Source organism: Vipera ursinii (genome assembly GCF_947247035.1).
Source record: "Vipera ursinii genome assembly, chromosome: 3".
NCBI classification, from domain to species: Eukaryota; Metazoa; Chordata; class Lepidosauria; order Squamata; family Viperidae; genus Vipera; species Vipera ursinii.
In genome coordinates, this window is record NC_139516.1 from 127562905 (window position 1) to 127629335 (window position 66431).

A 66431-nucleotide genomic window follows, 5' to 3' on the forward strand; every position below is an offset into this window, starting at 1 on the left:
ATACTGGCAGGTATACGGTTTAAGGGAAGAGCTTGTTCCAAGCAGCAACTGAGACTCATTATTGCTGTAGACATTTGCTTATAGTGAAGAAAATTATGCATTTAAGTAATCACAGCTTACATTTTGGTATTAAAAGATTCATTTAGCATTACTTCTTTCCACTAATGAAAACTCTCACATTTTTACTTAGTACACCTATTACTAAATATATTTACACAGCCAAGCTAACATGTCCCTCCTCGCTTCTTCAATGTAAGGTTTATCTTGAGGATTAATATCTTCTCTCTTGCGGTGTACAAAGCCATGTGTCTGCCCAGGATATATTTTCACTTCAAAGTCAACTTTGCATTCCTTTTTCAACTTCTTTGTTAGCTGAATATACTGTAACAGAAAACTCCCTTTTATTATTGTGTGAAACCATGTTCATCTTATTCATATCCAGAGCCTCCTTATCTTCTCTCATCTCATTGGGAATTTTAAGACACTTACGTCCTCAACCTAGATACTTCCTGTGATATCCTGATCTTTACAGGTACAGTAATTAAATAGAAATTTATTGCAATTCAGTATTTTGGGATTCAAATTCTATAGGATGAACTATATGTTTTATTTATTTATTTATTCGATTTATATAACACCCTTCCCCTGTAGGACTCAGGGCGGTTCACAAGGTTATTAAAAACAATACAACAGGTTTTGATGATTAAAATGGGTATACATGGCCACACAAAGAGTGTGTAGCTAAAGAGCCAAGACGGTGGACAGAGTCCTAGAAACCAATTATTCTGGTAAAGTATACCAATATAGTTGCATGATTACTTTGTGATATGCCTAGTTAAGCTCAGCCAATTCAAGTTTTGTCCTGTATTAATTTTAAAAATTCTAAATCATAAAAATATGAAAAATCTTGTGATTCATAATGCTATTTTAAGATTTGCACCAGGATTGCAAGAATGGCTTAATTTGCCTTCTCACATTAATCCCAAACATTATTACTATTTCTGAATTCACAAAGCAACATTTCCCTCTCATGAAGCAGATTCTCACAGGGTTAGCTCTGAGTCCCAAAACAACCTAAATCTTTTAGAAGAACAATCTTTCTTTCCAGACCCCTTGTTGAAGAGTGGCTCTTTTAAAAAGGGGGAAATTGCTGGAACATTTTACAATAATGGTATGTTTTAGGCATGTTTTGTGTCACTCAGGTATCTGAAAGAATCATTAACTGCATCCATTCAGAATAGCCTGAACTCCATAAAGGGGAGAATTATAAACCAATTCCCACTGATATATTTGATTGTTATACTATTTGTACATATGAGATGTGATTCTAAATTCACTATCCAGAACAAAATCTTACCTGGTCAAGAGGAACGTACTCATCCTTCTCTGCAACAATGAAAAATGTGGGATTTTTCAGGTTGAAATTGTCCTCCATTAACCTGACAGATCCTAAAATATATTTGACAAAAAGCTATATTAAAAACTAAATATATTAGTACTGAATGGCATCAAAAAACCCTTTTATATCATACAAACAGTTCAAATTAAGAGATATTATCCACAAATTAGCCATTTACAGTATTTGTTTCAGTTACTCTTCTGTAGATATAGACTTGAAAAAAAGTTGCCTATATGAAGAGCCCTAAAATATCATAGTAAAAATTGTCCATTAGTCTAGGCCAGCATAATGTCCTTGTCAGAGTAAAAAGCGGGATATGAAAGGACTTGGGATCGATATTCAATTACTGCTTGCCTTAGAACAGGGGTCTTCAAACTCCGCCCTTTTATGACTCATGGACTTCAACTCCCAGAATTCCTCAGCTAGCATGTCTGGCTGAGGAATTCTGGGAGTTGAAGTCCATGAGTCATAAAAGGGCCGAGTTTGAAGACCGCTACCTTAGAATATGAACATTGACTATGCCAATAATTTTGCGCTTTAAATTAACAGGATTGGGGGCATTTCCATACTTACTAATTACAGTGGCTTGTTGCATCTGTGGTAATGTCTTATTTTCATTAGTGATATATTACTAAAATGATGGCTGAATCATCCAAAAACACCCGAAATTTCTAATATGGAAATGGTTATATTCCCTAAAAGATTTTTCAGAGAACCATATCCAAACTATTTGTATCACCTATTTTTTCTATTACAGTAATGGCCCAAATTGTGGAAACCTTTTGGAAAAAGTGTATTTTTGAGGTTTGATGGCTAATAACACCACTTTTTTGGCAGTAGTACCATAAAATTATATATCAATGGAAAGATAATTTAATCAAGAATGTAATGCAACAAAGTTGTTCAATTATCTGTACTGTGTTCTATGAAAAGTTATAGCCAAATAACCAGAAAAAGGAAGCACAACTTGCTTAGGTTGATATCAGGTAGCTTTCCTTCATCTGATTGTAGCCAATGAGCATGAGTTGTTTAGAGAGCCAATCAGGTGTCATCTTGTTTTGGCAATGAGCCAATCAGATCACAGTAGGATTCAGTTATTGTATTGAAGCTGAGAGGAGGACATTTGTCAGTGTGTTATGTGATCGCTATCAAGTTGGTTGGGGTTTTTTGTGTCCTTTCATTTAGTGAGCTTGTAAAACATAATAAAAATTAAAGTAATGGTGCAAAGAGTTGACTGATTGCCCAGAAAGCGATATAAAATAGTGAACAAGGCTATAGTTATAAAGAAATTCGAAGAAAAATTGGTGGAAACTTAACCAAAAGTGGCATTTCTACTGTTACCTTTTCCAAAAAGGTTTCCACAATTTTGGCCACTACTTTATCTCTCTCTTGAAAATGATAATCTACACAGCTTCCATTGCATTAAACACATACCATAGAGGGACACGCCTGCAGTAAATATACAATAGTTCAACATCAGATGATGTACAGCAGATCCACCCCAACAGAAGCCAATGACGCCTATCCTTGACACATAACATTCTTCCTTCAAATATCTCAAGACTACATCAATTTCCCTAAAGTACAAAAAGTAAGTCAGCAAAGAAATCAACCAGAAAAATAGTAATCTTGAGAGGGGGAAAACACATTAACATGAATTAGCATAATACAAGACAATACAAGACTACAGTTAACCAAATATTTATATGGGATTTGGCATTTTTATCTACCTATCGAGATCTTCCCATCATGGATAGCCCGATGTTGTTGCTTGATGGTACTGATGTAAGGTCTTCCAAGCACAATTCTCTTTTACAGTTGATTGATGGGGATTTTACCAATGCTGATGATGTTCAAGTGATACTTCAGCTGTTTTAGGATTTTACCAAATATACCCATTATTACTGGTACTATTTTTGCTTTCTTTTGCCACAGTTATTTTACTTCTATTTTCAGATCTTTATATTTTGTGATTTTCTTCAATTCTTTCTCTCCATTGATGGATTGGTAGAAACGTTTCTGATATAACTGAAACGGGAGATTCTGTCTGTAGTGTGCAGCTTGAGCTTCATATCTGATTTTCTTGACTACAATTGCTATTTGCTGCTTTATTATTTCCCAGTGGTCCCTTGAACCTTCTTGTCTTTAGTGACATTTGTTGATAAGCTATTTTTTGGCTTTCTTGTTCTACTTCTTTTATCTGTTCTAGCTTGCTTAAATCTGATCTTAGCATGTTGATCTTATTTTCCAACCTGATCTTTCATTTTGGTAATGCACTATTTACCTTTTTTTGTTGATTTTGCATCCAAGATCTTCAGTTATATTTGCAGTTGTGCTATACATCAATGGTTTGTTTATTGCAATGAGCTGGTTCTTATATTTGATATTACACTATTTGCAGTTTTTAATACTTGTGCCAACTGTTTCTTTGGAACAAGCTTCAATATAGCCAACCTTTTGCAATTGACTGATGGGGATTTTGTCAGTGCCAATGGTATTTAAGTGATGCTTCAGTTGGTTTTGGTATTATTACATCATCTATAATCTATCTATCCATCCATCCATCTAGCCAGCTAGCTGGTGAGATGAGATGGATTGGCTATGAGGTGGGTTGGGCTGAGAAGGTGACTGGCCCCAAGTCACCCAGCCAGCTTTCATGCCTAAGGGAGGCTTAGAACTCATAGTCTCCTGCTTTCTAGGCCAGCACCTTAACCATTTTTAAACACTATTTTTCAGAACAGTTTGCTGAAACTGACTGGAAAAAGTGTAGAGGATACTGGTAAGATATATTAAAATCTGCAGGATCTGAAGAGGGTGTGTGTGTGTGTGTGTGTGTGTTTGATAGAAATGTATTTATTTATTTTGTCACCTATCTCCTCTATATAATGGCTAAATGGTTTCAATAATGGGATATATTATTTAGAATCAAGTGGGGTCAGCTGCTTGCCTGCCCCCTATATATCCTACACACACAAACACACACACACAAACACACACACAGAGAGAGAGAGAGAGAGAGAGAGAGACGGAGGGAGAGAGGGAGGGAGGGAGAGAGAGAGAGAGAGAGAAGAAAAAGTAAATACCTTTCAAGATAAAAACTTACTTATCTATATTTTTGGGATCTCGTGTTTTTAGCCATTCTTTTAATTGAGATATATCATCAGATGGTTTCCAAGGTTCTCCTCCCTTAAAAAAGTCTGGACAAATTGTACTGCACAAAAATAAATACAAAATAATTGGTTAAAACCTTTCTTATTTAATAGTCAACTATAACACAGATAATTCCCTCCCTTTTACAAAGATTCATTGGGAGAAAGGAACAATAACCTGTCTTAAACAATCAGAGTTCTTAAATGACTAGCAAATAAATAAATAAAGCCTAACCCCATATTCACAACATGCTTTCATGATAGAAGCAGAAACTATATTATTGTCATTAGGTTGATCTGTATGAATGCTGATGCATGGCTATAAGTTGCATAACTAACCTACTGTATGTCAGCAACTTTCTTGATTTCACTATCGTGCATACTATAGTGAAAAATAGGTCTCCTAGAGGAACAGGATAACCAACAGATAAAATGCCAGGGTGGATATATGTAGCTACCTGGTTCTAAATGCAAATGTGAATGCATATCCTATATAAGTTGTCATGTATAGTATTAGTTGCCCTTTGCATCTAAATATTAGCTTAGTGAATTGATAACTGATAATCAGTCAATCAATCAAGTTATTGGCCATTTCCAAATAGGCTTTATTTTATAGTTTAATGAAGAGAAGGACTATGGGTGACATGATAGCAGTGTTTCGATATCTCGGGGGTTGCAACAAAGAAGAGGGAGTCAGGCTATTCTCCAAAGCACCTGAAGGCAGGACAAGAAGCAACAGATGGAAACTAATCAAAGAGAGAAACAACCTAGAACTAAGGAGAAACTTCCTGACAGTTAGAACAATTAATCAGTGGAACAACCTGCCTCCAGAAGTGGTGAATGCTCCAACACTGGAAGTTTTTAAGAAGAGACTGGACAACTATTTGTCTGAAAAGGTCCCTTCCAGCATCAACAACAACAACAACAACATCATCATCATCATCATCATCATTATTATTATTATTATTATTATTATTATTATTATTATTATTATTCACCAGGTAAATCAGCTCCAGGTAAATTAATATACAAATTATTGTTATGATGTATTTCATACGCTGTGCTGTAATTCTACATATCTTTTCCATTACACATATATAAGCTTGGACATATAAACTCATGCACTCATGACCTACCGTTTAGACTACTGCAACGCTCTCTACATGGGGATGCCCTTGAGGACCACTCGGAGGCTTCAGCTGGTGCAGAATGCAGCCGCATGAGTTGTGATGGGGGTTTCCCGATACTCCCATGTAACACCTCTACTCCGCGAGCTGTATTGGCTCCCGGTTGCCCTCCGGGTGAGATTCAAGGTGCTGGTGATGACCTATAAAGCCCTAAATGGCGAGGGTCCGGGATATCTGAGGGAACACCTGCTGCTGGCATCAAGCTCCCTTCATCCAGTGCGCTCCCACAGGAAGGGTCTTCTCATGGTGCCGCCGGTAAAAGATTGTCGGCGGATAACACCCAGGGGGAGGGCCTTCTCAGTGGGTGCGCCTGCCCTTTGGAACCAGCTGCCAGTGGAGCTTAGGACTGCCCCCAACCTCCGTTCATTCCACCGGGACCTGAAGACCTGTCTCTTCGAGCTCTCTGGCCCAGGCTGAGAATTTTAATTTTAATTTTAACTGCGGTTTTTATTTGTTCAGGGATTGATATAATTTTTTAATTCTTTTTAACTTTTGTATTTTTTGTTTTAATCACCCTGTAAACCGCCCTGAGTCCTTCAGGAAAGGGCGGTATATAAATATAATAAAATAAATAAATAAATAAATAAATAAATAAATAAATAAACTACATATAAATGAATAAATTAGAAGGCACCTTGATTTAAGAATCACAACTACATAAAGGAAAAAAGAATATAATGGAGAAAAAATAAACTTCATTTCTTACATGTATCCATTGGAAGCAACCAAATCAGCAATATATCTAGTATTTGGGAGTTGCCATCCAAATATATCATGAATCACAATTACAGCTGCATCAGTCTGGAAAGAGGGCTTCTTCACATAGGCCTTAATATGCTCAATTGACACTTCTTGTCCAAGTGGTTGATAATCAAACACATCTCCAAGGTCACAAGGACAAAATTTAGGCTTATCTGCCATCTGTAAAATATAAAGGAACATCTGGGAGGCAATTCTTTAGCATGTCTTGTAGATCCTATTCTTTGCAGATGACGGGTGCATGCATATATTCTGTAATTTACAGGTTTAAAAATGGAACTACACATAAGTCCTGAGACAGATGATTACACTAATTTACCAATAACTTAATAGCTACAGTAATGTATTTAGGATTAAACATCCAAAGCAAAGCAAACATCGAAAACCTGATTTATTTTTCAATTGCATCTTACTATCATCTTGGAGTCACATGTGATTATGGTAATACAAGATATATGTTGAGTGAATGAAAAAGAGACAGATCAAGATTTATCATTTCTGGATATTGTGTGAAGAAAATTAAGTGAAGGATGCCACAATCAGGGTAGGATTTTTTTTAAAAAAAGCTATCTGTTAGAAATGCAGATAGAAGCTGAGTTTTGTGAAGGTTTATATTTGTTGACTAAACTATATAGAGAGGTAGAGATAGAGAAATATGATCACCTCTGCACAGCTTAAAACAAAACTGCTGCTTCTACTAAGAAACTCTCGGCATAAATGGACAGTCACCTGCTTCCATGTGAGAACAAGGTGAAGACTTTTAAATATCTAAGGGTCCACTTTTAGCTCTCAACTTACCAGGCATGTCAGACTCTTGAAGGCTGTGCAGTGGAAGATCTTAAGCAGTTTTAATATTAATAGTTATTATAGATTGGAGCACCTAGACATAGAGTACAAACTCTAATAGGAAATATGCATCTAGAGGAAGTAGTTTTTCATTATATACTTTGTCAGAACCACATGGAAGAAGTGAGCTTGACTGTTATTCAAAGGTTTTTCATAACACAAATCAGACCCACTTACCTTTGACTTTGGGTTTTCTTGTAGTAATCATATCCCTATACATTGATGACCTTTGTTTTTCCTATACATTGATTTGCCTTTAGGGCTTTTGCCTATAGAATGTTGCTGAGCATATCTATGTTTCCTTGACCTGGCTTTGCAAACCTAGAATACATTTTGAAGCCTGAAATACTCTAGTATAGTGTCTTGCTTGAGTAGACAAAACAAACCTCATCTTGAGCCTGGAGAGAAAACTTGTACTGTAAGTCACAAATAGGATGGAAATTCAGGAGTTCCCTTTTCAATGTTTTTCTCCAAAGTTGCTCAGGCCCAAAAGGCCAATGCAAACATTAAATCCTCCAGCTGTAACAGAAGTATCTCATTCTCACTTGCTATTAAATTATGTAATGTTAACAGGTGAAGTCTTTTAGTTTTTGGTCCCCAATTCAGTCTTACCTGCAACAGTTTCCATCTCAAAGCTTTCAATCAAATTATGTAGAATTTTATTATGAATCCCCATTCTACCTGACTTGTTTCTTTGAAAATTTGCTGCTGGCTAATTTATCATTAGTCTCATTTATATTTCTTCAGAACTGTTGTGTAGCGGGTTCTTGGGCGCAGGAATGAAGACGAGGCAAGTGAGTTCAGGAAAGCTCATGTTTATTGCTTGCAGAATCTGAACCGAGGAAATGGCTGCAACTAGCCGCAATATATAGTCTAGCCCCTAGGCGGCAGCCAATAGGTTTGAAGCAACCATTGCCACCTAGGGATAGCCAATAGCAGCACTGGAGACTTGTAGTCTGGGTTGCTGGAGAGCCGTTAGCTGCTCCAGCAACCCACGTGGTATTACCAATGAGCCCAGTACATAACACCCCTCCCCTCTTAGATGAGACAATATTAACACAAGTTAGTCTTAATGCAATTATCAAGACTCATTATCAAAACAAACTTAAATAATAGTAATAGAAAAAAACCCATATAGGTTACAATGTTATTAAACAACATCTGAATGAATAGGCTTCATTGACAGCACACTAGACAGTTACATCATAGCACCTGAATGAATATGCCTTCATTGACAGTACGCCAGACAGTTAACATAACGCTAGTTTCTGTAGTACAGTGGCAAGCTGCAATAAAACAATATTATAGCTCTTTATTTTACAATGTAATCAGCAAGAAATGAAGGAGGCTTGTGTGCCCTAGTGGAATGTCTCAGAGTTCTACTCACTTTGTGGTCTACCAGCTTACCCAGTGGGCTGGGTAGACCTGTGTCCCTTGGTGCTCCTGAGTCAAGGGGATTAGATGCTCTCCAGGTTGGCCCACCCCAGAGTCAGACTGATCAGCAGAGTAGGCACAGCGGTTGGTGAAGTCCGGTTGGCTTGCTCCTTCAGGGGATCCATGTTGCATTCCTGGACTCCCCACTTCTCCCTCTGGTTCCTCCTCAGTTATGAAGGAAAAGTCCTGAGAGTCCATGTGAGGACTGGCTTGGCTGAAAGTTTGAGGACCTTGGGAGGGACTTATGACACAGTCCTTATTTAGTGACCATTCTGGAAACCGTTTTCTGAGTTGATCAATGTGGCGTCTGACAACTCGCCCTCTCTCCAACCCCACTTCATAAGACAGGGGTCCGGATGCTTTGGTAATTTGACCAGGAACCCACAGATTCCCATAACCATAGTTCCTGGCCCAAACCCAATCACCCATGTGCAGCCCCCTCGGGAGTTTTGGTTGAGAGGCAATGCAACCTGTCCAGTTTAGTGATCCATCGCCTCCCCCAACGTAGTTCTGCAGGACTTTTGCCTGTAGCAGTGCAGGGCGTAGAATGCTGGCAGAAAAGAAAATCTGCCAATCTGTGATGCCAGTCACCTGTAACAATGCGCTTGAGTGATTCCTTCGTTGTCCTCACCATGCGTTCAGCTTGACCATTAGAAGACAGATGAAAAGGTGCAGACGTTGCATGTCTGATGAGATTAGCTCTAAGGAAGGCCTGAAATTCAGCAGCAGTGAATTGGGCCCCATTGTTTGAAACTAAGACAGCTGGCAGCCCATGTGTGGCAAAAAGTTTTCTCAGCACCTGGATGGTCCTAGCAGTAGTCATGTTAGGAACTGGAATTACTTCCAGCCATTTGGAGTGGCTATCCACTACTATAAGGAAGAGCTGTCCTTGAAAGGGTCTAGCATAGTCTATGTGAATCCTAGACCAGGGAGTATGCGTTTCATCCCACCTGTGAACTGGAGCCTGTGGCATTTCAGGCCTTTTGCTGGCATGTATAACAACTATGGACTTGTGCCTCAATGTCCTTATCAAGGCAAGGCCTCCAAAAGTAGCTTCTAGCTAAAGCTTTCATTCTGACAATGCCTGGATGGCCTTCATGTAATAACTGTAAAACCCTGTCTCTTAGGGAAGTGGGAATTATGACTCTGTTTCCCCATAAAATGCACCCCTTGTGGGCGGATAACTCATGCCTTCTGACAAAATAGTTCTGAAATTCAGAACCTGGGCTTTTATCCAACCAGCCCATGTATACCCATGACAATACTAAGTGTTCTATCTGTGGCAGTTTCAGCAGCAATGTCCCCTGCATGGAGGGGGAATTCAGGTAGGTCCTGTATGGACAGTATTCTAGCGGCTGGAGCCAGATCTGGTTCCAATAGTGGCAGTGGTAGTCTGCTGAGGCCATCAGCATGGCCCATTTATTTACCCGGTTTGTGAATCAATTTAAAAGTGTATGCAGATAGAAAAATAGACCATCTCAGCATTCTTGGAGATAGTATGTGGGGGGTTTGTTTTTCTGTTGTGAAAAGTCCCAACAGAGGTTTGTGGTCTGTAAAGACTGTGAAGTCCCTGCCATATAAATAGTCATGGAATTTTTTTATTTCAGCAACGGTGGCTAGGGCCTCTTTGTCAATCTGAGCATAGTTGCACTCAGCAGAGGACAATGTCCTTGAGTAAAATGCTATAGGAACCTGTGTTCCATTTTTTTCTACATGACTTAAAACTGCCCCCACACCATAGGGAGATGCATCGCATGCAAGACATACTGGTTTAGACTCTTTGTAGTAAGTTACAGTGGACATTTCTGACAATAGTGCTTTTAAGTCCTGGAAACTTTTTTCATGTAAGTTAGTTCATTTCCATGGAGCTTTCTTATCTAGAAGTCTGTGGAGTGTCTCTGCTAGTGCGACCTTATGAGGTAGAAATGTGTGATAGAAGTTTAGGAGGCCCAAGAATGCTTGTAGCTCTCCTTTGGATTTGGGCTTAGGAGCCATTTTAATGTCCTTCACTTTAGAATCAGCAGGGTGAATGCCATTAGCATCAATTCGGAAACCCAGGAATTCTGTTAAAGGAACCCCAATACTACACTTGTTCTTTTTTAATTTGAGGCCTGCTTCACGAAGCCTCTGCAAAACAGCCTTGAGCCTACAGGCTAGCACTTCTGGGGATTCCCCTGCAATAAGAACATCATCAAAATAAGGGCAGATGCCCTGAATACCCTTAAGTGTACGCTCCATGATCCTCTGGAAAATGCCAGGTGCAACACTGACTCCAAACTGTAAGCATTTAACTTTGAAAGCCCCCCTGTGAGTCTCGATCGTCTGAGCCACAGCTGTGGCCTCATCACCCGGCAATTGCTGATAGGCCTGTGCTAAATCAAGTTTAGCAAAAATAGTACCCCCTTGCAAGAAGGCTAAAATGAGGTTGACCACTGGGACCGGGTAAGCGTGTTGCTTGAGGGCTTTATTTAGAGTGCATTTATAGTCAGTGCAAATGCGAATTTCCCCGTTGGCTTTAAGTGGAGTGACTATAGGAGTTTCCCACTCCCCACCATCAACAGGCTGTAAAACGCCCTGTTCTACAAGCTTATCAATTGCTGAATCAATTCTATGTTTTAAGGCAAAGGGGACCCTACGAGGCTTAACCCTGATTGGAACTACATTGGGATCTAGCTTAAATGATATAGGCAGGCCTGTGTATGTTCCTAGGGCTGAATCAAAAACATCTGCATAGTCCTCACACACTGATGTGAGGTCTGTAGTTTGTGTCCGGTTGATACCAGTAATCTGAATACCTAAGGCATCAAACCAATCGAGTCCAATGAGACTCGTTCTCTGGTCCCCTACTACTATGACATCCAGGTGCCCATAATACCCCTTAAAATTTACCGTCAAAGTGGCTTCTCCCTTAACTTTAACTTGAGCATTTTGAAAGCCAGTTAGGATTATGTCTGAGGGCCTTAGTTTGGCCCAATTGTTACTGCACCTACACACGAAGTTAAAAGTGTCTTGAGAAATAATGGAGACTGCAAAGCCAAAGTCCAATTCCATCTTACATGGAACTCCTTGTAGCTCTACCAAGAGTCTGAGTTTAGGTTTGAGGGGGTGTTGGGCCCCGGTGCGGCACACGCTTCTACGGCTTCTGAAAAACCCCACACTAACCAGACCCTGGGCTCCAGTACCTCTCCTAGTCGGTTCTTCTGACAGGTGTTGGGTGGCCGGTCTCTCTGGCAGGCTCTGCAAACCGCTGCGATGTGGCCTGTCCTTCCAGAAGCTCTGCACGTGGCTGATCGGAATCTGCAATTGGTGCGAAAATGGTTGTCGCTGCACACTTTACATCTAGGTAAGAGAACTGCCTTGTAAGTGTTCTCTTGCTGCTGGCTGTTGTGGTGTTGCGCGTTGGGTTGCTTTTGGAGTCTGTTGATTTCAGGCTCTTCTTCCTCGGAAGATTCTTCGGTGTGTTTGGCGTCCTCGTGGTGGACCGTTTCTTCATGCTTTGTCGTTTTGGCGGGCTGTACTGTTTGAACTGCACTCCCGGTGGCTTCGGTGGCCATTACTTCGTCTTGTGCTTCTGAAAATGTTAAGTTCAGTCTGGCAAAGAGTCTCTGTTGAAGCGTTTGGTTCCGTAGGCCACAGACGAGCCGGTCTCATAGTCTGTCTTCTAAGTTTGAAAATTTGTATAGGCAAGCGGCCTGCCTCAGGCCCGCGATGAATTCTGAAGCTGATTCACCGGGTTGCTGCACTCTCTGGTCAAACTTGAACCTTCAAGCCATTTCAGACATCTTGGGCTGGAAATGTTCGGTTAGCTTCTTTCTGAGGTCTGCGTAGGAGACCAATTCTATTGGTGTCAGAGCAAAGAGGTTCTCGGCCAAATCAAAAGTTGCTGGGCCGCAAAGGCAGAGTAGCGTGACAGCCTTCAGTCCTTCTTCCGTGATCTGGTTTGCCCGGAGGTAGTTTTCTACCTGGGACAAATAGGATGGCCATTCCTCTGGGTGCTTCACGTCAAATTCTCGAAGTCTCCCGACCTTCGGTATTCTGCCTTGCTGGTTCCTGCATTTTCTTCCAAATCCTGCTTCCCAGGCTCAGGGAATGAGTGCGCTGAGCACGAGGTTGCTAGTGTAGCTTGCTAGCCGACCTTGAGAGAGGGGGGGGGAAAATGCCTTTTCCCTCCGGCGTGCACAGCCTTTCCCTCGTAGACTTCAGCTCTTTTTCAGGGAAGCAGGATCCCACCTTCGTCACCAGTGTTGTGTAGCGGGTTCTTGGGCGCAGGAATGAAGACGAGGCAAGTGAGTTCAGGAAAACTCATGTTTATTGCTTGCAGAATCTGAACCGGGGAAATGGCTGCAACTAGCCACAATATATAGTCTAGCCCCTAGGCAGCAGCCAATAGGTTTGAAGCAACCATTGCCGCCTAGGGATAGCCAATAGCAGCACTGGAGACTTGTAGTCTGGGTTGCTGGAGAGCCGTTAGCTGCTCCAGCAACCCGAGCCCAGTACATAACAAGAACTTTATTTCCTTTTAGGGTAAATGTTGTTAAAGATCTTCATTTTTACTATCATTTAGCCTGGGTAAAACTCTCTAAGTAGTTAGACAAAGAATCTTTTATGAGATGATCAGAATAAGAGGGTGTTCTTTATTTCTTAACTTTGTAAACTATCCTTGCTCTTGCCACATCCCTCCATTCCCATTTATTCTTTAAATGTCTCATGCTTCTCTTTCTGAATCAATTTCATACAAGCCCTACATTCTCAGTCTTTTCCTTCTTCTCCACCCATTCACTTATCCTTTTTGTTTTCAAGTTTGGTTCCTTTTTGATCTGTACAAATCATCTCTCAGTATACTTCTTTGGAATGGTTCACTCACTTTTTCATCAGTCCATATTCCATCTTCATGCATTTAATGCTGACCCACTTTCTTCTTGTTTTATCACATCCACTTCTTCAGCAATCCATTCCTACCATATTCAAAATACATTTTTCACATGTTGCCTTTTATGATCACAAAGTAGAAAGAAGCAAACTCATATGCTCACCCATTTTCACTTCTTTTGACAAGCATTCATTCCTTGCAACCATATGCTATCAATTACCTTTCTAGCAGGATTTGCACATTTTAAACATTTCCCCACCTTTAGTAAACGTTCTATTAAGGTTCACAAATTTGACGTCTTGCTCAAATTTTCACTGTTTCTATATATCCCATGATTTTTTCTTTTTATTACCCCTGTCACACGCATTCTTGATCTTTGTAATATTATCTTTCAAATCCATAGTCCTCACTGTATCACACATTTTATCTAACATTCACTGTAAATGATTTGAAATCTCTCTCCCCCAGTAAAAAGGCATCATCCATATCCAAATTATTTATACCTGTTGTTAACATATTTCTGATAACTTTTTATTGAAAAGTTTTAAGATACAATTTTCCTTTAAAAAAACCCCCCTTCCCCCTCCCTCCTCCCCCCCTACCTCCCCCCCTCCCCCCCTCCCTCCTCCCCCCCTCCCTCCCCCCCTCCCCCCCGACTTCCCAGAGCTAAATACAAGGTATATATATAAAAAAAGCAAACATAAACAACCATATACTAACAACTATAAATTCTAAAATCCATCACTCTCTAGCTTATATAGGATAAAACAAACCTTAGCAATATTAAATATATATAAAAAACTAAAATAAAAAAGAAACACTCTCTAGCTTATATAGGATAAAACAAACCTTAATAGTATTAAATATATATTAAAAACAAAAAAAAGAAAAAAACCCCAAGATAGAAAGAGAAAAAGAAAAAGAAAAAAAAGGAAAAAAGAGTTATTCAAATGCTACATAATACTTCTCAACCCTATACTTATCCTAAATAGACTCCATCCATTTTGTCCATTCCATGATATAACGTTCTTACAGATAATCTTTCAAATTAACCAAAATCTTCGCCACCTCAACCAAATCAGAAAACTTTAAAGTCAACTCTTCTATAATCGGCCGTTCCTCTTCCAATGCCACATCTATAATTATTCCAAACAAAAAAAAGATTGCGAACAAAACTTTAACCTCCATTTGAGAATCTTCTGTATATTCCACCAAACTTTAATCCAAAAAAGCTCACCCTTTCCACAAAACCACCACATATAAAAATATATTGCGTCTACACCCAAACCTTTTCCCACCTCCCATACTTGACTATGAATACGTCGTAGAAATTCCATAGACTTCTGCAAATCCTGCTATTTTCTCTTCTTAGATCGTTTTGCAGCAGCACGCGTCACCCTCTGTTCTATAGAATCATCTGACGAGATTATATCTTGATCTCCTCCAACACCGTTGTCTTCTATCTGACCATCTTCGGCCTCTTGATGCACTCCTTCTCCAGATCCCTTTTCAGCTTCCAGAAGTGTTAATGGCGTTGCATTTAAAACATTATTGTAGAAATCACGCGCTTGCATCACAGTAACCAGACGGTACCTTTTACCTTCGTGCGTCACCATCAACCCAACTGGGATCTCCCATCTGAACCTTATATCTCGTTGCTTGAGCTCTTGCACAAGAAATGTAAAATCCTTCCTTCTCCTTAGAATCTTTGGAGGAATTTCTTTTAAGACCAAAACTTCTTGATTAGCAATCACAACTTTAGTATCATAAGCAGCTCGTATAACTTCATCTCTAGTTTCCCTTTTTGCAAAATATACCACCACATCTCTAGGCAACTTTCTCTGTCCAGCAATCCATGAATTCACACGAAACACTTTATCCATGCCTCCTTTTATTTCAGATGCTGGCTGTTTCAATACTACTTCGAAAGCCTCAGAAACCAGCTGCTTTAGATCTTCCTTAATATTCTCCTTTAAGCCTCTAATTCTAATGGCAAACTGCATCTGGTAATATTGAGCAAGACTCAGTTCCTTTTCCATTTTATCTTCATTCTCCAATACTTTTGCTTCTAATATAGCATTCTTTTGAGTCAGATCTTCTAGCTTTTCCTCCAATTCTTCCACACAACGAGCCACTTTACACACTGAAGACAAGATGTCTACCTTCATCACTCTGAACTTCTGTTCCATCCTCTCCTCCATTCTCTCCTCCAATTTCTCCTATTTCTCCTCCATCTGTGCAAATCTATCATTAATTGATTCCAAAATTACCTGGGTGTGTTTTTCAAGAGCATCTTGTAAGTCCTTTGATGTCAATACATCAGGAGGATGCAGCGCCTGCAGTAATGATTGTTGCACCGGAGAAGTTCCAGCACTCCAAAGAGTTTTAGGGGGTGGTTTAGCCGCCATCTTTTACCAATTGTGACGCACTTTCACTTCAGATTTATAATCCAAAAAAGTCCATCAAGCTGGAGAGTAAAATATAATAATCCTCTTCACCTTTTCCTCTTGTATCACTCTGCCTGCTCCTTTAATCCATAGTCATTCCTTCAGGCAGGGGTGGTCGCAGACGCCTGGCTCTGCTCCAAGAAATCAGGAGCAGAGGCGCTGGCCAGCTGGGAGCAGCCCAGGCTACGGGGGAGTTCAATCCTTCAGCCGCCCAAGCCATAAGCTCAGGCGGCCCTGGAGAACTCTACCCCTACCTGGGAGCTCACCCCCTCCTCTTCTCCCGAGGAGGGGGCTTCAAATTCGCCCGAACAGCTGATCGGCGCTGTTTCGGGCGAAAATAACTCAGCTGAGCCGCGGGCAGCCCGGAGAGGCTGTCTTCGGCGCCGCGCCGCCACCGGAAGTCCAACATATTTCTGATAACTTTATATGGTTATCCATAAATACATTACAATATCAAGGCAATATCACACACCTTAATTTAAATCTCCCTTAAGCATTCAATTTACCTCATACCCTTTACTCACATTCTATATCTTACTGCACTCAGTAGCTGTGTTTCACTCACCTGTGCAAAACATTCTAGAAATATGCTTCCAACCCACAATCAACTTTCTCCCTTCCATACATTTGGTTATGATCTCCTAAAGAGAAAATCTACTCTGCACACTTCCTGCCTAGCAGAAATCCATTGCACTTCCCAAATTTGCTTGTTGTTACCTCTCATACCTTTTTGATCAGAATCCTGCCAAATATCTTCCTGGGCAGTCTTAAGAAACTAATTCCCCTGTAGCTTTTCCATATCTTTTTGTTTATCTTTTCTTCAATATGGCAGAAAAAGTAAGGCATCAGCATTTCGGCTACCCTTTTAACCTTTCTCCAGAAAACAACAGAATGGAACATATTTGATTCCAACATACCTAGAATGCTAAATCCAATTTCAGAGGGCTGAAAATGGTTTCTTTAAGGCAGTCTGCTTGCTGCTGGGGAATGCTTGCAGCTTCTTTCCCCGTGCTTGGTGCAGCTCCACTGAAAAGGCAGCAAAAGAATTTGCTTATTACAAAACAGCTCAAAGGTTGACAGGCTGTAACTCAGCCCCCAAACGGGGAGGATTTCAACAGCTCCTCCTGCATGAACTCCAGGCTATCATGCATTATGTGCTTTTATATTTCATGTCCTTTTGAATCACTAGATTCTTTATTCCTCGGCCCAGCTTTGTGGGAGAAACCACAGTTTTGGGATGTAAAACTTCTGAGTATCCTGAGAAGAGTTTTGATGATGATTTAAGACAGGGCTGAGGCCTTTGGGGAGTTGCTGGGAGGAAATAAGGTTATTGTAGCTCAATGCATGCAACCACTGCATTTGTGGGATGGTTGCTGTGTTCTTTTTTGTATGGCATGCCACATTGTGTTAATATTAATGAAGTTTATTCAGAAATCTATAGTTTCCCCACTGTCATGCGTGTTAATCACTGAGTAAAAAAAACCAGCGGCTTGTGACAACTATGGTCAATATTTTGATGTTGCCAGGTTTTAAAATAATGCTGCAGTCTTATTTTAAATCTGAGCTGTTATACAACCAACTTTTACAGTTATATAATCACTTTTCCGTAATGATTATCCACATGTTAGAACCTAAAGGTTGATTGAACTAATATTGAACTAATAATTTATAACTGTAGAGGTTTTTAAGAAGAGACTGGACAAGCCACTTGTCTGAAATGGTTGGGTTCCCTGATTGAGCAGGAAGTTGGACTAGAAGATCTCCAAGGTACCTCCCAGCTCTATTATTCTGTGGTTCTGATAGAAAGGACCTCTATTTTCTTTATATTTCTTTACATTTTAAACCAAAATACATAGCATGCATTCTCTGAAAGGAAAATATGCTTATTTTAATTATTTTCCAAAAAAAACCCAAAACCCCCACTTTGCAAATGCATGGGGATGTCCATACAAGTGGGTAGGTGATCACTTGGATACCTGATACACTGGATCCTCAAACCTTATATATATAAATAGATATGAATATTGCTTTGGACATTGCAGCTTCAATGTCTGGGCTCAGTTCAATCTAGCAAAGAATCTGTGGGCCGTTCTTTCCATTCTGGCCTAGAGCTCACAATTTGTGCCTTCATAGCTTGGAAACTAGGTCATGCTAATAATATCTATTCTAGTAGGTTGTCCTCGGTGGCAAAAGATTAACAGGAAGTGGCTTCATTTTGAAAGGATGCATTATTGGTAACAAATCCTTCTTCGTAATACCTCCAAATGAAGAGAAGTGGACAGCCACTCCAAAGAAGCCACATTTGATTCCATCCTAAACAGGGATTTAATCTCAAATCCTACATGTGCTGTTCTGTTTAATTCTTACATGTGTTTGCCTTCTGAAATGATTTCTAGAAGCCAAATTTGAGATGTTCTAGTATACAGTGTCTTTTGAATAAAAGTAGCTTTATAAAAACTGGCTGAATAAAATTAGGGAGATTTACTTACAGTATATTATTTTCTATGAAGGAATGAAAAGACAATGAATAAGAATTACTCAGCATGAAGGAATGAAAACTTAATAAGTAAGCAACTATAATTATACCGTACACATTGTTTTTATCATGATTATCTCTGCCTTTTCAGTAAATACTGAGGTAGATCTCTCTCTGTTTCCTTTCTGAAGATAAAAACTAAAGAAGTTCAGTACTTTTGTTTCGGCATTAAAATTGATTTTTTTTAAAAAAATGAATTTAACATTTTTTTAAGAAGTGTCATAGATTTTAGCGAAATGACACAATTCATCAATTGAATGTGTAATACAAAAGCTAGATAAAACCTATTTCTTTCAGCATGCTACATCAAAAAGTGCACATTTAATGTGTTTTAGTTTATTGGATTTCCAACAAAGTTTGTAAAATGAACTATCTATTTTAGATTAGTCATAAAATAAGTCATTTTCTAAATGCAAAAATTGGTTTGGATCATTCTTCCATGTTAAGCGGCATTGCTCAGCAATTTTGGATAAAGGTTTGTTATAGAAGCAATTTTTACAAACATAATTCTCTTTTCTGCCAGTTGTGGTTTTTTTTAATTAAACATCAGAAAACCTTATATTGTGGTTGGCCAACCTTCTTGATGGTACTTCCAAGGCCAGGGCTTGTGAGCCTGGATGAGGGAGAACAGGTTCGGGCTTGACCAAATGGCAAAACCAAATTGTTTATTTGACCCCTTGGTCCCATCTTTAGTCTTTAATGTGGTTGCACTTCCATATGCAAGACTAATAAACAATCTGGAACCCCTCTTGGACCCCAGTTCCTAGTCAAAGTGTTCAATTTTTATTTGTCTTTGTTTTCACCTATCTTAATTTCAGTCACCAGTATCTGGCTAAAAGCTTAGTTGACATCTTCAACATAAAGAGAAATGACTATTTTCTCTTCTACTTTTTACAAAAATCAACCCATTTTTGAGTTCATGATCTTCCAGCATACAGAAAACAAACAGTTTGCTCAATATATATCTACTATAGATGCTGTAAGCAAGTGGTTTCTCCTTTGTATAATATACCATATTTTCTGGTGTATAAGATGACTTTTTAACCCATGAAAATCTTCTCAAAAGTCGGGGGTCGTCTTATATGCCCAGTCGTCTTATACGCCGGAAAATAAGGGTACATAAATCAATCAAGTGCCCCCGTTCTTGCAAAGCAACTTCAAGCCTCCTTAGTCCAGTCCACCCTCCAATGTGACCCTCCCTTCCCACCCCCAAGAGCCTCTAAGCCCCTTCCCCTCCCCCTTGCAAATGCCAGACCCCGGGAGTGGCAGGAAGCCCCTCCCCCTCACCCAAGCGGCATCTGAGCGTAAGCAGAGCGCGCCCTGCTGCCCACTATCTCTCCTGGCAGCCCGGACAGTGGTACTTTACGGCCTGGCACCCCTCTTGCCCACAGACCACACAGCAGCCCTCGCCAGCTGGCTTCGGCATGGCCACCCCAAGCCCGGCTCTCCAGCGTGTCTTCCGGGCCTGCCTGGCCGACCACCTCCCGGGCGGGGCTTGGCTCCAGACGTGGCGGCTGCTCCGTCTGCAAATGCTATCTCAAAGCCGGATCGTGCTTGGCCATGCAGGCTGCCGAAAGGCAGGGACTCGGAGTTCCCACAGTGGTTGCAGCTTCTGGCATGCCGTTTGCAGAGTCTGGCCTGGAAGAGCGCGTCGTGTGAATGCAGCTCTTGCATGTATTCCAAAGAGTGGGTGGAAGGAAAAGCCCCTTTGGGCTTCAAAAGGGTGGCTTTGCACCATCTGCATCAGACGGGGCTGAATCGGGCTTGTGTTGCAGCCAGATTTAGCCGGAGGATAAAACATACAAAGAACAGTTGCTGGAATTGGGTATGTCTAGTCAAGGGGTAGGCAACCTTGGTTCTTTTATGGATCATGGACTTCATCTCCCAGAATTCCTCAGCCAGCCAGGAATTCTGTGAGTTCAAGTCCACATAGCCATGTTCCAATATCTCAGGGGCTGCCCCAAAGAAGAGGGAGTCAAGCTATTCTCCAAAGCACCACAAGGCTGGACAAGAAGCAATAGATGGAAACTAACCAAAGAGAGAAGCAACCTGGAACTAAGGAGAAACTTCCTGACAGTGAGGACCATTAACCAGTGGAACAACCTGCCTCCAGAAGTGGTGAATGCTCCAGCACTGGAAGTTTTTAAGAAGAGACTGGACAGTCATTTATCTGAAATGCTATAGGGTTTCCGGCATATAAGATGACTTTTTACCCATGAAAATCTTCTCAAAAGTCAGGGGTCGTCTTATACGCCCAGTCGTCTTAAACGCCGGAAAATACAGTACTTTGAATGGCTGTGAAAAAGAGTAGATGTGGATCATTTAATTTTGGTCACCAATCAAAGCATCTCTTTACTCTGCAAATTTCTTTTGCCTTTCTTATTTTAATTCAAAAAGGAATGCTGATTGGTATACACTCTATAAAGGGCAGGTTTTTAAAAGAGACCTCTTTTTCTGTCTATATTACCAGTCATCTTTTCTTTCAGTGTTACAAACTACCACAGTTCAACAGAACTGTAGTGTATGCAGCTAAAGCATACACAGGCTGTCAGCACAGCAGGGGGCTGGACAGCTCCAGGCGATAACCGCATTTGGCGGGAAAGCCTGGTTTGAACGAGTTTGACAGCCCCGGGCTATGGCCAGCTCTGGCGGGAAGCCAGGGTTTAAATCTATTGGGCACCTGCACTGGCGGGAAGCCCAGGTTTGAATCCATGGGTTGGTATTCACCTGGGCAGGTATAAAGGTATGCCAGGTAACCCCCTTTCCCCAGCCTTGTTCCTGACCTCAATAAAGAAGTTATCACCCAGCTGGGTGTCCGTCTCTGTGTACAACCACGCTACATTTATTTATTTATTTATTAATGGGACTTATATCCCGCCCTATCTCCCAAGGGACTCAAGGCGGCTAACAACAACAAAAATTAAAGGTCTCTGTACAGTAAATTAAAATTAAAAATTGAAATAAATTAAAAATTAGAGTTAAAAATTAAAAACATAATTAAAATCCCTGTCAGTCCAGGTCAGCCAGGTGGAAAAGGAGTGTTTTGAGGCCGCGACAAAAGGACTGGAGATCTTGGGCCATCCGAAGCTCGGGGGGGGGGAGCTGGTTCCACAGGGCTGGCGCTCCCACAGAGAAGGCTCTTCCCCTGGGGGTCGCAAGCCGACATTGTCTAGCTGACGGTACCCTGAGGAGGACTTCTCTGTGTGAGCGTACTGGGCGATGGGAATTCATTGCAAGAACCATAGCTGAACTAAAACAAATTGCTGTTGCTGATGCTTTGTTTCGAGTGTCAGCCAGAGGGAAGGGTTCAAGGTTCAGGTAATGGTTTTTAAGTCCCTACATGGCATGGGTCCGGAGTACCTCAGGGACCACCTGCTGCTGGTGTCAACTTCCCTCCGCCCTGTGTGTTCCCACAGAGAGGGCCTCCTCAGGGTGCCTCCAGTCAGAGAATGTCGGCTGGTGGCCCCCAGGGGGAGGGCCTTCTCTGTGGGCGCTCCGGCTTTATGGAACCAGCTGCCGGTCGAGCTCCGGATGGCACCGGACCTTTGCTCCTTCCGACGCGGTCTGAAGACCCATTTATTTGAACAAGCTGGCCTGGCCTGATGGGGGATGTTAGGTTTTTTAATGGGGTTTTTTATATTGTTATTGTCTTTATCTGGGCTATTATTTAATCCTTTTTAATTTTTGTATTCTCTATTTATATGTGCCCTGTTCACCGCTCTGAGTCCCTCGGGAGAAGGGCGGTATATAAATATAATAAAATAAATAAATAAATAAATAAATAAAAATCTGAAAGCTTCAGTAGTTGAGAAAATGCTGGTGGATGAGATTGGAAAGTGAAAATCTACTTCAAAGCCATTGAATTACTTCTCCTCTGGAGCACTAAGACTATTCAGCTAGCTTTAGAAAGCATGCTCGATTAAGAGAGTTTCTTGGAAATCTTAATATAATTTGCACTGAAATTAGATGGGTGAGGAATCTTTTGGAATACAAACTGCCAACCAGAAATATTTGCATTTGCCTTTCTGAAGACAAATTGCTGTAGTAGGCTATTCACACCATGGTTAAGTTTTATTTAGTTGCTACCTAGTTTTTTTCCACACATTACTTGTGAAATGTTTACTTATAATTTTCATTGTAAGCTGCAAACAAGTAGATATTTTTTTAAAAAAACAAAATAGTAAATGAAAGTTAGAACTTGATTAAGTTAGATTGATGGACTGTCAGATTATATCTCATCTCCGCATACTTTTAATGAACTTCTACAATTTACAGCTGGTTATACCTCCATCTGCCTGGTAATGAAAAAAAAACTCTTTTTTGCAATATGTTTTATTTATTTTTTTAAGTTTACAGTTCATAAGTGCTTAATAAACAATGTGCTGTCTAGGTCTTATCTTAATAACATGAAGTAAAAAAAAACTTACTCAAAGTCAGTGTGAGAAAATATTTTTTACTTGGATATACAGTATATTATTTAAGTTTTAGGTCAAATTATATCACCAGCTCAAGTATTCCTAATTTAGTTTTAAAACTCTCAGCTTTCCATTATTTGGAGAGAGAGAAAAAAATTACAAACATCTTATCCCTTTGGTGTTTTTTTTAAATAGTGCCTTATTTTTTACTTTGCGCCTTTTTAAAAAGTTTGTCTCCTCCATCTTCAAAAAAGATTGTACTTATAGAATTATATTGCCTTGGAATTAAACAAAATTTAATTTGAGATGAACTCTAATTTTGAATGCAATGCTTTATATTGCATCAGAGATAAATAATTATATTTCTGTTATCACTGATTAACTACCACAAAGCAGGACTTAGGGAAGAAAGATTATAGGGACAAAGTGTATGTCTTCAAGGTGATGTCTAATTTGAGTCTAGACCAGCACAAGCAAAGACATAGAGAAAATTGGATATTTGCAGCCCAGATATTATAGTGGTAGTAGAACTAAGACCCAAAGCTAAGTGTATAAATGGTCAATATTTTTACACAAAGATAACACAGTATATAACGTAGAAAAGATCTTCAAGTATATACAATTTTCCATAGGAGTAATGGAGTAATATGATAATGAATCTATTAATGACAGATATTCAATGGTTATTATTGCCATATCTTTCAAATGCATTTTCCCTTCTCCAGATTCTAATAGGCATCCCTACAATCTTTACAATAACTTTTTTTTGAAACAAATAAAGGACATTTTGTTGTGGAAGTTAGGGGACTATGGGATATATTGCTTTAATACATAATGTATCTGTTCAGCCATTGTATTAAATCCATTCTTGCTTCTTCAGCATATGGCACATCTTCAGGCTTCATGTCTTCAGGCTTACACTGCGCAAAACCATGAACTTGTCCAGGATATACTTTAATTTTATAGTTTACTGTACAATATTCTGTAAGTTTTTTCTCCAGCAAAGAGATCTGTAGCAGAAAAAATATATTACATATTTACAGTAAATTTTAACATTACACTTTTAAAATTATTTGTTTGCATATAACCTGGATTCTTTGACAATTTTGCTTAAACATCAAGGCTACCTGAACTGAAGTTAAGCAATACTACTTTAAATACCATTGATCTTATGACCTCTGACTTTTTAAAAATCATATCCAAATAGGAATATGCTTTCTGCACCTGGTGATAATGCAGTTGGACAAGATGCTCCAAGAGATCTCTGACAGCTTTGGAATTCTTAAATTTAATTCCTCAAATAAAATTGCCAGCCTGGGATCCTCATGCAATGTAGTCAAGGATTCCACAAGAAAATATGATGAATAGCAGTGATTGTGCTTTGAAAGGAAACCAGGAAGTGGCTCTCCTTCTTCCAACACTTGGGAAATATGGGGTACATATGTATCAAGAAGCCAGGCGGAGCTGGAACTGAAAAGGGTAGATACAATCCTATGCAGTGGTGGGATTCAGCCAGTTCATTCCACTTTGGCAGAAACACTAGCTAAATTTTTGTTGCCTAGGCCCAGAATGGACTTCCAGAAGCGGCATCCACACAGAGAACCAGTTGTTCACATATTTGAATCCCACCACTGATACTAGGGCATTTTGGATCCTTGTATAACAGGAAGATGATGGAACGTCAACACTCTGGACTCAATCTATATGATAAGTACAGGTAGTCCTTGGATTACAGTGGCAGTTGGGACTATAACAGCTAAGCAATGTGGTTATACAGCACAACCTCACTGTTGTGGCCCCAAACCCGTGCCTATCCTAACTCAGGAAGAGGACTCTGAGGATGATGGGGAGGAACTGGCAAGGCCTCCCTTTCCGGGACCCTCCCCTCTGGCAAGGCCTCTGTCTCCATCTGAAGGCCGAGAGGAGCAGTCTGGGAGTAGCCAGGCTGGGACGGAGCTTGAGCAGCTGCAGCAAATACAGTCTAGTGAAGATGACTCATGGCTAGACCCTCAAGAAAGACGCAGGGCCAAGCGTTTGCAGCAACGTAGGATGAGAAGGAGGGCCAGGGAGTAGCTGAGTCATTGAGCCACACCCCACAAGGTACAAAAGGGGGTGTGGCTGCTCTCAGAACTTTGTGACGAACAATTAATTCACCACAGCTTCTGGTCACGTCTGTCAGATTTCTCTACCTGTGTGAACCCTGGTCTGGATTTCGTGACTACGCTTCTTCATTTCTGCTTTTGGGTTTGTTTGTCTGGACTTTCTTGGAATTACTTGTTGGCAGTTATCTCATGTTAGTGAACTTTTGAGATAACTAGCTTATTTTTGGCTGACTGTGGGTAGCTTGCTGCCAAGACTTTATCGGACAGCAATTATATTGTAATATAAAGAATTAACCCTTTTGTTTCGTACCTGCTTGTCTGGCTGTTTGTACCTTGAGGGAGGGGGAACAGAACACTGACATCCGCAATCCTGGCAGTCCCTGTTGACATTGTTAAGCAAGGACTGTACAGGTTTTAAATAAGGACCTCACATAATTGTATTGTGGGAAGAGATGCTGAAAGCATGTCCCAGTCAAGTAGGCAGGCAGGCACTGTAATGTATTGGGCTTGCTTGTTAACACCACGTGGTAACGGCTGGTAGGCTGCTAGAGCAGAGAGCTAGCTAACGGCTCTCAGCATCTCAGACAACCCATCTCCAGCGCTGCAATTGGTTGCCCCTAGGCGGCAATAGGTTGCTTCAAACCTATTGGCCGCCGCCTAGGGGCCAGGGTATAAATTGCTGCATCTGCAGCCCTGTTCTCTAGTTCAGATCCTGCAAGCAATAAACCATGATCTTTTTCTGAACTCACTCACCTCGTCTTCATTCCTGTGCAACGAACCCAGTAAACAACAAGTACTATGGAGTATGGGTAGGTGCTGTTGGTGAGTGTGATGAGTACCTGTGGGTGGATGAGTACCACAGGCAAGCACTGCACATCTTGGCTCAGAGTGCTGGCTCAGCACTCAGATAGGTGCTCTGAGCCAGCACTAGTGAGTGGGGGGGGTGTCAAGTGAGCCACTACAGAGAACAGGCAGAGTAGCAATAGCACTTAGACTTGTATATCGCTCCACAATGCTTTACAGCACTCACTAAGCAGTTTACAGATGTCGGCACATTACCTCCAACAATCTGAGTCCTCATTTTACCAACCTTGGAAGGATGAAAGGCTAAGTCAACCTTGAGCCAATCAGGATTGAACTCCTGGCTGTGGGCAGAGTCAGCCTTCAATACTGCATTCTAATCACTGTGCCGCTATGGCTCCATTCTCCATGATATTTGGGGACTTTTTGGAAGAAAAAGCAATCTTTCTTCATTGACTTTGCTTGTAGGAATCCAAGAGGGAAGCTTGCAAATGGTGATCGTGTGGCCACTGGATGCTGCAAGTTGGTTGCCAATTGCCCAAATTGCATTCATGTGACTGGGATGCTGAAACGGCCACAATTTTTGAGGACAGTCATAAGTACCCCTTATTCAGTGCTGCCATGACTTTGAATGGTTGCTGAATGAGTGATCCTAATCAGAGGACTACTAGTAAAACGTATATAACAGAAACATCATAATTTTTAAAATCTGATTGTTTTGAGCAAGCCAAACTCTGAACGTCAAGTGTAGGCAGCCTAATAATTTTCAGTCTTTGGAAAAGGGACGCATATACAGAATGATATTGTACAATTAATATCTCTGAGCACACAATGAGTAGAATACATGCTTTGGAGTAATTACACCTTGTATTGCAGGGGAGGTTTTTAGGAAAATCTCACATTTTAGCTATCTTCTGCTTGTAAGCATTTATTTTGTCACTGACAGTCCTGTTCCTATTAAAAAATCTGCTCATTATTATCCTTGCTGAAAAGCATGTGGACAGGAAAATATTAAACTGATTTCAAATGATTTCTCCCTCTGTGCAGGAATTCCCTTCTTCCACATAAACACAATGTACCGTGGGTGAGCAGTTGTTTTCAGCTGGGGCTCCAATACCACATTAATTGCTGCTAGGTAAATGTTCCCACTGGTTATTCTACAGTAAGAGCAGACACATTTTTCAGAATGATTCTTAAATGAAAATAAGGATCCCCTGCAATGCTTATACCTCATTTCCACTAATTCTCTAAGTGTATTGCAGAGATATCAGTCATAAAGCTATTTAGAATCTGAAAATAATTATTTACCTGTTCAAGAGAAATGGTGTGATCTTTCTCGCCAAAAATGAAAAAAGTAGGATTCAGTAAATTATATCTAGTTTCAGAATCTCTAATAATTCCTAAAAGAAGAGAAATTACATTAAAACTACATTTTTTCCAAGGCAAACTATATAATTAGAGGACGAATACTCCATTGATCTTAATTATTATGTTATTTGATGATGATGCAGACATTTTAAAGTATAATTTGAGACTCAGGTGGTTCTGCAGTGATTTATGTGGGTACAGTTTCAATATGAGCTGCAGGGCCAAGGACATCTTATATATATACCTTATTTATTGATTTTGAAAACAGAATTTAGTGACAGTCAATTCCTGTAATTTCTATGATTACAGGTGTGTCCCCAATTCCTAGAATGTACTAAATTATATAGATCACCTGCCATAGTCCTATTAAAAATGTATTATTTTCTCTGCAGTACATCCAAGATACCAGTTCCCTTTCAGGATTGCAAACCTGCACCAGCTTGATATGTACAAAAAGAATTAAACTTTGGGCTTTCAGTAGATTGTTTCTGCAATTATTTGAAGAGCGTGAGTTGTAAAATATATTTACAGACTTTGGGGCATATATTTGGTTTCTAAAGGGCATACACTCTTCACAAATCAAACCACCTGTGGAACAGTCTAAAGAATGAAGAAGCAGTGTGTACTATGCAAATATTATGATGCTCAGTCTTGTATTGAATCTACAAAAAAAATAATTTCAGCCATCATTTTACTTATTTGTATTTGTCATTTATGATATAATGATGAAATAAACCACTTTTATAAAGCTTTCCTATCTATCTGCTAGTATTTTTATTTGCCAGGGGTGATCAGTGAGAAGCTGTTCATATTTTTGGCATAAATAGATGAAAAATTATTATAATAGCATTACATTGAGGTAAATCAAAGGAACTATTTTTGTTACTTGCAATAAGACTGCTTCTGTTATTTCCACTTTTTGAAAAGAAATATCAATAGGCTAGCCAAAGGATACATTCCAGTATATACAACATAATATTTTGCATGTTTACTTCCCCTTCTCTCAGATAAACACACATACAGTAGGATATTCCCTTGGGCAATACCTGTGCTTATGCTGGCTTGACATGATGGTAATCTAAGATATATTCCCTAACTATACCAGTCCTTTGCTGCCATACACTCTTGCTTTTATATTTCAGAAAAGCACTTGTTAATGGGTGGGTCTTTCTGAACATCTGTGTGTTTGTGTGTGTGTGTGTGTGTGTGCGCGTGTGCGCACACATGCACATGTGCATGCACGCATGTTGTTGGGTTAGGGGGCTGTGCAGGTTTTTGAGAGCTTGGGCCGAAGCCTTTCAACTTAAGTACCCTTGAAAAACAGTGAGACAACCCAAGAGAATATCCTACAGTATATATAGCTAGTCCTTGACTTACAACCATTCATTTAGTGTCCATTCAGTTACAACAGCACTGAAAAAAGTGACTTGTCTGTTTTTCCCAGTTATGAGCGTTGCAGCCTCCCCATGGTCATGTGATCAAAATTCAGAACCTCGGCAACTGACTCATATTTATGATGGTTGTAGTGTCCCAGGGTCATGGGATCACCATTTGTGACCTTCTGACAAGCAAAGTCAATGGGGAAACCAGATTCAATTAACAACTGTGTTACTAACCTAAACAACTGCAGCGATTCACTTAACAACTGGGGCAAGAAAGATCCTAAAATGGGGCCAAACTCACTTAACAACTATGTTGCTTAGCAACAGAAATGTTGGGCTTATTTGTGGTCATAGGCTGAGGATCACCTGTATGATTATTGGGGATAAGGAGAAGTAAACATTCATAAGATTATGTTGTATATATTTGATAATAAAACAGGAATGTATTTTTTTTTCATCTTACTGAATTTTCTTAAGTTTTTCTGAGAAAAGTGGAAATGACAGAAGCAATAAAATCTTGGGCATTTTCCTTCTTCCCAGGAACAAAAACAGTTCGCTGCTTTACAAAAACATACAAGAAAAAGTAGGAAGCAAAGAAAATAGTAGAGTAGAAAATAGTATTTTTTTTTTAAAAAAAAAGCATTTCTGCTGATTTTAAACAATCTTCTATTTGTAAAACAAGAGTTAGAGCCATTACACTATGTCAGAACACATGTTTTTTTTTAAAGGAGCTTTTAAAAACATGATCAGCAGGCTGTCAATGACTCAGCTGAAAGAGTGTTCTTTCCTCTGTGAACTGTCCAACAAATTGCAACAGTTACCTCAGGAACAAACTGAAGCAGGTTATTTGAAATGGATAAAAGCTTAAAGGAGACATAACATACAAATGTGTACTTCAAAAGTGAAATACAGCAGAAAAATGCAACCTGAGGTCTCGGACAGTGAGTTTGGATGATAACATCCATTTTTGCCTTCCAGAAGAAATTGTGTGCCTGTCTGGTAATGGGGCAATTAGACAACATATGTAGTGTAGATATGCCCCTTGTTTGTGAGAGAGACAGAAACAGAGCATTCAGCTTGTAAAAGTTCTTAGTGCAGTTTATCCTTACGAACAACAATTTAATACTGTTCAAATATTTAGAAACTGAAAAATTAATAAGCGTCCTTTGTTACCGTAGAGGGAGACTCCAGCCTTTAATTTGGGATTTGTTAGCATCACATGATGTACAGCCATTCCACCCCAGGAAAATCCAACAATACCAATCTTGATTGCATTATACTGCTCTTTTAAATAGTTCAAGACCGTATCAACTGTCCTAAAAAAAATGAGATGCATAAACAAAAGTGGAGTTAACAAACTCCACGGTTATCAAAATGTATCTTCCCTACTAATTAAAAACAATTCTTGTAAAACATTATCCACCCAGGTGCTGGTTTCTTACAAGGATGACAATACATTACCAAGTCCTCAGAATGGATTTCCTGAAATTAAATGCCAGTTGTGAACAACCTATTGTTGCATTTGATATTCATTTACAAATAAATGCACCAATGACAAATACTTTATCATATTCTAGAAAGCTGAAACCCACATTAATTGAAATTTTATAACCTGCACAACTACAACAGAATGTTGGAGTCTTATTATCCCTTTGCCCTGTTTAATCACTTTTATAGAAAATTAGTTTTTTTTTAAACTGTTCTTCTTCCTTTACTTTGGGAAGCTTCCAAAATCTTTGTGTTCAGAGAGCCAAACAGCAAGGATAGGTTGCCTTGGTACTGGAGTATGTCTTAATTTGAGTTGAAGGTGGCATATTATGAAATGCCTTGCTCATGCCCCAACCTGCTACTTTTAGGTAAAGGTAAAGGTAAAGGTTCCCCTGCACATGTGTGATAGTCGTTTCCGACTCTAGGGGCTGGTGCTCATCTCCGTTTCAAAGCCAAAGAGCCAGTGCTTATCCGAGGACGTCTCCGTGGTCATGTGGCCGGCATGACTAGATGCCAAAGGCGCATGGAACGCTGTTACCTTCCCACCATAGTGGTCCCTATTTTTCTACTTGCATTTTTACGTGCTTTCAAACTGCTAGGTTGGCAGAAGCTGGGACGAGTAACAGGCGCTCACTCTGTTACACGGCACTCGGGATTCGACCCGCCAAACTGCCGACCTTCTGATTGACAAGCTCAGCATCCTAACCCACTGAGCCACCGCGTCCCTTATGCTACTTTTAGCTATCATTAACTGCTCATGTCCACTGAATTCCATTCCATTCTAAAGGAATTTTAAAAAATGCAAAGTATCCAAGAAAGGTGTTTTTCAATAAACACAATTGGCAGAATTCTGGTCTACAGATTTACTTGAAAAGATGTCTGATAAAATCCATTGTTTGATAAGCCAAAGTACTGAACTGTTTTACTATTACAGACATATTAAAATGTTAAGAACATGACGTATATTTTTGAACTTCCAATAAAATTTATTTTTTTAAAAAAATATTTTTTTAAAAAAATGTCTTGGTACTATTTTAAATCTTTATAAAGATGCCTATTTTTAACTTGCATAATGAAGTTTCAGTGGCTGCTGATTTTGGTGATTCTGTTGCATTAAGTATAAGATTTTAACAATAGAGAGAGAGAGATTTAAAATCACTCTAGGTTTAAAAAAAGCCATTAAGTGAATATATTGTATATGCAAACAAGAAAGGAGAAGAGAAATGGAACTACAGTATATATATTTTTTTCTACATTCAAAACAATGCAATACAGGTAGACCTCAACTTACAAAGTTTGTTTAATGGAAAAAATGAAAAAAGTGCATTGTGACCATTTTTCACACTTATGCGTTGCAGCCTCCCCATGGTCACGTGATCAAAATTCAAAGGCTTGGCAACTGACTCCTATTTATGACGGTTGCAGTGTCCTGGGGTTATGTGATCACCTTTTGCGACCTTCTGGCAAGCAAAGTCAATGGGGAAGCCAGATTCACTTAACAACCGTGTTATTAACACCTGCAGTGATTCACTTAACAACTGTGGCAAGAAAGGTCATGAAATGGAGCAAAATTCACTTAACAAATGCCTCACTTAGCAACAGAAGATTTGGGCTCAATTATGGTCATAAGTTGAGGACTACCTGTATGTGTGGCTATATAATTTAGAGGTAATTTTTTTCATGAAAACATTGCTTGCATCATCCTTCATCCAATCACTTAGTTAGGTTGTACAGTTCACCAATAAAAATGGTATAGCTTCACAGAGATATGTAAACAGGGGTCCCCAACCTGTGATCCATGGCCCACTACCAATCTGTGGCCTATTCGCAACCGGGCTCCACAAGTGGCTGGGTGGTGGATGCCTGTTCATGCCCACGCACAGCCCCACTCATGTGAGAGTCGTAGGCCCTCAGAGCCCAACTGTGCAGGCCTCACATGACTGTCACAGGTGCTCTCAACCCCACTCACATGAGCAACCTACCCTTCCCACAAAACTATTCTCTTTCCCCCCTCTCCTCCCTCCGGGCCACCAACCCGGAAAGGTTGGGGAAACTCTGATCTACAAGTCTAGATGTAACTTGCAGCACAAGAGTAACACTAAAAATCTCTAGTGTGTGATATATTTTCATTTCCCCTATATATGCAATCTTAGACAGGTAGTGAAGCACCATTCACACATTAGGTCACAGCAGATGTCAATACTAACCTAACCAATCCTGGTTGATGTATAAAATGCACAGTAATTGAATGAAGAAAATATTTTGGAAGCAGATGAACAAGAGGTTTGTATCTGGGTGACTAACGAAGAAAAATGATGGGAGAAATATTGGAGAAATGTGTATAGAAATGATAGTTATATCTTCCAGAACTGAAATAAGAACTTTAAATATTGATGTTGAATAATGATAAAAATGATCTCATGATTGTTGAGAGAATGTTGAATGCTTTAGGCATGGGTGGCATATCAAAGAGCAGTTGTGTAACTTATTTAAAGTGAAGATTGCATCTCTGCCAAATGATTAGAATAATGGCATTTTTGTTATACAAACAGAAAAGAAAAAAAGTGCAAAATCTACTGTGGGATTAGTTTATTAAGAGTGCATGGCAGAGCATGTGGCAAATTTCTGACTGAAAGTGTGTAAGTGGTGACAAAACAAGACTCTGAGAAGCACTGTATAAGAGAGGTGTATTATACCAGGAAAGGAATGTAGAGATTTTGTTTCTCAGCAGCCTACTGAGAAGTGCATAAATATCAACATTCATTATATACTGGTAGTTTAGAGAAAGTATACTGTATTATAAAATGAATAGTAGATTGAATAATGGGCCATTTCATGAGACGAGGGAATTGAAGATTGGTTGTTAAATATGGTAAGAGTGCTATGTGGTAGAAGACCATATGTGAGACTAAATGGAATACTTAGTGAACAGATGAATATTGAACATGGAGTAAGACAAGGATGTGTATATCCCTTTGCCTGTTTAACCCACCTATGCATGAATGGATGTTTGTTTTGATGTTAGAGGTGCTAGAGATGAATGAATGTGAATGAATCTGTGGTTGATTGACCTCTCAGAAGAATGGCAAGTTAATGTTAGAAGCATGATGGATCTGAAAATATATTTAAGTCCACGTTGTTTGTGTTTGACAATGGAAATGGAGTAAATTATCATAAGCTACAAAAAATGGTGAATCATTAGATCAAGTAGATGAATTGCTGCCCAGGTACAGTAACCCCATCCATAACAGAATGTTTATTAAGGATGATGTTTTTACATGCAGTGCTTGGTTCCATGTGGTACCCATTCTTTTGTGAATAGTGTATTCTCAATATTGCAGAGCGAGATAAAAATCTTCAGTGCAAAGAAGAATAAATCTGTTTAAAGCAGTTGATTGTATTTTAACAACATGAAGGTGAATCCTTTCTTATATGTAGCATGTCATTGTTTTTTTCCTCCCTTTCTATGGCTTAATGGCCATTTTTCTTCCATGTCTCAAATGTCAAAGGTCAACTTGTTGTTGCAACTGACATTCCTGTCTTGAGAAATTCTGGCTTCCGTTGTGTATAATACACTGACGTAGTTTGGTTAGATAATGAAAATGATCAAAATTACAAAGTAGATAAATGAAGAAAGAATGAATTGGCCAAGGTAAAGGAGAAAAGCACAGAAAATCATGGTTGAACGCAATCAATGAGATCCTGAACAAGAAAAATAAAGAAGTTTATACAAGAAAATGTAATGTAGGAACTGGTGTACAGATATGGTGGAAGCGAAGAGAGTTTGCAAAGATAGAGTGAGGTGTATTGTTAGAGTGAATTGTATTGGTATAAATTAGGTTTATAATTCCTTTTCTCTTTATTTGCTTTCTTCTACTACTTAATCTTTTTCGGTGCTTCACCTAAGGTGCTCAGCAACTGGTCTGCATTTGAATCAAAAGTGTGGAAGGCTGGAAGGGATCTTGGAGGTCTTCTAGTCCAACGCCCTGCCAAAGGCAACGTTGTTTAATCTGAAAAGAAGTTGTATGATGGTATGCAAGTATGTACGCATGCTTTGCTGAATCCAATGTAAATGACAAAAATAAATAAATCCTAAAGCTGCAAAACATTGATCCTTCTTTCACTTGTTGTGAAGCTAATGCATATATTTTCTTAAAGGGTATCAAGGGTATCAAGGCTGCAATCTTCTCTCCCCTGCTCTATGCTTGCCTTTCCATTACAAATATTTTTCTGGTTTTGCTTAATTAACATGTTTTCCTAATCAGACACATACTGTATCAGTTGCATTTACTTTTAAATAAATACTAATCTTACTTGTCCACTTTCGTGGGATCTCGATCCTTCAACCAGTCTCCAAAATTCTGCCAATGATCATTAGGTGTCCAAGGTACCTTTCCCAGAAAAAAATCTGGGCAGATGGTTCTGTAGAATATTGCATTAATAAGTTATTTGAAGGTTTCTGTGACAGTTGAATTACCAAGCTCTTTATTTTTCCTTTTTTATTTTTCTACAATACTCTAAGTTATCTAAAACATTAAGAGTGTTATTCATGTCCAATCAACACTATACAAATATCATTGCATTAAAACAATATGTATGGTATTTACAACAACATAGAAACAACACACACACACAAACACGTACAAAACACGCTAGGTCTTAAGAAAGGAACAAGCATGAAGAAGATTAGGTAGATATTTATTAAATTTGTATACTCCTGACTCTCAGAAACTCTATAAATTGTTAAAAAAACGTAAAAACAAAATATTAAATTTAACCACTAAAAATGAAGTTAAATAATACATTTCTAATTTTTAATATATCCAGCAATTTTCTTACTTAGAAGGAATTTCCACTAAATGCAATTAATCTAATGCTTAGATCAGCATTTCTTAAACCTTTTTCTCTCAGGAACCTTTCCCACTTTCAAAAAGTACAGAGGACCCCCTTGACTTCCGGTGGCGACGCGACGCCAAAGACAGCCGTTTTCGGGCTGCCCGCTCCGCAGCTGTGTTTTTCCATCGTAAACAGCGCCGATCAGCTGTTTAGATGGATTTGAAGCCCCCTCCTCGGGAGAAGAGGAGGGGGTGAGGCCCCAGGTAGGGGTTGAGCTCTCTGGGGCTGCCTGAGCTGAGAGCTTGGGTGGCTGAAGGATGAGCCCCCCCGAAGCCTGGGTTGCTCCGAGCTGCGCAACGCCTCTGCTCTGGGATTATTGGAGCAGAGCCAGGCGTTAGCAACCACCCCTGCCAAATGGAAATACTTTTGATTATCAAGAAGCAGGCAGAGCGATACAGGAGGTCAAGGTGAAGTGGACTCTTTATTTTTACTCTCTAGCTCAATGGATTTTATAGCTTCAAAGTGAAACTGAGTAATAAGTGAAAGTGGGGGAAGATGGCGGCTAAAACTTCTAAAGCTCTTCGGAATGTGGGGTCTTCCCTGGTGCAACAGACCTCATTGCAAGCTTTGCTTCCTCCTGCATCTGCCCCGGCATTAACGCTTAAGGATTTACAAGATGCTCTTGGAAAGCATGTACAATTGATGTCTGATATGATGGATGAAAAGTTGAAAAAGCTGGAGGAGAAAATGGAGAAAATGGAGAAATTGGAGAAGAAGATAGAAGAGAAGCTGAGAGCAATGAGGGTGGACGTTTTGTCTAAGGTTGAATCCGTAGCTGAATGTGTGCTACAGCTGGATATAAAAGTGGAGGATCTCAGTCAAAAGAACTCTATATTAGAAGCAAAGGTATTAGAAAATGAAAATATAAGGGATAAAATGGACGAAGAATTGAGCCTTGTTCAGTATAATCAGATGCAGCATGCTAAGAATTAGGGGTTTAAAGGAGAATGGTAAAGAAGATTTAAAGCAGCTGATTTCTGAGGCTCTGGAAGGGGTACTGGGCCAGTCAGCATCTGAAATTGAGGGAAATATGGACAAAGTTTTTCGTGTAAATTCATGGATTGCAAGACAGAGGAAGTTACCCAGAGATGTGGTGGTCTATTTTACAAAGAGAGCAATGAGAGATGAAGTTATTCAAGCTGCTTATGATACTAATTTGGTACTGGCTGAGCAAGAAGTTTTGGTTTTAAAAGAGATCCCTCCGAAGATCCTAAGGAGAAGGAAAGATTTTGCATTTCTGGTATAGGAACTTAAGAAATGTGATATTAAGTTTAGATGGGAGATTCCAGTTGGATTGGTGGCGACGTATGAAGGTAAAAGACATCGTTTGGTTACTGTGGCTCAGGCACGTGATTTTTATAGTAATGTGTTAAAAGCAACCCCCCTATCATTTTTGGAAGTTGCAAAAGGATACGGTGGGGGAAAGCCTCAAGATGTTACAGATAGACAGACAGAGGACAATGGTGTTGGAGGGGATCAAGTCACAGTTTCATCGGTTGCTGCAGGAGGCCAGAAGATGACGCGTGCCGCCCTAAGAAGAGCGAGACGAGAGCAAGAGCAAGATCAGCAGAAAGTTATGGAATCTCCAAAGCGTGCTTACAGTGAAGATGTGAGAGAGGAGCGGTCTAAAGAAGTTTTGGGGGTCATGACAGAGGTGCTCCAAAAGTTTTGGGGCGTTAAGATTGCTGATTAATTTTTAGATTAGAATGTCAATGGAGTAAAATTATTATAGAGGAGAAAGAAGGTTTTTTTTCTTTTTTTTTCTTCTTTTTGTTAATATTTTACACAATTTAAGATTGCTTGTTAGAAAAGTATATTAGGGTAATGGACTTAAAGTATGTGTTGAACTAAGAATTAACAACAAGTTGTCTTACTGCCTTTTTAATATATTCTTTGTATTTGAACTTTTATTTGAACTTAAGGATGATTTGGAACTGCGAGACATTTGGCGTGATACGTGCAAGAACTATTTTTGATCGTAGTTTAGTTTGGTTGGAGATTATTAAGATTAACAGAGATAGGCGCTTTTGGCGTGTAATTGAGAATTTGTTTGGAAATTAGAGAAAGGTGGGAGAATGCAAATAGCAGGTGAAAGTTTTTTTCTTTTTCTTTTCTTTTCTTTTTTCTTTTTTTTGAAATTAATATGAATAAGGACTGGGATTAAGAAAATTTATTTTGAGTAAAGCTTTTTTTCTGTTTTCCTCTTTTTTTTCTTTACTTTATTTGTAAAGTTAATATTGTTTGTATTCATTTTATATGAGCTAGAGAGAGATAGAATTTATAGTTTATTGTTGATAACATAGGGGTGTTTATGTTTGTTTTTTGATTTTATGCCCTGTATTTAGCTCTGGGAAGTCGGGGGGGGGGGGAGGGAGTGGGGGAAAGGGACAGGGAGGGTTGGATAGGGGTGGGGGAGGGGGGGATTAAAGTTAAAATGTATTGTAAAACTTTTTAAATAAAAAAAAAGTACAGAGGACCCCCAAAAGAGATTTTGTTTGCATGGGTTATAGTGTATTAAAAATTAAAATGAACATATTCACAACCATTACCACTTCTCATGATTGTTTGATGGGATTTTAATATTGTATTCATTTTAATATTGTATTCTTTTCAAAGGAAGGCTGCCAAATAATTTTGCTTTTGTGAACCCAAAAAAACTGGTTTATGTAATCTCTTTATGATTGCAGCTTTAGTGGATATATTAATAATAATATGCATTAAGCCTTTGCATTATATTTGGACATAAAAGAGGTCTATTTCCTGGCAAGCGGCACCATCTGGCTGGGAGATTTTGTTAAAGATTTTGTTAAACTTCTTGGTCCCATCTATGCAGGTGCAATATATAGGCATGATTCTGCCAACATTAATTTTATTTTAGTGGGGGAGCTGTAAATATAATAAACATTTTGTTGGAAAAGGAAGCTGAATGGTTTTTAAAACAATTATTTGGGGTTGTTCTTAGAGCTCTGGTACACAGTTTGGCCTCTTGAGAATGGGAATTAGAGGATGACAACAGCCTTGGTTTGGGGTGACAGCTATGAGGAGTCTACACACATGGATCCAGGATGGCTCCTGGTTTCAGAGGAGTTCTGGACAATGTCTCAGTGTAATAGACTACCACAATAAGAAAATTGTGTGAATGCCCCAAACAGAGATAAGAGTTTCCTTGAAGGATTGCCTCATGGCAATAATGCTGGCAATATGTAGCTATTGTTCCACCCTTACTGCATCTGCAAAATACTAAGCTGTGTCTATTTTTAGAATATCCCCATCGATTGTGGGGAAGGAGAGTCCTAGGGAATACTTACAGGTCTGCTGCGTGGACTGCGTGGGCTGTTCTAGACATCTTTTATATACTGTAAGTCCTTTGGATTTTCTCAGAGATAGAATCTGGCTGTATTGGTTCTATGGAGTTACCCAAGGAATTATCTGGGGAAGAGTTTGTACCTGTTGACTCTGATGAAGTGAGCAGACTCCTTCGAACCGTGAGTTTGGCCATTTGTGTTTTAGATCCATATCTCTCCTAATTGATTAAAGTCTTTTAGGAGATGAACTGTCATTAGATTCATGCAGAGATGAATATTTCTTTGCAAGAGGGATAGGTCTGCCTGCCTTGAAAGAATCAGATCTCTTCCCCTCCTGAAGAAGCCAGAACTCTGGATGGTGCCAGAGTTGGTGCAGACTATCTGCAGAACTGCTTGTCTTCAGTCTTCTCTGTCCATCCACCAAGGCTAGCAAGGAAAATACACCCTGGGCCCCTTCCCTTAAACACTATTATCTTGTTGGATCCAGGACTCATGCCTTCTCTGTGGCAGTGCCTGCCTTATAGAACAACTGATAGCCTCAACTCTATTTGCCTTTCCTTGTGCAATAAAGAGCTGGCCGTTAAACATGCTCTGCTGGCTAAGGTCATTTTACTGTCAGTTGAAATTGCTATTTACGACATGCCATCCTGAGACATTGCTGTAAGACTGCATAGTTTAAATAAATGATTACATGTAGGCTTTAAATTTTTTTTTAAAATTGCTACATTCCTGCAGGGCAGTGTTGATTACATAAGCTAAATAAGAATACACATATCTCTATTTGCTATCATGCAATTTATTCATACTTCTAAATTAGGTCTACTATATCTGGGCTGAAAAATATGACTGACACTAGGCAAAACAAGTGCCTGTGTCCCTTTCCTGCAGTCTAAAGGCTGGTCAGACTGTTGTAGCACAGGTATGGTAGTCCTCACCATTTATCGCTGCCCTCACTTATACATTTTTTACATTCTTGGAATAATAGGAACCCATGCTTACGTGTATCCATTGGAAGCAATTATATCAGCAACATATCTAGTGTCTGGGAATTGCCACCCAAATATGTCATGAACCAAAATCACAGCTTTGTTTGTATCAGAAGCAGGTTGACAAACATATGCTTTGATGTTCTGAATTTGCACTTCCTGGCCACGCCCTTTATAATTCCTTCTTCTTCCGATGTCATATTGGAAAGGCAACTCTCCACTGGTCATTTTAAAAAGCTGAAAGAGAAACGCAATAATTAGTCTTAATCCCCACAAAAGCCATAACAACACCAAAGATGGGAACAGAAAGAAAAAAATAAAATGAAACCTCACTGACAATTATGTGACTTTTCAGATTTTGTCTTTTTAAAGGAAGGGAACAACTTCTCTCACCAGGAGTAGGAATCAGCTACTCCCAAAAGTCAGTGAGAACCCTACAGGATGTTGCGTCTGACAACTCTACTTATAAGGAGAAGAGTTGGAATCAGCAAAAAAAAAAAAGTTAATTAAAATGTAAGTAAACCAAAAAAGATAAATCAGCTGAAAAATGAGAGCTGGTCCACAGAACTGCTGAGAGTCAGAGATGGCTAAATGAATAGCCTCAACATTATCCCCTCCTGCAATTAAGAAAAGAAAGCCAATGCAACATGAAAGGATAATTTCCTAGCCACGGCCTTGTATCCAACTCTGTTTCCATTACATTATTAAAAATGGGATTTTCCCACTTCCTTATTGCTAAACGTAGCCCAAGTTTGATGGGTAAGGCTTTCATATTTCGTTTCAAGCTTTGCTATTAATTAAAAAATAAGAGCCAGAAATTTTGGATGAAATTTTCTTCTGCATAAAGATTCTGTGCAGAGATCTTTTGTTCTAAATGACACTGAGAATCTTCCTTTCTTGACTGTTCTATCTAGTTGTATTCAGATTATGATTGATTCCTGATAAGAATCAATGGCAAAAAATATTTATTTTAAAAAGAATTGATAGTGGCATTGGTTGAACTCATTTTCACAATGTAAAGCATTAAAGAAACAGTTCAACATGTTTTCTAGACATAAATCTATGCCCTGTATACCAACACAACACAAACCCTCTATTGGAGCATCTTAAAAGTTCAGAAAAGTTTTTCTTTGTTTCCTAAAAGCTTACTTGTATTTTTAATGTTCCATAATGCTGCTCAGCAAGACTATTTAAAAGAAGAAGGCTCAAAATAGAAAAAAGGATGTTCAAAGTACGAAGTTTGAAAATAAAAATCCTTGGAACGCTAATACATTCTGTGACCAAAACAGATGCTAAGTTATACAGAAAAACTGTTAATTTTGATCCAATAATAAAATCGAATTTTGAAAAAAAAATCCTGTGGAAATGGGGTAGCTAAGAGCTTTTAAATATATGTTGGTGGTACTTCAGATTAAGAGGATAAGCAATTGTGGCGATAGTCATAATAATTATCACTGAAAAATCTATTCAGCCTCAAAGAAGATGCCAAATAATCTTCCAGGCAAGTTATAATTAATCTTCAGCATGTCAGTAGGTTCCCTCTGTTAGCATTTCTGTGTGAATAGCCAGAGGGAAGGGTGCATCAAAGCATCATCATTCAGAAAACACTGGAGACTGGAAGATGAACATGTTCTTCAAATCCAATGCATTACTTGTCCTCTGATGCATAAAAGATTATTCAACTAGCTCCAGAAACAAGCCTAATTAAAGAGAGATTATTGAAAGACATGCACGTAACCCACCTAAAATTATATTGCAGAAAACATAGTTTGAAAAGAGTACAAACTGCTAATACAAAGATGGAGTGATGCTGAAGACAAATTACTGGAGGCACAACTTTGTTTAATGTTTGTGTAAATATTAACTAATTACACATACTTCTGCAATGAAGCCTTTCAATTTCATATTTATTGTAAACTGCTTCCCATAGTTTAAACAATAATTATTTTAAATTAGTAAAAGCAAGGGCAGAACTTGATTGAATAAATCACATAGATGAGCTATTGAGTTCTTATCCAGCCTCTTTTGACTTTAATGTACTTTCATGTCAACTGCATATTCTTGTACTTCTACCTGCCTGACGGTGAGAAATTCTTACTTCTCAAAATTGCTTTCAGAAAATATTTACTCAGCAGGCACACTACTAAAGAAATGGATATCCAAATGTTTGTAATTTAAAAGTATAACAAATTTAAGTTCTTTTCTGACACTCTGAGAAAAAGCTATTCTATTAAATGAATCATTTTGTAAAGAAATCTTATTAAAATAAGCTGTGGCCTCCATGCCAACTAGCATACTCAGCCACGCAATCCACATCCCCATTAGTGTTATAATGGTTCACTGTCATGGTAGGTGATTATGGGGAGGCTGACAAAAGAAGGGAAAGGAGACTGGACATAAAAAAATCAAAGAATCACAAGACCAGATGCGAATCCCTTAGCAGCTTATGTCATAAACTTAACCCAGATATCAAGAAACTTAGGAGGAAACATTTCAGTTTATTTGGGGACCCTGTCTTAATGGACTCACTGCAAATGAGAATAGGATGGAAGATTTCTTTTACAATTTCCAGGACTAATGTCAAAATAGGCAAGATAAAAATAATAATAATCAAGAGCTACATAGGTTTCAGTAAGGTGCCAATAATGCCAGTCTGCGGTAGATAAATTTTTTTGGAGTATTCTAGCATATTCAGATCAGCACATCCTGGAGAAGAATGGACTTATTCTGGTGACAAACCACTCAATTTTGCAATTGTCTACTTAAAACTAATTAGCTCAAAACACCCTTAATGGAAATGGCAAGCTCTTACTTTCTCAGAGTAAAATTATTAAGGCAGCCATGCACGATTTCCTCTTCTAGCATTTATTCATTCTTAGTTTATATTCTGTCCAATTTGTTTTTTCTAGATTGCAATAGGTGCCTAGTAATGTATTTATTCCTAGCAAAGTAAGGAGAGCAATTTATGCCCTCCTATTTAGCCCAAGGATTTACTTACTAATTATTCATTTCCTCTTTAAATTTGCCCAATATGTAGGTAGAAGCATATTTTCTTCCTGCTTCTCCATCAAACCATCCATCCTTACTATTCTGTACAGGTCCTGTTAGTGGTATTAAAGTCAGCAACGCTTATTATTCCCCTCTATGTTTCATTAGTACAAAGCAGGAACGGTGAGTTTCTGTTGTAGCTGTTGCTATTATTTTACTGTTGCTTCTTTTTTATTATAAATCCTTGTTTATTTATTTAGAACATTTATGGGAATGTTTACTCTTATGTACTGGGCTTTTGGTACTTCACCATGTGTGTTGCTGGAGAGTTAATGGCTCTCCAGCAACCCAGACAGGATGTCTCTGTTCCTGCAATTGGCCAACCTTGGGTGGCAAGCATGGGTTCAATCTGATTGGTTGCTACCAGAGGGTTTGGCTATATATTGTGGCGAGGTGCACCCCAGGTCCCCAGTACAGTTCCAGCTTAATAAAAGAATGAGTTTCTCTGTACTCAGCTGTGTGTCTTCATTCCTGCTCATCAGAGCCCACGACATAATATTTACATTGTTGTTGGTATTGCTATATTCCTGGCAAAAAGCATTAATTTACAAGCGATGATTGAAAGGGATTACACAGGTTTAATTTAAACCAGTGCAGATAATTTATCCAGGAAAAAAGATGAGTGACAAGTTGGGATTGCCACATTCAGGCCTCAAGTCCTTCTACAAGCTTACTTGATCTCACATGTAATCTTGGTTCATAAGAATTGGGTAGATCCAAACAAATGAACTAATGATTCCATCCATATTCTGTTACCAATGACAGATATTTTTTCTCCAATCCCATTATTTTCCAAAAAATGACGTTTGGCAGATATATACAAATCAGCTCTTTCCCAAATAACAGACTTGTGTGCTGGTGACCAGGACAAAATGTTGAAAAGAGGACTTTTGCCTTTTAGGACCATACACAGGGAAAGCTTTTCCCTATTATATTCTTAGGAATGTAATCTGATTTTTTGATACATACCCCGCAATGGACTTAAAGAACTTTTCCCCATCTTATGTTTTATTTTTGCAATGCAAATCTGGACCTGACTCCTTAGAGCTAAGTTTCATTGATTCATTAGGATCTGTTCCTAAATTATAGTACATCTTCAAGCTGTTGAAATATCACTTGTGAATGTTCTTTCCCTAGATTAAACATATATGTCTTCCTTAACTTTTTAAGTTTTAACATTATTTTTATGCATTGATGTTTTTTATTATGACACATAAAGCTAATACTTTATGAGACATTGGCTGAGCAGTGCTAATGATTTTTTTTAATCCTGGCACCATTCTAAAGGTTTTATCACTTGCTTTTCCAGAATTCTGAAGTAACAGTATTCTTCCACCTAGCCAGTTATTTTTGTTCATAAATGTTTGACCTTATAGGCATTCATTATTCATAGATCTGATAATGAGGCTATTTATGAGTTTTTCCATATGTCCCTGTCCCTGAGTCAACATTACTGTGTGCTGGCATAAATTGTGCTGTCCCCATTGCCAATCTCTCTTCTCTTTAATAAGACCAGCAGATAGCATTGTCAGTACTGATATAACGTGGCCCAAATTAAGGAAAGGAATGGATGGACTTCCCTGCCTTTGTTTTCCCATATATTAAGCATTACGTAAAGGTAAAGGTTCCCCCGCACATGTGTGCTAGTCATTTCCGACTTTAGGGGCTGGTGCTCATCTCCGTTTCAAAGCCGAAGAGCCAGCGCTTGTCCGAGGATGTCTCCGTGGTCATGTGGCCGGCATGACTAGATGCCAAAGGCGCACAGAATGCTGTTACCTTCCCACTGTAGTGGTCCCTATTTTTCTACTTGCATTTTTACGTGCTTTCGAACTGCTAGGTTGGCAGAAGCTGGGACGAGTAACAGGCGCTCACTCTGTTATGCGGCACTTGAGATTTGACCCGCCAAACTGCCAACCATCTGGTCGACAAGCTCAGCGTCCTAACCCACTGAACCACCACATCCCTTTTTTTAAGCATTAATTATTGGTAGGTAAAATAATTCTGATCACTCTTTAGTATGTAGTGGGGTAAGGTTGCATGACTGTGTGTTCTGGGAAAAGCACATGGATTGCACTGTTAGTAAACTGAGAAGTTATAGGCACTAAGGGAAGCCAGAGGGGAAAGCTACAGGAAGCTCTCCATGTGCTCCTGCTTGGTCCATCTCCTCCTCTACTCTTTTTTAAAAAAAATATGTTTTATTGATTTTTAACATAATCGCCTTAATATTTGGTAAACAGCATGTTGTCTGGGTTAGTATTTAGAAAACAATCAAAAACAATTAATTTCTATAATTCTATAGTCCATATAATGACTTTGCTTGATTTTCTCTTCTTCCAATAATATTCTCTTTTGCCATCCTTAAATTAATACAGTTCTTATTATTTGAATAAATGACAATTAAATATAAACATTTTTCTCATGTTTCTGCAAATAGTAACCACATCAATATAAAGCTTCTTTTCTATTTGATCATCTTGATTGTCTTGTCATAGATCCTGTTTACGGAATTCTTATTTAAACTTCTTTTCCCCACAATATTCAAAGAATTCTTACTGGTTAAGATTTTCTTGAAATTAGTTACACTTAAGTATTTAAATCTTTTTTCTCCTACAATCCATCCCAACACTTTTACATTTCTCATATCTTAAAAAAGGGGGGGCAGAGAAAACTTTTCTTTTATATAAACCATCCCAACATTTTTATGTTTCTCATGTCAAAAGATAAAACACAAAAGAAAAAAAAAAGAAAAAAATACTATGTTACTTGAGGGGTTCATCCCTCTTAAACTAATCATTTATATCCAAAATTTTCTATTTTTTAAACCATATTCAAATAGATGTTTAATTTTTAAATATTCCCTCTGGTAAATCCCATCATCTAATTTCTTAATTCTCACTTCAGACCTTTTTTTTTGCCAAACATCTCTCCTGATCAATATGCTTCTCTGAATCAAAGAATCTTTCTATAATCTTAAAAATGTTGTTGCAGGTACAAAAGGCAAAATACGTAAGATGTTTTTATAGGAAGGTTTCAACCTTTCATATTCATTGAGAATCTTTTCCTTCCTTCCTTCCTTCCTTCCTTCCTTCCTTCCTTCCTTCCTTCCTTCCTTCCTTCCTTTATCATTTTTTTTGTCTCTCAAGTTCTCGTAGTTCTCCTGGCAGAATCCATTTTGTCAAAACTTTTTTCTTGTCCTCAAACTTATTTTGTAATCTTAGGTTTCCTTTTCCATGTCCAGTATTTCCTGTAAGTTTTTTTTCCATCTGGGTTAAATCATACTTTCTTCTATTGTTAAGTTTCATCTTGAAACCTCTCTCCTCTGTCTCATATTCAGTTGTCTGTTTTTTCTGTTCACTTTCTGTTTTCATTTTCTGAGAATTTTTGGGTTGTAAAGTTAAATTGGAGATGAGTTCATCTTATTTTTAATTTCCTCGTGGTTTGAGATCATTGTTGTTTGGATTAGTTGAAGCATAGCATAGATCTCCTTCTGGAAAGTATTTGTTTTTTCCTGGCATATTCTTTCTGCAGATCTCTGGTTTTCAATGATGGTTAAAAATCAGGATTTTCCTTTCTCTGCAGACAGATTTACAGTCACAGTTGAGTTGGTATTTGTAACCCAGAAAGGTCAATCCTTTTTCTTTTTGAGTTTATAATTCTCACTTTGTAGATAGCCCAAAATGTTTTCTTTCTTTTTTGTCACAGCTGTTCTCTGTTATTAAGACATTGAAGGTCATCAAAAACAAGTCATCTTTTCCTGGGCTTTGCCAGTCCCTGTAATAAAGCAACTGCTGCTGTTTATTTTCATCCATCACTAGATGTCAGCACCAATCAGTAATAGACAATTGTTTATTTCTATTTTCATGATTTAAAAGGAAAATCTTAACAGATTCCACCAATTTCAAACATCCAAATTAAGTCTTATATTAATTTCATTTCAGTATATTTTTGTTCCCCGTGAAAAGTTTAATTTGCCACTTCCATCTGTTGGAGAGTGGGGCAGAGATCCCCCCCTTCTTGCTTTTGGAGGCTTTTTGCTTCTTGGAGTTTTTCTTTCTTTTTTCCAGGAAATCAATTTTCAAGTAGAAGAGAGAATATCACTGTTCTTACCCAGTTCTAAACACGTTGTTTACAGTCAGCTTAAAATAGTGCTTTTGGGCTTTGGCTGCTTGTAGCTTGGGCTAGAGTCTGAAGTTAAGCTAGCCTTTCTCCTGCTGGTTTCTGGAGGGCTTTTCCCAAACTGATCGGATCAACCGCCATCTCTCTGCAATCGGCAGGACTTCCTTCTTTCTTTGTTGCCTTTACAGGGCAACTTCAGGCCCATTTAGGGTCCTCTAGCAGGCAGAAATCAGCCATAGGGTGCAGAGCCCTGTGATCCCTCAGCTGCTGAGCTACTGCGCAAAACCAGAAGCCCATTCTCCTCCTCTACTCTTATGACTTGTCATCCAGACTGTCTAGTGCTCTTCTGAAAAAGCATTAGATCCATGTTTAACAATAACTGTCAGACCAAAGGTGAAGACGGGGAAGGGCAAGTGAAAAGGCATTTCTAAGGGTGAGCAAGCTCCATCTTCAGTTACTACTATAAACAAATATCAGAGCAAGCAGTGATCATCGGACCCAGTTTTCATAATTAACAGAAGCTAGAAGTAGCTAGAGGACAGCTATAAAGAACATGCAGTTCTGATTGGTCCATATGTAATAACAAAAGTATCACCGTGACACCCAGGACTGCCAAAGCAGAAATGGAGTAGGCAAAATAGTATTGCCATCTCTCCAAGAGTCATGTAACTGTGATGTGCACAAGTAGCGTGGGAAGTGCAGTATCATCATACTGACTATACAGGTTTTGACCAATCAAAGCATAGCTGTAGCTCTTAAGAGTCTTTAAAGAGTGACATGACACTCCTTTTTGGCAGAAGCAATAGGAAACCGGTAATCTAACCGACGATGAGATAACAGAAATAGCATTACACAATTGGCAAAAACTTGCTCTTTTTTCTGTTTTAAATCAAACCTCTATGCAACACAGGACTAGAATATTAGGGTGTTGTTGGTTTTTTGCAATACAAATGCTCTTTGAAAAGAGAGCTAAACACATATAAGACATGGCAAACACAATGTCCGGCACCAGTAAAGTATTATGTCAAAATATATAGGACTGTAGAAGCCGGTATCCAGTGTCCTCCACAATTTAAGTAAAATGTGTATGGGAAGCAGTGAATGGAAAGGGAGACTGTGCACAAAGTAACCTAAAATTGTCTATTGGACAATCTCCTGAATTCATTAGTTTTCCTAACTGCACTGAATGGCTTCTTGCTAAACTTCTTGCTAAACATTACTGTCTATTTTATTCACTAATTCATGGTGGTTTAGTCAATGAATTTTGCCCTTGGTGTTGATCCTTATGTTTCTATTTATGCACCATTTAGCAGTTCTATAACGTTTTATTAAACCACAATTTCTTTTTATATCCAAATCAGACAATTTTGCAATAACCTATTTCTAAACACAGGCATGAAATTTGGCACCACAAATTCTAGCTGCATGTCTCAGTTAATAGGGAGAGAATAATTTACAGCATCCCAGTAAAGCTATAATGAGAAATTATGATTCAACAAATCATAGAAGTATTACATTATAGACTGGGGAAAAACCCATTACATTTACACATTATTATTTTTCTAAAAATTGGTTTATTTAATAAGCCACAATAAACTATGTTCACACAACATGCTAAGTTAAAATCAACTAATACTATGATCTTTTATGTGAGCGTGAACCCAATTGCAGAATGGAGGAATAACAAAATAGAAAATGTGCAGAGCCCAATTCTCAGTGCTGCTTTAATGAACTTTAATGAACTGTGAGTAATGTTAGATTAATTCCTCTCTTTTAGCTACTTACATCAAATATGTTCTTATACACATAAAACTGGGATGGGAATAATACCCTTCACATCATAGAGAAAGTAGAAGATAAAAAAATACAAATAATAGCAATAGAATAGTCTTTGCAATCAATCAGATCGTGACATTCAGAGCAATCAGATTTCCCATGCTCAAATATATCAAACTGCAATTGCTTTTCCACCCCCAAATATTTCACGTCACAATTGCTGTTATGTACTATTTTAAGCATCTGAGCATTTCTTTTGATATTTGCAGTTGTTTTTTTATTCCAACAAATATGCTCTGGCTGAAAAAGGAGAAAACCCAGATAGTAGAGTAATGTATGTATATCCTCTAAGAACAGGACACTGCAATTACAATAGTTAAAACTTCATTAGCATATTAAAAACTGGATTTTTAGTGCTCTATGAGCTTGGTTGTTTGTTTGCAGATGTTACCAACCAGGTAACATCGTCATTGCTAGTGAGTGCAGTTTCATCTGGGAAACTGTGAACATCCTAGACCAAGCTAAATCCAAAAGATGGTAGGAAATCCCCAGAAGCTTGGCATTCAGACAAATCACTCATCAATGGACACATAGAGATAAATCATATTTACATATTATTCAAAAGAGAGAATTAAAAAAAACCCTAAGAAGACCAAACACATCTTCTCCAGCAACCAACACCCAGATACGCAGGGATTAACCAGAGACAATAAAAAAAAATACTCTAATCAGGAAATTACCAAGGAGAAAAACCACACCTCCACCAACACTGGCAAAGTTTGGTATAAAAACAGGGACCAAATCCCACATTCACTAGAAACGGTGGTGGGATTCAAATATGTGAACAACCAGTTCTCTGTGTGGATGCCATTTCTGGAAGTCCATTCTGGGCCTGGGCAACAAAAAAATTAGCTATCGGTTCTGCCGAAGTGGTGCAAACTGGCTGAATCCCACCACTGAGTAGAACCGATGATGTTACCTAGTCAAGTAATGAAATGTCTGCAAGCAAACAAGCATGTACAGAGAGTGCCGAGGATTAAGCTTCTATTAGATATTAAAAAACAGTCTGCACATTAAGCAAGCCATTGCTGCATTACCAATTTTAATAATGCTACTCTTTTTGCTTGTGAAATAATGGATTTACTACCAGGCCAACTATGAATTAAGATCAGCCACGAGAAGAAATGTTTTTAAAAATGTTCTCCAGTCATTTTTTTCCTACCTCAGGAAAAGGTGAGCAGGTGTTCTTATCCCACCTGTACATACCTGAGTTGGGAAGCTTGTAATGGGAAACCAGGACAAACTCCTTTTGAAAGAGCCTAGGTGTTTGTGTCCTCCGCTGAAGGGAAAAATAGCAACTGCAGCTTGCTGTCTGGGTATCTGTTTACCAGCTACACCACTCTGTTTCAGATGTGCTAAGGGATATGTAGATGTGGGAAGAAGGAGGCTCCTTGAGAATTAAATGTTTGATTAAAGAAACAGGAAAGAAGCCGAGGCATGATTCATAGAGGCAAGCTTCTCTTCTTTCTCAAGGGTTACTTTTGATGGGGAGGGATAACGTTGAGAGCAGAAGTTACCAAGAGGAAGACTCCAATAACTTTCTTTCCTTTCCTCTTTCCTGTTCAGCATCTGTGTGAACAGAGAAGAGAATCCTGTGAATTGATCTGTGTCTATCCTTCTTTGCTGACCTATAGTAATTGGGCAAAAGCACAGAGTGTGGAACTCTGGGTCAATTCAGACCTGAGCTCTGTTGAAGAAACACACCATCCTTTGCCCTTCAATTTAGTCTACTGAATATTGGACAATGGGAATTGTTATGTACTGGGCTTGTGGTGATATACCACGTGCGTTGCTGGAGCAGCTAACGGCTCTCCAGCAACCCAGACTAGCTGTCTCCTGTCCTGCAATTGGCTAGCCCCAGGCGGCAAGAGTGGGTTCAAACCTATTGGCTGCCGCTTAGGGGCTAGACTATATATTGTGGCTGATTGCAGCCCAAGTTCCAGTACAGTTCTAGCAAAAATAAAGTATGAGTTATCCTGTACTCGGCCTCGTGTCATCATTCCTGCACCCAAGAGCCCACTACTTAACAGGAATACTGATAACTTTTGGTGCCCCATGTATTGGTTGGGTTCACATAACTAGCCAATGTAGTCTGCTTAATTTAGGCTTAGAATGTTGTGCAAGCTCCACCATGAGGGTTTATGCCTCACTATGACTGAGCATGTTGCAAAAAGTGTTTTTCTCCAGGACCACCACAGTTGTGCTCAATAAATCATGATTAAACAAACTGAAATTAACAACTCGTGCAGATATAGTTTAACAACGATGGCAGTCCTTGGAAGCTCAATATTGCCAATCAGCTTTCAATTTTGTCAGTCTCTCAACCAGCCTTATAACTTAACTGCTTGACACTGGACCAGTCTGTTTTTCCATAATTCTGGATATCCCCCCAAGAAATGAGAAAGGAAAATTGAGAAAAAAAGTCTACCGTGAAAGATCAAGGTAGGTTAGCATAAAATCAATGATCAGCTTTTATTCAATTAAATGGACAATTTAGCAAATCATGTTTATATTGTTTCAAGGGAATATTTCAAGATGTTGAAGAGATTGGAATTAGAGTTGCTTTTTGTCTTAAACATTATAATTAACAAATTATTCATGTGATGTGCGTGTGCGTGTGTGTGTGTGTGTGTATACTTTAAATAATCCATTTATATGCCTCATTCCATTTTTATGATGTGGGACATCCCATTAAGGCATCATTCAGTGTGTCCTCCACATCAGCCACTTTATAAATTAGAAAGAGAAACGTACTAAAGGAATTTGGCAAGCAACTGAACTGCTCTTGCCTCAGTTCTACAAAGAGATGGTTCAAGTTAAAGAAGTGATCTTCTAGTCACTGTAGGTCCAATTACAAGAGTCAAGTGGACAATCAACCACTCTTCTATTGTGTTACAAAACTAAGCAGGTGAATTAATTTATTTTACTAATGTTAGAGTCTCTTAGGGCTCCAGGACTCATATGCTCTCAGGAGAGCTCTTTATCTCTCCAGCAGATTCTGGGAGAGTAGATTCTTAAGCCCTGGGTTGCTATGAGATTACTTGCTGTATGGACCCCACTCTAGGGTTGTCCAGTTGAGTAAGCTCCATCCTTTAACTGAAATAGGCATAGGCAGATCTCAGGTTTGGAAACAAACTCCAGGCCGGCATATGACTCATTAGTGAAGGAAATCCTAGCCTTCTTGGATTGAAGAAATGCCTGTATAACATGTTCTTGCAGCGGAGGCTTGCAGAACGACGGATCCAGCCTCTGCCGGCAGCAGAGGCTTGCAAAACGGTGGATCGAGCCTCTGCCAGCAGCAGAGGCTTGCAAAACGGTGGATCGAGCCTCTGCCGGCGGCGGAGGCTTGCAAAACGGTGGATTGAGCCTCTGCCGGTGGCGGAGGCTTGCAAAACGGTGGATCGAGCCTCTGCCGGCGGCGGAGGCTTGCAAAACGGTGGATCAAGCCTCTGCCAGCAGCGGAGGCTTGTAAAACGGTGGATCGAGCCTCTGCCGGAGGCTTGCTGAATGGCAGATTGAGCCTCTGCCAGCGGCGGATACTTGCAAAACGGTGGATCGAGCCTCTGCCGGCGGTGGAGGCTTGCAAAACGGTGGATCAAGCCTCTGCCGGAGGCTTGCAGAATGGCAGATCGAGCCTCTGCCGCCAGCGGAGGCTTGCAGAGAGGAGAGTGGCGGGCTGCGCCTCCGTCAAGGTAGCAGGAGCGCTTTGGGGAAGCCGCGCATGGCCAGTGGGAGGGGAAAGCTCTGTGCCGCCCATCTCTCCCTCTTTCTCTCCCGGCAGCTTCGGGGGTTCCCGACCGGGGCCTGCTCAGACTGCGCACGGTGGCTTCCCCTCTGCCACCCCTCGGCAAGATGTGCCCCAGTGAGCTTCTCCCGCGCCAGCAGAGGCTCAATCCGCCGTTTTGCAAGCCTCCGCCGCCGTGTGTGTGTGTGTGTGTGTGTGTGTGTGTGTGTGTGAGAGAGAGAGAGAGAGAGAGAGAGAGTCTTCATCCCAAAGCAGAAAGCAAGCTGAAACAAAGAGAGGGAGACTGTAAGGAGGGCGAGATCAGCGGGGGCTGAAAAACGCCAAATCTCGAGTCTTCATCCCAAATACTTGCCTTCTGCAATGCAAGCAACTGGGACAGCTCAGCAGAGGGAATGGGTGCACGCGGAGAAACGCAGATTCCCTGTGCGCCCTTGCAAGATATGGCGGTGCTTCAGGGAAGTAACTGGGATGGCTCAGCAGAGGGAATGGGCATTTCTCCGCACGCGCTGATCAGTGGGTGTGGAGAAACGCCGAATCTCGAGTCTTCGTCCCAAATGCAGAAAGCAAACTGAAACAAAGAGAGGGAGACTGTAAGGAGGGCGAGATCAGCGCAGGCTGAGAAACGCCGATCTCGGAGGGAGCAGGGCGGCTGCATGTCTCCCCTTAGGCTCCACTGTTCTGTCAAGCGTGTTGTTTTGCACGTCCTTCTTTGCGGCTCCGAGTTTTTTCTTTTGTGAGGGAACCGTTTCCGAGTGGTTCTTTCACTGTTTCAGGTTGCCGACCCCTGGTATAGGTATATATGTTGACAGTAATAAGAATCGTAAATGCACAAATGGAAGAATGGATGGTAAAGGTGATGGAATTAGTGGAAATAAAATTGATTGTTTTAAATAACTTCTGAACTTGCAGACTTCCGGTTTTGCGTGGTAGCGACTGGTCGCAGACTTACAGATTCTCTGCACCCCCACAGCTAATGTCACCCTGTGACTTACACCTAAATGGGTGTAAGTTGCCCCGGAGAGGCGACAAAGAAAGAAGGGTGCTCCAGCAATTCTGGAATGGCAGTGGCCATTCTGTTCGACTTGGGGAAAGCCTTCTAACCCGACAGAAGAAAAGCTGGCCGTATTGCATCGACCAGCACAAGCTACTAGCAACTGAAGTCCAAAAGCACTAACCAGCACAACTGTGAACAGCGTGCTTGAAACTGGGTGAGGAATTCACTCTTCTCTTTTCTATTTTACATTTAATTTCCTGGAAAAGATCCCCAAGAAGCAAAATACCTCCGAAAGGGAAGAAGGGGGATTTCTGCTCCATCCTTATACTAACAGAAGCGGCAAATTAATCTTTTTATGGAGGATCAAAATATATGGAAGTGAAATAAATATAAAACCTGAAACTTAAAACTTAAATCTGGATAAATTTAAAATTGTTTGAATGTTAAGACTCTTATTCAAAAGATAATTGTTCTTTTTGGAAATTGAAAAACAGATAGTTGCTGACACCTAGTGGCAGATGAAAAATATGACAGCTATGACTTTAATATAAGTCCTGACAAAATCTGGGAAAAGCTAATCTGTGCTTGGGACCTTCAAAGCTTTAACTACTAAGAACAGCTGTGACAAAAAAGACAATAATCTGAGCTGTAGACAAAGAGAGAATTATAAATTTAAAAAAAAAATCTTTTTTGAACTATTTGGAATACAAATATCTATCTAATTGGGACTCTAAAGCTATTTGCCAAGAAAAGAAAGGAAGAGAAAAACTTAAATTTTTAGCTATCATGAATTTGTAGAAAGAACATATCAAGAAAACATAAATACTTCACAGGAGGAGATATATACTATACTACAACTAATTCATACAACGATAACTTTAAACCACAAAGAAATCCAAAACAACTTTGAAAATATAAATCAATCTATTTCCACTTTAACTCTACAACAATAAAAATTCCCATAAAACAACAACAGAGAAGGAGCAGATAAAACAGATAAATGGATATAGAATTGAGAATAGAGACTTAAACATTGAACTTAACAAAACAAGGAAACATGATTTAATCCTAGTGGGGGGGGGGAAAAATCACAAGAATCGGAAAAAACAACTTAAATCCCTTAAGACTACAAAATAAATCTGAGGACAAGAAAACAGATTGGATAAAATGGACTGTAGAGATGTCAGGAACATTGGAGAGAAAGGAAATGATATGAGAAGCGGAGAGAAAGAAAAAAAATTTTTTCAACAAACATGGAAAGGCAGAAGTCCCATACAAAGATACTTCTCCTAATTTACTTTTTATATCTACAGCAACATTTACGAACATACAGAAAAACTTTTTGATTCAGCAAAATACATTGATTAAGAAAGACACTGGGCAAAAGAAAAAGACTAAAGTGGAAACTAAGAAAATAGATGATGGGACTTAACCAGAGAGAATACTTTAAAAAGAAATATTTGTTTGAATATGGTTAAAGAAATAGAAACGATGAATTCCCTAAATATAATATAGTATGTTTTTTTCCCTTTTTTGTTCTCTTTCTTGATATGAGTAATATAAAAAAGTTGAAATGACTTAGATAAAGGAAACGTTTTAGATATTTAAATGTGATTGAATTTAAGAAAATTATAATGGATAAAAATGTTTTGAATAAGAGTTAAAGGACTAAATGACTAGATGTATTAAATGGAATGTTTAAAGATTAAACATATTTTTAATTATGGTTAAAAAGAATAAGAAATGTAGGAAATAAATACATATTAGCTTAGGAGTGATATATACTTTAAGTAGTATGTTATTTTTTATGTTTCTTTACTCTTGCTTTTCTTTCCTTTTTTCTACTGTTTTATCTATTCCTTAAGAAATGTCAAAGTGTGAGATGGTTCATATGGAAAAATAGAAATTCTTAAATGTAATTAATTTTTGAGAATATCTTAACCAGTAAGAATATCTAGAATTTGGTGGGAGAAGCAAATTAAAATAAGGATTGTAACAGGATCTAAGATAAGGCAACCAGAATGATTGGATAGAAAAGAAATATTATATTGATGTGATTATTATTTTTAGGACTATTGGGAAAATAATGTATATATATTTAATTGTTATCTATCAAAACAATAAGAATTGTATTAACTCAATGTTTGCAAAAGAGGATATTTTGGGAAAAGAGGAAATCAACTAAAACTATTATGTGGATTATGGATTATAGAATTCAATTGTTAGTGATTGTTTTACAAATGTAACCCAGACAACCCACTGTTCACCAATTATTAAGTGATTTATGTTTTTAAAAAACCAATAAAATATTTTACAATAATAGTAACTTCTGGATTTTTTGTTCAATATTGAAAAAATGCAACTCTAATTATTAGAATAAAATAGTTATTATAGATATGGCTTGAAATATTCTGAAATGTAGAGCAGAAGCTTGAGGTTGTAATTCTTTTTGTATTTTACTGCACTGAAAAATGTTGGAAGTCACTTTTTTTTTAACTTTCTTTGCAGTCCTCTCTTTCTTTGTCTTAGTTCTCTAACTTGTGTTTCTTTTTGTATTTTTATCTTATAATGAAACTTAATAAAATCTATAAAAAAGGTTAGATTGTATAGGATCTGCTGGAAATGTTTGCTTTAGGAAGTTGAGCTCTCTGTATACAATTTTAAAAAATAGTATGTAGCCCGATAATTCATTGATGATTTTGTGTGCTAAATATTTAAGAAACCTAGTCAAAATTTAATTTTAAAATGGATTATTGTTAGTTTCAAACTGAATATCAGAAAAATAAATGAATTCACAGATAACTACAGACTTAGTTCAGTCAGAATTGATTCTGAAGACAAATGCAACTGGGAAATACCTAAAAATCCTATATAGCCAGCAAATTGAGACCTTCCCCAGGTATGCTATTATACACACAGTCTTAATAATTGATAAAAAATGCAGAATAGTGGAAAAATATTTATGAAATTTGTTGTGTAGCCATTTCTTTGCAGGCAATAAGCGAGATGGAAGGTTGCAAACAGGAACATTGCTTTATTGAGGCAAACAGTAACAGAACTGAAACAGAGGCTGCTGCGCAGCTACTTATACAGTTGGCCACTAGGTGTCAGCCAATAGGTTTAAAGGAACCCATTCCCACCCAAAATTATCCAATGATCTTCTTGGAGACAACTAGTCTGGCTTAGTCAGTGACTGTTACGCAGACACACCATTAAGCAACCTTAAGCAGCATTCAAACAGTTCAAGTAAAAATCCCAATACATTACAAAATTGTTAGCAAAACAATTCAGTTTTATTTTAATAGCAAGAGAGTTGGGACAAGGTTTTATACTATGAAGTTAATCTGATTTTACCAGTTAATGAGACTTACATGATTTACAAGCCTCAGGTGATAATTTAGTGATTGAAACAATTCATATACAACACGGCGCTTTAAATAAAAATTCTGCAAATGCAATTATTGAATGTATGCAATGAATACATAGAAATGTTACAACATATCGGTAAAGCAATCATTTTTTTTCATCTCTCTCATTTTTATCTACAGTATATTTAACATGTAATAGTCACTAGATGGCAGTTGTGAGTTCTACTATAGTACTTATCAGTAATACTTTGGCAAGCAAAGATTACATTATTCAGAGCAAAGTTTACATGATTAATTATTGACTGTTTACAAGCAGGAGTTGTTTGGCTTAAACAACTTGTTTAACACTGTTTAATAGTGTGCTGACTGGAGTATTATGGGAGTTGAAATCCACACAGTTTTAAGGTTGAGAAACACTGGCCTACAATTTAAAGATCTTCATGGTCTCTTACATTGTGAACCCCTAATCAAAGATATCAATTTCATTTTTCCAGATCATATTTTATTTTTAAATATTTCTTTTATTTGTAAATTTTAATTGGAAATTTTGATTACAAATACAAACTGAACTTAGAAAAAGAGATAGAACAAAGAATAAAAGGTGCAAGGAAAGGGAAAGAGAAAAACGGGGAAAAAACATCTAAAGGGCTTCCAATCTTCATCACAGCAGTTATGTGAACCCAACCAATACATGTGACACTAAAAGCTATCAGAGTTCTCATTGCCCAATACTGAGTAGACTAAATTGAGGGGCAAAGGATGGTATATCTCTTCAATAGAGCCCATATTTGAATTGATCCAAACTTCCACACTCTGTACTTTTGCCCAATTACTATAGGCCAGCAAAGAAGATGAAGAATAAAACCAATTGGAAGAGATCCAGAAAGACAGAGGGATCAAATTATTATATAACCCATATGTTATACAATGTAATTGTTTTTTATTATTGTATGTTCTATTTTGAATTAATTTATTATTGTTGTTAATAATAATATTTAACTAGATTTATAAAAAAGTTGGGCAGCCTTATTCATTTCATAAGTAAATAAATGCAACAAGAAGGAGGTATAAGAGAGTGAGAAAAGAACTACATGAGACTTTTTGTCTGGGTTGGAATATTCTGCAGGGAGAGACCTGTTTAATTAAGATTGCAAACCTCTAGTGCAGAGGTATCAAACTCGATCGTGTCATGTGATGTATCGCGATGTATCGCGATGTATCGTGACTTTTTTGCCTTTGTGGAGCTGGGGTGGCCGTGGCCTGCACGTGACGCATCCGGCCTGCAGGCTGCCAGTTTTACACCCCTAGTGAGACTCTAGCTTCAAAGGCATTTTTGGAAGGAAGATTGTTCTGGAGAATGTGTAAGTATGCAGATGCATGCATGCATAGAGAAAGAGTGCTCACTACAAATCAAAAGCAGAAACCCCAGATCTAGAGGCAAGATAGTGATTTTTAATAGGCTTGTTGTCAGTCTGTAGCCTCCTTGCTAGACACTCACAATAGCACAGTCTGCTGGACAGACAAGAGAAAACACATGAAATTGACATTCCTTTTGTCACCTAACAGAGAAGCTCCATTCACCAGACTGTCCCTCTGTTAAAGGCCGTTTTAAAACCTGGAACAGAACTCAAACAAAATTCTGAACCCAGACTGAAAAAAGTACCAAATAAATATTCTTCCAAGCCTTTGAATAAATTTGCTTCTGATTAAAATTGGTTAAAAGAAAAAAATCAGTGGATCTGCAATGTATTGGGCTTTGTCTTGCTAAAGAATATCACGTGGGGTTAATTGCTGGAAGGTTGCTCAAGCAGGGAAGCTGGCTAATGGCTCCCAGCTCCTCAGACAACCCATTTCCAGTGCGCCATTGGCTGCCTGTAGGGTGGCAATAGGTTGCTTTAAACCTATTGGCCACCACCTAGAAGCCAGGGTATAAATTACTGCACTCACATCCCTGTTTCTGCAACCCAATAAACAATGATCTTTGCTGAACTCACTCGCCTCGTCTCGTCAATCAAGCAACGAACCCAGTATCTAACAGATCTTTTCCTGAAGCGGTGGGAAAGCAGTTCAGAAAAAGAAAGTGGATCTTTGCTTGAAGAGGATTCTATTTCTGTACAAACAGGTTAATATTTATAATCATGAAATTTACATTATTACTTTTTTATTCTTGCATGATATTAAGACCTTCTCAATAGGGGTGTGATGACTCATCAGTTAAAAATGTTGCGCTTGTCAACTGGAAAGGAGGAAGTCCGGGCTCAAGACCTGAGATGAGCTCCTGTTACTTGACACAGCTCCAGTATGTAAATGCAAGTAGATAAATAGATATCACTTTGGTGGGAAGCTGACAGCGTTCCGTGAGCCTTGCCGTATAGTCATGCCGGCCACATGACCTTGGAATTGCCTTCACACAATGCTGGCTCCCTTAGCTAAGAAACAGAGATGAATTAACCCCCCCCCATAGAGTCAGACGTGACTGGACAAGGGAAACCTTTATCTTTACCTTTAAATCCTTTTCCTTTCTTACTCACTCATTCTCCAAGCTAGAAAAAAAATGGCTTTTATATCAGGTGCAAGAAAACAGATTTTACTTAAAAATTCCTTGTGATATAATTGTGCTCTGTAATATATTGTAATTTGAAATTTCTCCAGTATTTATTCTGAAGTTCTTAGAAAGGGCCATGCTACCTCCTTCTGCTTAGAGCATTGTATTTTTTGCGTGTACGTGATTTTCTTATAGGATGCCGTCCTGTGTTTTGAACAGGTCTATGTTTTAAACTTGAGTGAATGTTGGATTTTTATTATTTAACATGAAAACAGATATTTAAAAAAAACATTTTCCCTTCTTTTCAAATTAAAGCTAGATTTTGCTTATGTCTTGTGAGATTGTTCTGTTTCCCAAGAGGACGGTAAAGGCTGAATCCTAGAGCCATTATGCTAATATATGGTAGAGGAGATACGGTTTCAATATAAAAGTCTGTTATACATTTTAGTATTATCATAGAAAAGGCTATGTATTATCATTGTGATAATGGCTATCCTACATAGCCAACATGGCCAGAGAGGCATGATTGGAAGCAATTCACTAGAAGAGCTACTGATGTCATTGTTTATCCAGGCGACCCCTATGAGAAGTGCTGGATTTAGTCACAGAGGTTAGCCAGTATGTGCTGGCATTGTGTTACACACAGGATGCAAAATTTGCTAAATAAAAACAACAACAGAGAAGGCTAGTAGATTTAAAAAATCTAAGCAACAATTGTTATGTTCTTATCTATATTCTCTTCCTGGGATTTATATTTAGATTTGACAATGCTTCAAGTCAGACATTTGCCTTTTGCTTATGTAAAATTCTCAGACCTATACGCACTATTTGGTACTGATATATAAATTATTATATGCAATTTTACAGCACTAAAGCTAAAAGTGTTAATATCTTGTAAGTCTGTTTTAATTTCAGTGAATCAAAGGATGAGAAGTTTTGTGTAATGTAATTCTCAACTTGTATTAATAGTAATCAAATGTCTGTATTGTTACATTTCTTTTGAGGAAAAGGAGCATTTTGAAACTGAAAAATTGATATAGTCAACTGTTACAATTTTTTTAATAAATATTTTATTAATTTTCTAATTTTACAATCACAAGTACTTAATAAACAAAGTGTTGTCCTGGGTCCATTAGTAATTCAGTGGTACATATTAACTTCTTCAATTTAGGCCCAATGTTACAACATCCAATGCTTCCTCTCTTCTTCTGGTAGTACACATTTTCCCACATTAGGTAAATACAATTCTTATTGTTGTTAATAAACATAAAATAGAATATCAACATCTTTGTTGCATTTTCCTAACAATATCAATAATGTCAATTTAAAATATCTTTTCTAACCAAAATATATCTTAATTGCATTTGCAGTTAATATCCATTTGTTCAATTAATATCCTATTTTTCCTGCTTTTTTTTAAAAAAAATTTCCCATTAGTGTTCAAAATGTATCTATTGCTTATATTTTCTCATAATAAGTTATATTTGGGTAACCAAAAGCTTCCCTTATTCAAACCCTCTTAGCATTTTCATATTTCCCTTCTCATACCAAAATATAATATTCTAGTTATAAATCCTATCTTTCTAGTTATAATAATACTTTTATTTCTAACAATTATCTATTCTCAGCCATGTTCAAACATCTGAGTAATAGTATAATATCCCATCTAATGGATCAAAACCTCTATTTTCTTCAGTCTTACTCTAGCTTTCTTCCTTTGCCAACTAACTTTACAAGTCAGTGCATTTGAATCATCAAATAATTCTTCCTCTATTTTTGTGTATATTGTTTGGAATAAGAAAGACAATTTGATTAAAGTATTTTTGGAAGGACGCTCAGCCCATTAATATTCATTAATCAGCCTCCCTCCTTCTCCAATTTCCCACAATTCTCCTACAGCTCTATCTTCCATTCAATCAGCTCTTCTTATTCTCAGGTGTGTTCTGAGATCTTGACAGGTGAGATATCTTTTCCATTTCCGATATTATCGCTACATCTAATTCTTCATTTGTCTGAGTCTGTTAGTTCCTTTCTTTAGGTCCACCATCTTTGGATCTGCTTCCTCTGATTTTCCTTCTATTTTCTGGATTGCTACTTCCTTCTTTGTAGTCATTTTCTGAGTTTGTTTTAGATTAAAGAATTGTTCTTTTATCTCCTTTGTGTGATTTTTAGTCTCATCATGAGCTAAGGCAATTGTTTCTTGTATTTTTAATTCCATTTATATCCCGCCCTTCTCTGAAGAATCAGGGCGGCTTACAAGCTTAGCAGTAGCCTTCATTCTATGTATATGCCTGCTTATTAGGGCTTTCACACACACACCAAGCAACATTATTACAAAGTCAGCTTAATTACCCCCAACAATCTGGGTCCTCATTTTACCGACCTCGGAAGGATGGAAGGCTGAGTCAACCTTGAGCCTGGTGGGATGTGAACCTGCACTAATTGCAGGCAGCTGGTGTTACTTAAGGAGGCATTAGCCCACTGCTCCACCAAGGCAGAAAGAAAGAATTTATTTCTGAAATTTATCAACATTTTTTTGTTGGTATGTCAAGCTGGGGACTTTGGGGACAGGTGTTAGGGATGGTTTTTTACCATTTGAAGCTAAGTATGGAACATCCATTTTGTTTTTGTATGTAGTCTTTATAGTCCAATGTATCTAGGGATTTAAAAAGTTTCAGTCAATTGTCATTTAAACTCCTAAGTATCCAGCTGGCCTATCAGTCCATCCTTAAGTCTCCCCTCAGCAAATATAAGTAAAGTTTGAATTTTTCAAATTTTTCTGTCCAATGAAAAACACATTCTTTCTCTCCAGAGAGAGAACAGCAATTAAAAATTGTTCATCAATCAAAGATGATAGTCCAAAGTATTCCATCATCTCAATCAATAATGCATGTTTCTTCTATAGGGAAATAGCTCCATGACACAGCTCTAAAAGTCAGTTAGTATTTATATTCATAGTCCAGGCAGGCCAGTTTCAAAATAGTTTAATGTCTCTGCCACACAGATAAGCAGCCCAAGAAGTGTTTTTTTCCCCTTTTCCCACTGCAGTCTTCAAAAGTGAAAGTTTCTGAAAACAACAAGAGTCTTATCTGAGTCTGAGCTTCCAGGCAAGTTTCCTTTAGGCATAATAAATTGTAGTGTTGTAGTTCACCACTAGATGTCATTGATGCTGTCTCCAGCTTTTTACATCCAAACTTATATTACAAGCTTTTTAATTTTTTTTAAAAAAAATCTCAAAAACACTTTTAGTCCCAAATTTCAAAGTTATATATGTGTATTGCTTCCAAATTAATCTTGTAATTTTCTCTATTTTGCCCCAAGCAATTAATTTGCCCTTTTCTTTTCCTGAGGGAATGGGGTAGAAATTCCCCTTCCCTCTCTCACAGGGGAGGATTCTTTGCTTTGGGCAGTTTTTTTCCAAGGAAAACATCTTAAAGTCATAAAGAGAGGCTAGAGTCTCACCTAGTTCCATCCATGTAGCTCAAAAGTTGCTGGTTAATGCTTATTTTCTTCGGTTGTCAGCAGCTTCTGACTGGCGATACAAATGTAGCCAGTCTTTCCCCTGCCAGTTTGGAGGGCTACCGCCCTCCTGCAATCAACAAGGGTCCCCTCCTCCGTTGTTTCTTCGGGGTGACTTTCGACCCTTTTTAGGATCCCCAGTGGCCCCGTCTTCCTGTGCCCGTTACGCCCCGATGCCAAACCGCAACTGTTAAAATTTTAATTACAGGGTCAGAATAATTAATTTTCCTTCAAGTCAATGTAGTAATGAAGTCTGGAAGCTAAGGAAAAGGAAAATAGAAAAGGATTGTGAGGTGAAGAAAAGATTTAAGCATCTTATTCTACTGTGCTAGAAAGAGTTAAAAGTCAATGCTTTTCTCTCTTTTCCCTCTTTTATCCTACATGTTTTGTCTTCCATTTCTTCTCCCCTACTTTCCCACCATTTTCATTCGTCTTTGTATTTTATATTTTGATAAACTAATAAAAAATCAGAACCAGAAAAAAAGAAAAGATTTGAGGACCATGGATTAAAAAGCAAACAGGAATAACTGATTGGCAAGTTTAGATATTTCAATTTTGCCAAGTGTAGCTAATACCATCATTACAATATAATAATTTGGCAAGCCTAATAGGATTAAGAGGCTTTGGTGAAAGATACCCCAAATGTAATATGTTTATTTGAATTAGGTATGCTGTCTTGCCCCAAACTAAACACATCAAGAATCATACATCAAGAACAAGATAAACATATGGTAGTCCGCAAAATATTTTTAAAAATCACACATAAAGCAAAAAAATCAAATAATCATAGCTAAAATGTAGTTCATAATTATAAATATGAAAGGATAGTGAATTCTAGTAGTCTAGCTTTCTGAAACATGTAGGAAGATGTTTCAGATCATTTAAAGATGTAATTGGTAAATCTGACTTTCCAAAGTTTAATATTTTACAAAGTTGAAATATTTCTACACTGTATGCAAACATTGTAAGGGTTCTTTACTGGGTCTTTTAAATTTATTTATTGGATTTCTACAAAAAATTATTTTGATGAAAAAAAGCAAAGAAATCAATAATGAAATTTTGCATCTTCCACTTGTCCAATTCCTTTGTGTGATATTACAATATGTGTATACCCAGTGTGACATGCTCACTACATTACTGCATATAAATGTCTTCCCTCTGCAAATCTGCAAATCGTTAAAACCAAATGCACAGTGTACGGAAAAATAATAAGAGTTCAATAAGGTTGTGGACAACAATATTTTGCCTTCCTGATATAAAAGATAAATGTTTCCCCTGTCCAGTCATGTCTGACTCAGGGTGTGTGTGTGTTCATCTTCATTTCTTAGCCAAAGGAGCCAGCATTGTACAAAAGACATTTCCATGGTTGTAATGGGCTTTGTTTTACTGAGTGTACCACGTGGGTTTGAATGCTGGAAGGTTACTTAAGCAGGGAGCTGGCTAACGGCTCCCAGCTCCTCAGACAACCTGTCTCCAGCGCCGCCATTGGCTGCCTCTAGGGTGGCAATAGGTTGCTTTAAACCTATTGGCCGCCACCTAGAGGCCAGGGTATAAATAGCTGCATTTGCAGCTCTGTTCCCCAGTTCGGTTCCTGCAAGCAAATAAAGAATATTCCTGACTGAACTCACTCATCTCGTCTCTTCTGTCAGGCAATGAACCCAGTACACAACAGTGGTCATGTGGTCAACATGACTATATGCCAAGGAGCATGGAATGCTGTTACCTTTCCACCAAATGCTGTTACCTATTTATTTACTTGCATTTGCATGTTTTCAAATGCTAGGTGGGCAGGACTCTGGCAAGTAACAGGAGCTCACTCTGGGTCTCAAACCCAGACTGTCAGCTTTCCAGCTGACAAGCTCACTGTCTTTAACTGCTGAGCTTGTTGATCAGAAGATCGGCAATTTGGCGGGTCGAATCCCGAGTGCCGCGTAGCAGAGTGAGCGCCTGTTACTTGTCCCAGCTTCTGCCAACCTAGCAGTTTGAAAGCACGTAAAAATGCAAGTAGAAAAATAGGGACCACTACAGTGGGAAGGTAACAGCGTTCCGTGTGACTTTGGCATCTAGTCATGCCGGCCACATGACCACGGAGACGTCCTCGGACAAACACTGGCTCTTCGGCTTTGAAACGGAGATGAGCACCGGCCCCTAGAGTTGGAAACGACTAGCACGCATGTGTGGGGGAACCTTTACCTTTTTACCTATAGCGCTAATCTCACAAAATTTGGATTCTGAATTGGAAGAAAAGCAGGAGACATGACTACCTCTCTTCTGAGTATAATAAAATGCTCTAAATATTAAAGGTCCATGAAAATTTTGAATGAGAGTTATTGTACAGGACTGCTATGTAGGCAATTCCTGTCAAAATAATATTCTATATGTGTGGCCATTCATTTTTAAGGAATCATTTTGACCACAAATATAAATCATTATATATTGGACATACCAAATATACATAAGAGGCAGTGGTGTAGCGTGGGGGGTGCAGGGGGGGCCGGCCGCACCGGGCGCAACATCTGGGGGGGGCGCCCATTAAGCTCGCCGGAGGGGGACGATTCCGCTTCGCCGAGGGTCGGTGGTAGTGGGGGGACGGCAGCCGGTCAAGCCCAGCAACGCGTCCAATCCCGCCGCCGGCACCGGCACCTATCCGTCCGCCGACGCCCCGTTGGGATCAGGCCAAGGCGTGTTGGGACGGGGCAAAGAGAAGAGCAGCGCCGCTGCCGCCCTTTCCGTGCCGGATTCGCACCCGGGGCCAAAAAAAAACAAAAAACAAAGGCATCAAGGAGGGCCCGCTCAGCGGCGCTTCGGAAGGCCCGAGTGGGCTCTGCCGCTTCGTCTCCGTGATCGCGCGCGAAGCCAAGCTGGGGATGGAGGCAGCCGGCAAAGGCTCGGCTTACGAGCGTCGCGGAAGATCAGCCACCCACTCGCGGGAGGGGCGGAGCGGGACGCCGCAGTGTCCACGTGGCTCCGCGCCGTGGTTAATCCCCGCTGAACCTGCGGCTGCCATGGCGGGGGAAAAGGAACGGCGGGTTAAGTTTTTGAGGGACGAGTTACTCGCCTTTTTTTTATTTCCCTCCACCCCACCCCACCCCACCCCACTCGCTTCTTTTTCCCCAGGGAATCTGAAGCTACTTTGCGCACATCAAAAGCCTTGAGTATTTGCGGCTGAACTCTGAAAATCGCTGACCCGAAGGCAGCCCTCTCAAAGCACCAATCCAAACGGAAGCGGGGGGGGCAGAGATTCATTCGCCCCGACCCACCTTTATTCAGGGAGGCGTGCATCACACGCCAATTTTTTTTATTTAGGGTTTTGATGAAAACACGACAAGGGGAGCAATAGTCATCCCTGGCATTCCTTTAAGCCAGTGGTGTAGCGTGGAGGGGTGCAGGGGGGGGGCGTAACATCTGGAGGGGCGCATTAGATGCATTTTACTTTAATTACATCAGTATTTTCATAACAAACAATACATGTGCTTAGGGGGTAAGGGTTTCTTTAACTAATCTAGTGGAAGAGACTCGAGTGTTAAAATCCACGGGTTAGGGGGCGCAAATTACTTGCCTTGCCCCGGGTGCTGACAACCCACGCTACGCCACTGATAAGAGGTAACAGGCATTTTTAGTAAATACAGCGATAACCGACTTGATCATGCAGAGTGGGAGGAGGGCATCCTTATGAGAAATGCTTTAATTAGACAAATGAACTTTTATAAAATTCTTGTAAGCTCTTAAATGTCAAGCACTCTTCATGAGACAAGATGGGGAAAAGGGAGTGGGAGGGAAACAAGGGGCTGAGTCACGTCTCTATTTAGAGACATTAGAGGGTGTAAGTGGAGATCCCCCTGATTTGCAAATTGAGCATATTAGGTAGAGAATAGTGTTTTGCCTGGTGC

The 66431-nt window shown here is 38.9% G+C and overlaps 2 protein-coding genes across 2 annotated transcripts; both read right to left on the bottom strand.

The window, feature by feature from the left end:
- Positions 1-201: 201 nt before the first annotated feature.
- Positions 202-6656, bottom strand: LOC310639027 (carboxymethylenebutenolidase homolog; the record flags this gene model as incomplete). The annotated part of the gene is made up of 5 exons (XM_083360390.1): positions 202-381; positions 1358-1449; positions 2834-2976; positions 4503-4610; positions 6442-6656. The coding sequence occupies 5 exons, from the start codon at positions 6654-6656 to the stop codon at positions 202-204; spliced, it is 738 nt and encodes a 245-aa protein (XP_083216516.1).
- A 17210-nt stretch (positions 6657-23866) lies between these two features.
- Positions 23867-39639, bottom strand: LOC310637668 (carboxymethylenebutenolidase homolog; the record flags this gene model as incomplete). Its single annotated transcript, XM_083358171.1, has 5 exons — positions 39384-39639; positions 34498-34605; positions 29869-30011; positions 27254-27345; positions 23867-24052 (listed from the first exon to the last, which is right to left on the bottom strand). The coding sequence occupies exons 1-5, from the start codon at positions 39596-39598 to the stop codon at positions 23867-23869; spliced, it is 744 nt and encodes a 247-aa protein (XP_083214297.1). The 5' UTR covers positions 39599-39639.
- Positions 39640-66431: the final 26792 nt, after the last annotated feature.